Source organism: Pseudoliparis swirei, chromosome 3 (assembly GCF_029220125.1).
Source record: "Pseudoliparis swirei isolate HS2019 ecotype Mariana Trench chromosome 3, NWPU_hadal_v1, whole genome shotgun sequence".
NCBI classification, from domain to species: domain Eukaryota; kingdom Metazoa; phylum Chordata; class Actinopteri; order Perciformes; family Liparidae; genus Pseudoliparis; species Pseudoliparis swirei.
Window position 1 is genome coordinate 11055855 of NC_079390.1, and position 72089 is coordinate 11127943.

At 42.8% G+C, this 72089-nt stretch overlaps 2 protein-coding genes across 13 annotated transcripts; one reads left to right on the forward strand and one right to left on the reverse strand.

Moving 5' to 3' along the window:
- Positions 1 to 8806: 8806 nt before the first annotated feature.
- Positions 8807 to 41086, forward strand: acaca (acetyl-CoA carboxylase alpha). 12 transcript variants are annotated; one of them, XM_056439803.1, is made up of 55 exons: positions 8818 to 8956; positions 10055 to 10310; positions 11542 to 11713; positions 11963 to 12101; positions 12256 to 12365; positions 12460 to 12541; positions 12644 to 12742; positions 12845 to 12951; positions 13064 to 13174; positions 13347 to 13556; positions 13680 to 13850; positions 14405 to 14566; positions 14709 to 14872; positions 15043 to 15193; positions 15424 to 15527; positions 15622 to 15849; positions 16095 to 16245; positions 16353 to 16487; positions 16589 to 16735; positions 16846 to 17034; positions 17831 to 17931; positions 18160 to 18248; positions 18483 to 18607; positions 18699 to 18812; positions 19188 to 19301; positions 19382 to 19471; positions 19556 to 19674; positions 23394 to 23417; positions 23848 to 23991; positions 24422 to 24565; positions 24691 to 24793; positions 24886 to 24993; positions 25089 to 25145; positions 25394 to 25438; positions 26982 to 27023; positions 27657 to 27872; positions 27990 to 28145; positions 28252 to 28476; positions 29106 to 29261; positions 29377 to 29523; positions 29828 to 30097; positions 30339 to 30436; positions 30618 to 30738; positions 30899 to 31009; positions 32664 to 32807; positions 32920 to 33040; positions 34596 to 34692; positions 34815 to 34911; positions 34999 to 35134; positions 35209 to 35386; positions 35469 to 35581; positions 36317 to 36471; positions 37225 to 37395; positions 39102 to 39238; positions 39384 to 41086. In XM_056439803.1, the coding sequence occupies exons 2-55, from the start codon at positions 10084 to 10086 to the stop codon at positions 39508 to 39510; spliced, it is 7254 nt and encodes a 2417-aa protein (XP_056295778.1). In that variant the 5' UTR covers positions 8818 to 8956; positions 10055 to 10083; the 3' UTR covers positions 39511 to 41086. The 12 variants fall into 12 exon arrangements, with proteins under 12 accessions (XP_056295855.1, XP_056295778.1, XP_056295786.1 ...); XM_056439811.1 differs by having other exon boundaries at positions 11581 to 11713; XM_056439812.1 differs by lacking the exon at positions 25394 to 25438.
- A 10675-nt stretch (positions 41087 to 51761) lies between these two features.
- On the reverse strand, positions 51762 to 55154 carry LOC130191827 (LIM/homeobox protein Lhx1-like). Its single transcript, XM_056411546.1, has 5 exons — positions 54985 to 55154; positions 54079 to 54299; positions 53397 to 53668; positions 52416 to 52572; positions 51762 to 52138 (listed from the first exon to the last, which is right to left on the reverse strand). The coding sequence occupies exons 1-5, from the start codon at positions 55152 to 55154 to the stop codon at positions 51762 to 51764; spliced, it is 1197 nt and encodes a 398-aa protein (XP_056267521.1).
- Positions 55155 to 72089: the final 16935 nt, after the last annotated feature.

The following is a 72089-nucleotide window of genomic DNA, read 5'->3' on the forward strand; positions in this document are numbered from 1 at the left end:
TGAATTATTATATAGCAACAGTACAAGCGTTCTGATTGGATAATGGGTCGTCATGCCAGCCACGTATTGCCCTCCTCGCCTGTCTGATACAGATCCGTATTGCCCTCTGACCTCATTTTCAAAATGAGCGATATTGATCGTCATCAACAGCCAAGAAGAAATTCAGAAGCAGCGAAAATGTGTTCTTGAAAGTGATGAAGAGGAGAAACTATAGTTTGGATCACTTGTGTTCAGGCATGTGCACAGATAGAGCCCTAGTGGTGCTCAAGCACCAGCCCTTTTGCCCTGGATGAGAAAAGTGCCCTTTTTGCTGGAGACACTTTTTTTTCATTCATCAGTATTTAAGAATAAAAGTAAACTCCCCCCAAATGTGATTTGATATCCGACGGGGCATTTATTTGAGTTCTTGTGAGAATTTCGCCCCGACATGCTCCGCGGCGCTCACGAGCCCCCCTGCCCCCGCCGCGCCCCTCCCTCCTCCTCCTCCTCCTCCACTTAAGGGCTCGATCACACCAGACGCGCCACTCAAAAACGCGTAGCCCGCAAAACCATTGATTCCCTATGCGCGACTTTCAGACGCGCCTTTTAAACGCCACGCGGCGCTGTTTTTTTGCGTTTTTCAGGGGCGGTTAAAAGTTAAAATATTCTGAACTTTAAGCGCGAGGCGCAGAGGCGCGCCGCTCATCAATGTCACACTCGGCCAGGTTTTTGACAAGGCGTTTTTGGTGCGGCTGCGTTTTTTAGAGTCGCGTCTGGTGTGATCGAGCCCTCAGGGCTCGCGCAGGTTTCCTCGCGCCACCAAACTGGTGCACCTCCTTCTCCTCTGACCCGCAGCACCAGACACACAGGTCATGACGCTGTTTGTCCCCTGACGTTGTTTTGTGATAAATCAACCACAACATTAGCGCTGCTGAAAACATGACGTCACAACTGGTCGACGTTTCCTAAAAAATTCAACAAACAAATACTCAGAAATCCATGATTTCAAAGCCTTGCAGCTGTTTACTGATGTCATGTTTGAGTGAGAGAGAGAGATAATCTTTTTTGTGTTGTATAAATGCTGTTTAGACATATTTGAAAGTATGTATATAAATGTCACGAGAATTCACAGCCAGAAAATAGGAGCTAAACTATGCTAGCTCTCGGTGTCATGCTATCCTTGTGCATCATTGTTTTATGTGTTTTCTCTTTGTTTTGTCTGTTCCAGTCTTACAACGATCAATCTTATAGAAAACGAACAACACAGCTCAGCTAAAATAGTTTTAATTTACAGTAAAGTAACAACACAAGCAGGCACGTGCACAGACATTTTGGGGGGCAGGTGCTCAAACCAAAAAAAAGGGCACCCATTGCCAAAAAAAAATTCTGACAGAGTTGAAGCATAAGCAGCAATACACTGATGAAGCTGTCCTCAACCTGCGTCTCCTCTGGCAGCATCAGACAGCTAGCTTACATTTTCTTTATGAATAAAGATGAATTATTATATAGCAACAACAGTACAAGCATTCTGATTGGCTAATGGGCGTCATGCCAGCCACATATTGCCCTCCTCGCTAGTCAGATACGGATCCGTATTGCCCTCTTACGTCATTTTCAAAATGAGCGATATTGATAGACATCAACAGCCAAGAGCAGTGGTCCTCCAGATACGGCCCGCCTCCACATTTGGCCCGGCCCTCTGAACAAGAGAGGCCGTATAATTTTTTTTCAGTCTGGCCACGCAAATCCTAGACTAGCCCCTGTTTAAAAAAAACCAGGAAATGCCTCATTGAGATTAAAAATCTCCTTTACAAGAGTTTCCTGGCCAAGACAGCAGCAGCATCACCACACACACAAAAAACAATACAACATAAACATAAAACATAAAACAGTGACAGACAATATAAAAAAAAAAAATAAATCACAGCATGAACCAAACAAAACTAAGTCTCTAAAACAACCACACTCACACACCACACACATACATACATAAAAAACATCGACAGATCGATTTCCTCCAATATTTTCAATAATATTTTCAATTTTTTTTAAAAAGACACGGAGACCGCTCCCCCCCAGGTCTGTCTGCAGCAAGCAGCAAATTGCAGGAACTTAAAACCCTTTTTCTCTCTTTTCAAACGGACCAAGGGACGGAGAGGACGGAGAGCAAGAGGAGGTCTTGAGCAGAGGTCACAGAGTTCCAGATGGTTTTTTCCAGGATTTTTCAGCTGAATTAGAGACCCAAAGATATGAAAGAATAAATAAGGAGGATAGCTTATAATTATGACTTGTGATGGGATGAGTCCAACCAACAGTGATACAGAGCAACACAGGGATAGGGAGAGCAACAGTGGTGAGTAGCCTTAAATTAAGGTATGAGATGGTGAGAAATATCTAAGATGCATGACATGAGGAAGAGAGAGATTGATATAAGATGCCATTGAATAGAACGGAATAAGAATTCTCTCTCTCTCTCTTTTCTCTCTCTCCTCTCTCTCTCTCTCTCTCTCTCTCTCTCTCTCTCTCTCTCTCTCTCTCCCTCTCTCTATTCTCTAAACATAACTAACGTCAGTAAACAGCTGGACGAGGCTTTGAAATCACGGAGTTTTTGTTTGTTTATTTGTTTAGGAACCGTCGGACCAGTTGTGACATCATGTTTTCAGCAGCGCTAATGTTGTGGTTGATTTATCACAAAACAACGTCAGGGGACAAACACCGTCATGACCTGTTGGTCTGGTGCTGCGGGTCAGAGGAGAAGGAGGTGCACCAGTTTGGTGGCGCGAGGAGCACTGCGCGGAGGAGGAAGTGGAGGAAGAGGAGGGGGGGGGGGGGGAGCGGGTCAAGGCGAAATTCTCACAAGAACTCAAATAAATGCCCCGTCGGATATTAAAACACATTTGGGGGGACTTGATGACAGAAAGAGTAACGTTTATTCTTAAATACGGATGAATAAAAAAAATGTGTCTCCAGCAAAAAGGGCACTTTACTCATCCAGGGCAAAGGGGCTGGTGCTTGAGCACCACTAGGGCTCTATCTGTGCACGTGTCTGGCTACCACTTCCACTAGGCCTTGCTTGTCTGGACCATTCGATCTTCTGCTTTACATACTTCACCAAGAGATTTGACTAATGGCCTCGGCCGCCATCTACTGGATCATAACTGCAGTTGCACCGCAATTTCGACTGGCGTTCAGGTGGAGTTCCTATTTAACCTCTTCCACTCCACTGAGGACGCCGGCGTCCTTAAGACCCTCCCCTTCCCTTTAAACGGCTTGCTCACGCAGACCACGTCAATAAACATGGGCATGTTTGGTATCCCAGCATTCAACACATCCTCATCTTTGCAAAGAACATATACATTTTCTTTTATTTCTTAATAATTTTTCACAAGAGGAGCCCAAACACACAATGTCTAAAGTCGCGATAAATGCAGCAAGTCGGGTCTTGCAACATTTCGACGGAGAAAACGTACAGAATACACTTTATAAGTAGATGTATTAGCGGAGGTATTAGCGGAAGTACTAGCGGAATTTAGCAAAGAGCTAGCGGAATCAGAAAAGTTAAAAAGTTTTACAAAAAAACTTTTTTTTTGGTGCGCTGTGTCTTCCCTGACAGTAACGTGTTGAAGCCAGGAGACCGCGCTGTCTTTGCCAGGCCATGAACTCGGTGATTTGCTCCGTTTTTGTTTGACTACATTTTATTAGTAACAGTTAGGTTAGACTTGTCAATCCCTTCGTCGACTCGAGAGGAGACTTACGGCTTTCTAACGACGTGTTGCATATGCAAATTGAGTCACACGTAACGGAACTCCTCTGAAATACGTGGGCGCAGCAAGTCCCGAAGAAGACTGTCCGGTCTTTCCCTAATCAGAAGCCCTGGGTTGACGCCGCGGTCCGGACCCACCTTAGAGCCCGGTCTGCTGCCTTTAACTCCGGGGATCCTGATCAGTACAGGAAGTCCAGATACGACCTTTTGAGGGCCATCAAAGCTGCAAAGAGGACATACAGGAGCAAGGTGGAGTCTACAGGGCTCTCAAGTTTTGAAGACAGGCAAGCGTGAGATTTCCATCAGCACCCGATACAGAGAGTTGTTGTGGTGCTAGACTTTTTGCTCCATCCCAATGCGCAGAATGCGCCGCGGCGTCGGAGCTCTGCAGCGGAACAATCGATCGGCTGAGCACCCCTGCATTCAAGCATTAAATAGCCGGAGGTTTTTTTCGTGAGGAATTCGATGTGTGGCGGGAGTGCGTGAGATAAGACCGAAATGCGTGAGTCTCACGCTCAATGCGTGAGACTTGAGAGCCCTGAGTCTAGCTACCATGGCTCTGACCCCAGGCGCATGTGGAGTGGATTAAGAGCCATTACAGACTACAAGGGGAGGGGCTGCAGTGAGACCCAGTCCTCTGTCCTTCTTCCAGACGAGCTGAATGCTTTTTACGCTCGTTTTGAGAGGGACAGTGACCCCCCTGCAGCGGAGCTACCTGAGGGCCCAACCAGTGGTGTGCCTACTATAACTGTAGCAGAGGTGAGGCGCTGCTTCAATAAGATCAACCCTCGCAAGGCACCTGGCCCGGATGGCATATCAGGTAGGGCCCTCAGGGGTTGCGCTGACCAGCTAGCGGGGGTCTTCAGCGACATCTTCAACCTCTCCCAGCTGTCTGTACTCCCCACATGCTTCAAACGGACCACCATCGTCCCTGTGCCCAAGATCACCAAGGTCACCTGCTTGAATGACTACCGCCCGGTAGCACTGACCTCTGTGATCATGAAGTGCTTTGAGCGGCTGGTCAAATCATTCATCTGCTCCTTGCTGCTATTGAAGATTGTTTCCATAAATGACAAAATATTCATAATAATTATTCAAAAACACATTTCTCCAAAGTAAGAGGTGTAGTCCACTCATGTGGAGCCCATTGATGTAGATATTGAATGATTTCACTCTACACTTGATAACAGTGACGCTATTGAAGATTGTTTCCATAAATTATGACAAAATATTCATAATAATTATTCTAAATCTTTTTTCTTCAAAATCATAGGTGTAGTCCACTCATGTGGAGCCCATTGATGTAGATACAGAATGATTTCACTCTACACTTGATAATAATGAAGCTATTGAAGATTTGTTCCCATAAAATCTGAAAAAATTCATAATAATTTTTCAAAAACACATTTCTCCAAAGTAAGAGGTGTAGTCCACCTATGTGGAGCCCATTGATGTGGGAAATTAATGGTTTCATCCAACACTTGATAACAGTGAAGCTATTGAAGTTTTTTCCCATAAAATATTAAATATAATTCATAATAATTATTTAAGATGAGTTTCTTCAAAAAAAACAGCTGTAGTACAACACAGGGTGGCCATTTGACGTATGGTATAAGTTATGTCAGCCTTCACAATCTTTCAGTGGATATATTGAATATTTTTGGAATATGTTTTTCCTGGATTGCTTTTTGCAGACGGTCCCTGGGCTTAGGTCTCACATCTGATCGCACATTGAGACCAACGTTATTTATCGATCTCGGAGACCGGCTTTTTTTGATAAAATGAAGGTTGTAGCTTGTTGTCGACATCACTACGATCACAGAGAGGTGTTTTTTGTGCTTTAACTCCGTTTCGTCAGAGAGCTATTGAGCCGGGAAGTCCGAATCTGTGAATATCTTTCTAACTTTACTGAACTCAACAACATGTCTGTTTTTTTGTTGCACAATAAAACAATGCATCACTACGTTGGTGACTAATTTAACATTGAGCCAAAAATGGGCTGATTTCTGTCAGTAGGGGCGAGATCCCCCTAGCGACGCTGGCACTCAGTGGCACCTCAGTGGCAAGTCTGTGGCAAGTGCCGCTCGGTGCCAGTACTCAGCGACAACTCACTGGCACCTCACTGGCAACTCACTGGCACCTCACTGGCACCTCACTGGCAACTCACTGGCACCTCACTGGCACCTCACTGGCAAGTCTGTGGCAAGTGCCACAGACTTGCATAGATAATGTATTTTTTTAGACTTACTTACAATATGCAATACGATATTGCTGTACAATACTGCTGTACTATATTGAATATTGTTTTTGCTACTACGTTTCACTTCATAATATATAACACTTATATACCATGATATGTATAATGTACCCGCCTTTCTTTAATAATAAAAAATATATAATTATTTTTTTTACCATGTCATACTGTTATACCTCCATGAAATTCTCCTTTGAGGAGATGCCACTGTTAGTCTAAAGTTTAAGCACTGGCACTCAGTGACACTTGCCGCACTTGCCATCAGTTGCCAGCAGTTGAGAGAAGTTGCCAGCAAATGCCACTACTAGTAAAAAAGTGCCACTACTGTTAAAAAGTGCCACTACTGTAAAGTGCCACTACTAGTCAAAAGTGCCAGCAGACGGAGGTCGGCGCGACGATTTAGAGACAAGCTTCACTGAAGTGCCCGGACAGCGGGAGAAATCACTTTCATGATCACAGAATGGAGGAGCTGCGGTTTAGCTAGATAGATAGATAGCTAAAATAGCTAGATACACAGATGGATGTGTGTGTATATATATAAAAAAGACACTAATTAATATATATATATATATATTAGTGTCTTGTAGACACTACTGACAATATGCAATAAGATAGTGCTGTACATTACTGCTGTACTATATTTAATATAGTTTTGCTACTACTACGCTTCCCTTCGTAATCTATTACAGTTATATACCATGATATTGTAACGCCTCGGACGTTATGGCACTGATGACACGGAGACGGACGACGTTATTAATCCTCCCTTTATTGGGCATCCACCAACACATACAGCGTGTTCCTCTCAGCTTAGCAGGTCGAAAGTCAACAACAACGGTTCCCGTCAACCACCCTTAACTCCCGTTTTCCGACAGGTTAACCCCGCCTCCCCTCTACTCCGCCAATCACAGGCACGCCCCCTCGACCAGCACGCACGGTGCCACACTTTGATTGACAGCCACTTCACAGGGTCGCTACAATATATTACGAAGTGAAACGTAGTAGAAGCAAAACAATATTAAATATAGTACAGCAGTAATGTACAGCACTATCGCATATTGTAAGTAAGTGTCTACAAAAAGACACTATATATATATATATATATCCATCTGTGTATCTAGCTATTTTAGCTATCTATCTATCTATCTATCTATCTATCTAGCTAAACCGCAGCTCCTCCATTCTGTGATCATGAAAGTGATTTCTTCCGCTGTCCGGGCACTTCAGTGAAGCTTGTCACTAAATCGTCGCAGACTCGTCACTGCGGCCGACCCTCCGTCTGCTGGCACTTTTTGAGTAGTGGCACTTTTAACTAGTAGTGGCACTTTTTGACTAGTAGTGGCATCTGCTGGCAACTGCTGGCAACTGCTGGCAACTGATGGCAAGTGCCGGCAAGTGTCACTGAGTGCCAGTGCTTAAACTTTAGACTAACAGTGGCATCTCCTCAAAGGAGAATTTCATGGAGGTATAACAGTATGACATGGTAAAAAATAATTATATATTTTATTATTAAAGAAAGGCGGTACATTATACATATCATGGTATATAAGTGTTATATATTACAGTGAAACGTAGTAGTAGCAAAACAATATTCAATATAGTACAGCAGTATTGTACAGCAATATCAGACATATTTTAAGTAAGTCTAAAAATACATTATCTATGCAAGTCTGTGGCACTTGCCACAGACTTGCCACTGACTGAGGTGCCAGTGAGTTGCCAGTGAGTGCCCAGTGAGTTGCCAGTGAGGTGCCAGTGAGGTTGCACAATAAAACAATGCATTACTACGTTGGTGACTAATTTAACATTGAGCCAAAAATGGGCTCTCTCCATTTCTGTTCTCACATGTTGGGACACGTGGAGCTTTGTCTTGCAGCTTTATTTTTGTGACAATCGTGGGGTAAAAGAGTGATTGTATAACTGTGTAGTGTTTTATGAGAACAAAACGCACGTGAACTATCGGTCTTGTTCCGGACACGAGCACCGGCGAGCTACTGACACACACAAGACAGTTAGCAGCGGGCTGAAGCTGGGTTTCTGCCTGCCGGTGCCGCTTCATCGTGGATGTATAAACAGAGCAACTTTCGGGACCCGCCCCTCCTATAGGCCCTCTGAACCCGCCCACTTAACTGCTCTTGAATCTGATTGGTTCTCTACAACGACACCTTCCTAGATCCGGGTGTAATAGATAGAAATGTATATTTGTGTGCGTGCAGTGACTGTAGTTTGCGGTACACGCAAAGTGTAACTTTTATTGTTTAATGCTAACGCTGCTTCCATGGCAGTCCTCAAATTGTTGTATTAAACACGAGACCTTCATTGTGGTGACAAGGGCTTTCTGTGAGATATACATATAGTACTTTATTAATGGGGAATTCGCATTACAGCAACCGAGTTAGAACTATATCACCAAATCAAAACGTATAAAGAAAATGATGGAGGCAAAGTATAAACAACATAATTAATAGTAACTTCATTGAACTATTTAAAAACCGGTACTATCACAGTGAAAGTGCCCTGTAATTGGTGGAAGTTTAGTAGTGTTGCTATTTTGTATTTATAAAATGTATTGGAATTGTAAAGATTAAACAACACCACTAACTTCAAACATTGTTCTTTCTTAATGTTCACTTCATCTGTGTTGCTTTTTTCAGTTTGTGTAGCTTTTATAAAACGACCAAATTGCCGTCTTGAGAGTGAAGTGTTTTCTACCCAATGTATTTCTACACCGGAAGTTGCGCTCCGGGGTCAACGTCCAGGAGTAACCTGCATGCGCATCATCACATCACCCCACACTCTACTGGTAAAACCTCTGTTACCTCATCATGTTGTGACTTTTCCCTTCTCCTCTTCTCTCCCCATCACCACTAGACAGTGACATGTCTAAAAGACACCACTAATTCGTGGCTCTCGCGTGATCAATTTATTTTTCAGGATTACGTTTCGGTGCATCTCCACCGGTGAGTCAGTTTCTAGACGAGACGCTCATCTCAGATTATGTCTGTCTGTTAGTGCGTTGACGAGTCGGCAATACTGTCCCAGTGGCACCGCCGGGTTCTTGTATGATCTACTTCCGTAAACCGGCCGGCATCTATCGGTTACGTTGCTAGCATCTAGCGCTAGCTGCGCTTCAGTTTATCCGTGGCTGTGGTTTTTGAGTGAGGAAACTATAGCTTTGACTTGACAGCCGGCGTTTCCCCATTGATTGGTTGACTTCACGCTAACTGTTGGCTAGCTCGACGTCATTGCCGTGAAAATGAAGTGGTTCGAGTCAGTGCGCGGAACCATCGTGTGACGTCCACCCCCCCTAGAGCTCACGTTAGCGGTGTGTGTGTGTCCGCGGTGCTCCGCTTTTTCTGGTCCCGCGAGCATCTATCGACCGACTGTACGGTAAGGTGTGGTGTGCCATACCTGGGAGTCCGCTCCTACCACTTTGGCGGAGCAGCTGGAAACAAACAAACAAACAAAGAACAACATGTAGCAGCACCGTGGCAGTTAGATAGATAGATAGATAGATATATAGATAGATATATACTTTATTAATCCCCAAGGGGAAATTTGCTGTATTATTGTTTCCGCAGGGTGGTTGATGTCGTACATGTCTTTTATAAGTTATCAGCTGTTGCACGAGGAGAAGTCCACTACTAAGTTAAATGCAACCGACGGTTGTTATCATGCAGTTGTGCATTACATGAGCTAAACAGTTTGTTTTCCAATTGGCGGGAACACTTTTAAGTGTATCTATCATGCAGGCAGAATTTGTATGGATATGTTTTATAGACCGTTTACATATACGTGTCACATTTTTCTTTTACCCCCTTGGGGATGTGGAAACAATTGCTAACAGGACGAACCGCCCTGAGTCCGAGTGTTGCAATATCGGTTGCATTTATCAAGATAACACTAGCTACATAACTTACTGAAACTCACTTTTGCAACATGACAAACAGGGTCTGACACCAGACGAGGAGGCATTTGGGACAAACCGTACCTTGATATTTTTGACTCTCTGTATCTCCTTTTTAACCGTTGCTGCCACTGTCGTTGTCCTGGTCCAGTACTCGCAGCGTGTTCGTGTCGCCCCGCCATGGCTCAGCAGGACGGCGCTGCCAAGAAGAGCCCTGCGGTGGCGGCGTTGCACTCGCACTTCACTGTGGGATCGGTATCGGAGGAGAACTCGGAGGATGAGAACCTCGGGAAGCCTGGCCTGCAGCTGGAGGAGAGGGAGACCCGCTCCTCGTCGCCGTCCTCTGACAGCTCAAGCAACTTTGAAATAGGATTGGACCGCACTGATGGCCCCACGCACAATCTAAGGTTAGAATGCAGACCCGGTCTGTCTCCTCTATTCTTTAGTGTTTTCACTGAATATTGGTATCGGTTAAGTGTGTGTGTGGATCCAGGTTATTTTATATATTTATTTCTTATTGTTCAGGTATTCCAAAAAAAAAAGGTGTTATTAACCATGCAGACACATTTGTATTTTGTATTTACTTTTGTTCAGTCATTTTTAAACTACAACCAAAATGCTGCATTACATTTACGTAATATGAAGACATATTTTGAATTTTTGTGTGCAGCCTTCAATCCCATTCTTGCTCTGTGGCTTGCAAATGTGAGATGCAAAAGGTGAATGTGCAAATTTTGAGCGCTGTCTCTCTGAGACTACTAGTTCTGCTGGTGCAGGCCTGTAGTTTAAAGCAGCCCCTTCACCAGCACATGTGAAAATATGTAGTTTCACTAGATGCACTCTGCTAAAAGATGTATTTGTGTTCTGAGTCTTGGTAGGTCTGGAAGACTTCAGCATGTGGGTTTGGGAAAGTGTTCAAAAACAGTAATTCTCAGTCCGACGGTCGGAGCTTTTCAGTAATGGGAGAACTTTGGTGTCTTTAGTTTCTCTGCCAGCCCCATGTCTTTCACTGGGCTGCCTAGACCTCACATTCCACTGTCACATTCACATTTTAAGGGCTTGTGACACTTTACTCTCATGCCTCGCAGAAGGTTTGAGATTTTACATGAGAGATGCTGATGTGCAGAATAGCCTTCACCATAATTGCACGGTGTTTCCTTTCTTTTTTGTGCACATGTTTCTATGTTCTGTCTTTCAATTTGTATGGTATTTTCATTTCTAAACATGTAACAATGTCATGCACCCAGCCATGTGGATAATCCTGTTTTGACTTAATACATTTTTAGAATGTCGTTATCTAATGTCTACCAGACATGGGAGTCACTAACTAAAGAAGCTCGGGGACGGTAGATTTTAAACTGGAAATACTGGATGGGGTGTCTCTCCCCCCCCCCTCTATTCAGTATGGGCTCATTTGTCTCTTGTGGGTAACCATACAGTGATGCAATGACGCACATAAGGCCACAGAGAGCAGCCTGCCGAATGAGCCTTAGGCACTGCCACACCTTCCAGCTGGCGGCCATTTACCTCCCTGTCCTTGTGTACTATCCATTTCCCCAATATCTGAATTCCTGTCTTGTGTTTGCACATCTTTCTGGTTATCAGAGCTACATAATACCCTGTTCCTCCCAAAACTAGCGGTGGTACGAATGGCTGTTGCGTTCTTCGCCCTGACAGGCCAAGCATGTCAGGGCTGCACCTAGTGAAGCAAGGCAGAGATCGCCGGCGTATTGATCTTCAAAGAGATTTTACCGTGGCCTCTCCCGCGGAATTTGTCACCCGCTTTGGTGGCAACAAGGTCATCGAGAAGGTGAAGATTTCAATTTCGCACATGTACAAGCACTTTTTATTTTTTATGAAAACCGACTGGTCAAGAATTCTAAAACAAATTCTGTTTGGATCACACGGACATTTAAATGTATAAAAGTACAATATGAAGTCATGCCGCACATGGACACAGCAGCATCTGTAACCGGATTAGACCATCAAGTATTTATGAAGTATTTCAACCTAATGTGAGCAAATCAACGTCGGTAACTCAACTGTTTTTCTTCTCCAGGTGCTTATTGCCAACAATGGCATTGCGGCGGTCAAATGCATGCGCTCCATCCGCCGCTGGGCCTATGAGATGTTTCGCAATGAAAGGGCAATCCGCTTTGTCGTAATGGTGACCCCGGAGGACCTTAAGGCCAATGCAGGTGAGTTTTTAGCATGACGCTTCTGAAAAAGTAAATAAAACACGATTCCAGTGCCATAGACTCTGATAAAGTGTCAGGATGCACTGCAGAAGTACTATTATGTATCACGCAAGGAATGTTGATTTGGGAAATCTGTGGTTGTGTCTTTTCACAGAATACATCAAAATGGCAGATCATTACGTACCTGTGCCAGGAGGGACGAATAATAACAACTATGCCAATGTTGAGCTCATTCTGGACATTGCAAAACGCATACCTGTTCAGGTATGACCACACACTTATAATATCTGTAGTTTTCCCCACAGCGACTAATATTTGCATCGTTGACCTTATACCCGTTGTCTCCTGGTCCTTACAGGCGGTGTGGGCTGGATGGGGTCATGCCTCAGAGAACCCCAAACTCCCAGATCTGCTTCACAAGAATGGCATTGCTTTCATGGGTAAGAGAAGCTTCTTACAATGCCTATCACTTTGACCCTTACACTAAGCTTCATATTATCCATTCACTCTTCTTTTTCCCTTATTGGTAACTCCTACCACAGGTCCCCCGAGTCAGGCTATGTGGGCTCTGGGAGACAAGATTGCCTCGTCCATCGTGGCTCAGACAGCTGGCATTCCTACCCTGCCCTGGAGCGGTTCAGGTGTGTCACAGTTTGTGTATCTTTTGGTGTATGATCAGCTTGGAAAAATCGAGAAAAATATTTGCTTGTGTGCCAAATATGTCATCCGTCTGTCTTTCTCAGGCCTCACAGTGGAATGGACAGAGAGCAACCAAAAGAAGAAAACCATCAATGTTCCAGCTGACGTGTTTGAGCTCGGCTGCATCCAGGATGTGGAGGATGGCCTCAAAGTAAGCATGTCATTTCAGTGATGTTCCGCAAAGCCCAAATAATGTTTTTTTGGCTTATGTATCCTATGCATAGTTGTATGTGTGCTAGACAGCTGTATATTTCCTTTGCCAGGCTGCAGAGAAAGTCGGTTACCCCATCATGGTGAAGGCTTCAGAAGGAGGCGGAGGCAAAGGCATCCGTAAAGTCAACTGTGCTGACGATTTCCCAAATCTCTTCAGACAGGTACGTGAAAACTCCATCTAAATCCAGCATTTATTTTGAAACATCATGCAGGATGTAACGCATCATACGATGGGGTCCGAATGTAGCATTAGAGATCCCAATGGTGTCGGACATTTAGAATTGGGTTTTTGTGAACTTGTTGCAAGGGTTGGCTTTCTCTTTGGTTCTCCAGGTCCAGGCAGAAGTTCCAGGTTCACCTATTTTCGTCATGCAGCTAGCCAAACACGCCCGCCACCTCGAGGTCCAGATCTTGGCCGATGAATATGGCAATGCAATTTCACTATTTGGGAGAGATTGCTCTGTGCAGCGACGGCACCAGAAAATTATAGAGGAGGCTCCTGCCACCATCGCCCCCTCTGACGTGTTTGAGGATATGGAAAGGGTACAATACAACTTTCATTGTTTGTTCTTGTATAAAGCTGATAAATGGAGATCTAAGCAGCAAAGTGCATTTAGATTAATTTAAAGTGTTTGAACCTTGAGACGAGTGGTTTTCTCTCCTCAGTGTGCAGTGAAGCTGGCTAAGATGGTTGGGTACGTCAGTGCAGGTACGGTTGAGTACCTCTACAGCCAGGATGGCAGCTTCTACTTCCTGGAGCTCAACCCTCGTCTGCAGGTGGAACACCCCTGCACCGAGATGGTGGCCGACGTCAACTTGCCTGCTGCCCAGCTGCAGGTCAGTCCCACCCAGACACGCCGTCAGTGTTACCAAGAGCACACTTTACATCGCATACAGTACGTATGAGTCTGGGACTCGCATGGAGCAAACACAGTTAGCACGCTTCACCGCTTACCACTAGACGGGCCCCCCTGTCTCCATGGCAACGGACTGCAAAAGAAGGAGGCAGTATGCAGGAAAACCGTGTCGTAGATCTATTGGTTGCAGCAGCACTGGGTCACATGGTCTGTTCAGCAGTGTTTGAGATTGTGTGTAAATGAATCAGTGCCAGTCGAGCTGAAGGGCAGTGTTGCTGTGGGAGTGACACATGCTCTCTGGGACAAAGGACAAGGGGCTCACGATCAGTCAGAAAGATGGTGTTTATCGGTTGTCTCGGAAAAGCTGTCAGATAAGCGTATTAGGAAATACGCATGTGGATCAAAGCAAATACAATCATAATCCATGAATGTGTTGGTTACCCTGTTTGTCCAAGGCCCGTCCATCTGTCTGTCCCTTAATGTTCTTGTGATGTCAGTTCCCGTGCATTAACCTGTGTCGTACTATCCTGTCAGATTGCAATGGGTATACCTCTTCAGAGGATAAAAGACATCAGGATGCTGTATGGGGTCCAGCCGTGGGGAGATTCTCACATTGACTTCGAGGGCCTGTCGACAGCCCCCTCCCCCCGGGGCCATGTCATCGCAGCACGCATCACCAGCGAAAACCCTGATGAGGTGAGCATCACACCAAATAATTGGAGTCCTATTGTACCATGAATAGAGGCCATCGTTATTATTTCGAAATGTTACCCTTCTCGGTGTCAATTGGGTTGTTATTTTGATTCAGTTTATGAGATGAAGCGTGGTGTGTTTGCAGGGTTTTAAGCCAAGCTCCGGCACAGTGCAAGAGCTGAATTTCCGCAGCAATAAGAACGTGTGGGGCTACTTCAGCGTGGCAGCGGCCGGGGGGCTGCACGAGTTTGCAGACTCTCAGTTTGGACACTGTTTCTCTTGGGGAGAGAATCGGGAAGAAGCCATCTCGTGAGTAAACGCAACATTTAAACGAACATTGCTTAGTCAAAATGATCAACCAAAAAAAAAACACAATTGATTTATTGTTAATGATAATGCATATTTAGAAGAACTTTCTGATGGAATTATTATTTGGAGGTTTTTGTCATTGACATATGTGGTTATGTCTCTTTTTCTAGCAACATGGTGGTGGCTCTGAAGGAGTTGTCCATCAGAGGAGACTTCAGGACCACAGTGGAATACCTAATCAAGCTCCTGGAGACTGAAAGCTTTCAGCACAACACCATTGACACCGGCTGGCTGGACAGGCTTATCTCAGAGAAGATGCAGGTATGTTGAGATATTCCAGCTGTGGCCGCTGGGAAAACTAACAAGAAACAATGTGTTTTGACATACGTAATATAATTCCAGTGCTGAAAACACATTACATCTAAGATAATAAATGTATTATTAGTATAATAGCAACCTCAAGTACTATTAGATTGTGTATATATATATATATGGTACAATGCAGTTTGAACTTTTCTCGTGGCTAAGTAGTAACGTGTATTTCTATGCAGGCGGAGCGTCCCGATACCATGCTGGGAATTGTGAGCGGTGCTCTTCATGTGGCCGATGTCAATCTAAGGAACAGCGTGTCCAACTTTCTGCATTCTCTGGAAAGGTATAAATATGGCCAGTCGTATTAATCCATTCAAAGCAGTAAATACGCCATGGAGAAGAAAAAAAACATGAGATCCTCTCTACTCTCTGACCAGGGGCCAGGTGCTGCCAGCACACACACTTCTCAACACGGTGGACGTGGAGCTGATCTATGAAGGTACTAAGTACGTCCTGACGGTGACCCGCCAGTGTCCCAACTCCTACGTGGTCATCATGAACCACTCCGCCGTTGAGGTGGATGTCCATCGGCTCAGTGACGGAGGGCTTTTGCTGTCTTATGATGGAAGCAGTTACACCACCTACATGAAGGAGGAGGTGGACAGGTAAAGAGGGAAAACAACACTTCAGAATGAAATAATTGTTCCTAAATAAGCTGTACCACAGAGTAAAATATATTGAATAAATGGATAATGCAATGGCATGTGTTTATTTTGCTGATTGTTAGTTATTTGCCTGAGAATATCTTCATTCAGTTCACAACGTTACAGAAATTAATTGAAGCACTTAAGACTTCTGTTTTTTTTTCGTGGGTGTTGAGACAAAATATCTTATTCCCTCCCCCCCCAAGGTATCGCATCACGATTGGAAACAAGACGTGTGTTTTTGAAAGAGAGAATGATCCTTCGCTGCTGCGATCTCCTTCAGCTGGAAAGCTCATCCAGTACATGGTCGAGGATGGCGGGCACGTGTTTTCTGGCCAGTGCTATGCCGAGATAGAGGTACAGTATGTCAAGGCGTATGTGAGCACTACGAGAAAGCTGCAAGCTGTACCAAGTACACGTTGGTTTTAGTGTACGGATTTAAACTTTGCACTTGTACATTCCAGGTGATGAAGATGGTGATGACCCTCACCGCTTTGGAGTCTGGTTGTATTCACTACGTGAAGAGGGTTGGAGCAGCACTGGTGCCTGGCTGTGTCATTTCCAAGCTTCAACTGGATGACCCCAGCCGAGTGCAGCAGGTACAGTTTGTCTGACGTGTGCATTCCATACTGGGATTTCTCAGCGTCTTCTGCTGAACAAGTGTGTGCGTGTGCAATAAGTGTTTATGTTTGTCTTGTAGGCCGTGCTGCACACGGGGCCCCTACCTATTATCCAGGCAGTGGCACTGAGAGGGGAGAAGCTACACAGAGTCTTCCACAACACGCTGGATTATCTTATTCACATTATGAACGGCTACTGTCTCCCTGAGCCTTTTTTCAGCAATAAGGTAAGAATTCGCACACTTGCACGTCCACACACACCTGGATACACGTCGGCGTCAGCGCTTTCGAACTGTGAGCAGTTTCTCAAACCACGTACCTCTTGTGTCTGTCCTAGTTGAAAGACTGGGTGGAGAGGTTGATGAAAAACATGCGCGATCCCTCTCTGCCACTGTTGGAGCTTCAAGACATCATGACCAGTGTGTCAGGTCGCATCCCCCCTGCTGTGGAGAAGTCCATCAAGAAGGAGATGGCGCAGTACGCCAGCAACATCACCTCCGTGCTCTGCCAGTTCCCGAGCCAGCAGGTGCCCCAGCAACACACACTAAATATACGCCCTCATAACTTAAAGCGCACCATGTCAACAACAGTAAAACTCCTGTTGAGCACCTCCCAGTTTTTCTAATAATAGGTTTCCAAGGTAATCCCCGCAGCAAGCAGCAATTATTTATGTTTAAGTACGTAGCACATTTATCGGCCACGTTAAAGTGTCAACAAAACGGCAGTAATCGCCTGTTATAATAAATGAGAAGTTTTGGTTTCCAGTGATTTATTGCGTCTAAACGTGGCGTTGGCTTGACGGTGGGATTTCTCAACTCTCAACTCTGGTGTTCAGTTGCACTTATATGTGCCAGCTGGCTAGAAACAGTGTCCTTTTTTGTTAAGTGTTATGTGCAAACAGGAGTGACCACATATCTGCAAAAGGTTAAGCAATACTGCCTCTGTCTTTGGTTTCGGTCAGTTTATATTATCCTTTTTTTAAAGTTTGAGAAAAGATGCCTATCCACCTGCAACTTGCTGGTTTATATAAACAACCCACTGGATTTGATGTTATTACTGATGAAATATTTTGTGCATCTTCATATATTCATGCATAGTTTATGAAGAGCAAAGACAGGCCAGTACACGAACATGACTAGTAATAAGGAGGTGTTGACACACCTAATGATGTATATAGGACGAAAGATCCCACTCAATTAGGATCACACTCTGGATATAATGGGAGCAAGCTAAGAGAGGGTTCATCGGGGGCCACTGGGATTCATTTCTTATGAGTCTCGGCTGCTGGTGGGCTCAATTTCACGTTTTGTTTATCTTTCCAGATTGCAAACATCCTGGACAGCCATGCTGCTACTCTGAACAAGAAGTCTGAGAGAGAAGTCTTCTTCATGAACACACAAAGCATCGTTCAGCTGGTGCAGAAGTGAGTGCGACACACACATTTACAGTACAGCCTATGACCCGAAGTGGCAAATTGCACAACAGACCAGCTTGTTTGAACATAACTGGTTGGGAACAACCTTCCCGGCAGAAAAAAAGTTTAGATGCCTCATCTAAATTTGCTGCATGACATGCTCTTATTTGTAACCATAACATTGATCGATCAGTACAATGCATCATTCTTCATTGTGGTTGTGTTTGTGTTGAAAAGGTATCGCAGCGGCATCAGAGGTCACATGAAGGCCGTGGTGATGGACTTGCTCAGACAGTACCTTAAGGTAGAGATCCAGTTTCAGAATGGTGAGTGACTGCACTTAATTATTGGTTTCAAAGTGTTCTCGGTTTTGACACTTTTGACACTCATGCAAGAGTAATGTGCTTTCAGTTTCGCTGTCCTTCAATTCCTCAGAAGAGTTGCACTTACTTATTCTGTCCACTGGGTGGAGCTCTTTCACAATGAACTGCTCAGCGTCTGTGACTGCACTTGCCCTGTGCTGCATTTAGCAGAGCTCTTACATGTTGGCTTGTTGACAGGACACTATGACAAGTGTGTGTTCGCGCTGCGTGAGGAAAACAAGAGCGACATGGCAAACGTGCTCAACTACATTTTCTCCCATGCGCAAGTCACCAAGAAGAACCTGCTGGTTACCATGCTCATTGTAAGTGTCCGCCCTTGCGCAGTCGAAACCAAAAGAGTTTTCAGATATCTAGCCAGTGACGCCACGTGACGCTCTCCTCTCTTGTGTCTAGGATCAGCTGTGTGGCCGTGATCCCACGCTGACGGATGAACTGATGACCATCTTGACTGAGCTCACCCAGCTCAGCAAGACGACCAACGCCAAGGTGGCACTGCGAGCCCGGCAGGTTGGATGTCAATTTCAATTTTTTTTGACAGATTTATTGGGCCTGCTTTAAGTCAACCATATCAATATGACTTATTCTGAAATGGTTAAAGCTTCTTTTTGTAAGATTTTCATGTTCCGATGGGATAAATTGTTTTATCCATGAGGTCCGGTGAGAGTCTCCCCACCAGATGTCACTATCTACGCCTTTTCTTTTTTAATTGGTGAACAATGAAACAATAGAACATTTAGAATATAACAATCGGTAATGCTCAGAAACGTAACTAAGATAAGATAACTGAAGAGATTTTCATAAACTGTGATGAAAAAGTGTGCTATAACTAATTTAATAATACATAAATGAACTGAAAGTGTTCCTTTCATATGCTGTATCCAGGTGTTGATCGCTTCCCACCTCCCCTCGTATGAGTTACGACACAACCAGGTGGAGTCCATCTTCCTCTCTGCCATTGATATGTATGGGCACCAATTCTGCATCGAGAACCTGCAGGTAGGCGACAAAGGAGCTGGCTTCATCGGGTGCTCTGAAACTGGTTCTGTGGTGACTCATTCCCCGTTTTGTTTTTTTAGAATCTGATCCTTTCAGAAACGTCCATCTTTGACGTTCTGCCCAACTTCTTCTACCACAGTAATCAGGTCGTCAGGATGGCTGCCCTTGAGGTAAGGGCAGCAATCATCTTCATTTGCATAAAATGCAGGCGATTCAAAAGTCAAACTAATATCCTCTGTCTCCAATAACCGCAGGTATACGTTCGCAGAGCATACATCGCCTATGAGCTCAACAGCGTCCAGCATCGCCAACTGAGGGACAACACGTGTATCGTAGAGTTCCAGTTCATGCTTCCCACCTCGCACCCCAACAGGTATAGATCACTTACAATGCCCGCAACCCTCATGTACTGTGCATCCCCCCCCCCCTCCCCTCTGACATTATGGACAGGGATCAATATTTTGGAGTTTCATTCTATTCATATAATATGTGTGTGTATATATGTATATATACACTACCCTTCAAAAGTTTGGGATCACCCAGACAATTTCGTGTTTTCCATGAACACTCACACTTTTATTTATCAAATGAGTTGCAAAATGTATAGAAAATATAGTCAAGACATTGACAAGGTTAGAAATAATGATTTGTATTTGAAGTATTAATTTTTTTCTTCAAAATTTGCTTTCGTCAAAGAATGCTCCTTTTGCAGCAATTACAGCATTGCAGACCTTTGGCATTCTATCTGTTAATTTGTTGAGGTAATCTGTTGAAATGTCACCCCACGCTTCCTGAAGCACCTGCGACAAGTTGGATTGGCTTGATGGGCACTTCTTGCGGACCATACGGTCAAGCTGCTCCCACAACAGCTCAATGGGGTTGAGATCTGGTGACTGTGCTGGCCACTCCATTACAGACAGCAGACCAGCTGCCTGCTTCTTCCCTAAATAGTTCTTGCACAATGTGGAGGTGTGCTTTGGGTCATTGTCCTGTTGGAGGAGGAAATTGGCTCCAATCAAGCGCTGCCCACAGGGTATGGCATGGCGTTGCAAAATGGAGTGATAGCCTTCCTTATTTAAAATCCCTTTTACCTGGTACAAATCTCCCACTTTACCAGCACCAAAGCAGCCCCAGACCATCACATTACCTCCACCATGCTTGACAGATGGTGTCAGGCACTCTTCCAGCATCTTTTCACCTGTTCTGCTTCTCACAAATGTTCTTCTGTGTGATCCAAACACATCAAACTTGGATTCATCTGTCCAGAACACCTTTTTCCAATCTTCCTCTGTCCAATGCCTGTGTTCTTTTGCCCATACCAATCTTTTCTTTTTATTGGCCAGTCTCAGATATGGCTTTTTCTCTGCCACTCTGCCTAGAAGGCCAGCATCCCGGAGTCGCCTCTTCACTGTCAACGTTGACACTGGCGTTTTGCGGGTACCATTTAAAGAAGCTGCCAGTTGAGGACCTGTGAGGCGTCTATTTCTCAAACTAGAGACTCTAATGTACTTGTCTTCTTGCTGAGTTGTGCACCGGGGCCTCCCACTTCTCTTTCTGCTCTGGTTAGAGCCCGTTTGTGCTGTTCTCTGAAGGGAGTAGTACACACCGCTGTAGGAAATTTTCAGTTTCTTTGCAATTTCTCGCATGGAATAGCCTTCATTTCTAAGAATAGACTGGCGAATTTCACATGAAAGTTCTTTTTTTCTGGCCATTTTGAGAGTCTTATCGAACCCACAAATGTGATGCTCCAGATAATCAACTAGCTCAAAGGAAGGCCAGTTGTATAGCTTATATCACCAGCATAACTGTTTTCAGCTGTGCTAACATAATTGCACAAGGGTTTTCTAATCAGATATTAGTCTTCTAAGGCGATTATCAAACACAATGTACCATTAGAACACTGGAGTGATAGTTGATGGAAATGGGCCTCTATACACCTCTGGAGATATTTCATTAGAAACCAGATGTTTCCACCTAGAATAGTCATTTACCACATTAACAATGTATAGAGTGTATTTCTGATTGATTTAATGTTATCTTCATTGAAAAAAACAATGCTTTTCTTTGAAAAATAAGGACATTTCTAAGTGATCCCAAACTTTTGAACGGTAGTGTGTATATATATATACACACAGAGTTTTTCCTGGGTCAAAATGGGTCTTCGGTGCTCCCAAAAAATGTTTGGGCGCGCGCACGTTTTCTGTCACTGTCCTTTCGCGCACCTCACAGTTGCGTATTGATCAGACAAGAAGACACGCTTATCAACTCGATTACTATTGATCAAAACAGAACAAGGGTTCGGCTGTAGCCTCCTTGAAACATACTATTGCGAACATATTCGCTGACATGCACGTGATGAACACAGTTTTGTTGTTGTTTTTTCCATCGCAGATTTTTTTTCCATAGGCGCTCGGGAAAACGGCTTAGGCGCGCGCCCACATTTTCTCTATGCAGGAAAAACCCTGTATATATATATATATACAGGACTGTCTCAGAAAATTAGAATATTGTGATAAAGTTCTTTATTTTCTGTAATGCAATTAAAAAAACAAAAATGTCATGCATTCTGGATTCATTACAAATCAACTGAAATATTGCAAGCCTTTTATTCTGATTTATTGCTGATTATGGCTTACAGCTTAAGAAAACTCTAAAATCCTATCTCATAAAATTTTAATATTTCCTCAGACCAAGTAAAAAAAAGATTTATAACAGCTGAGTGTTTGTCAAGGCTCAGGAAACCCTTGCAGGTGTTTCGAGTTAATTAGACAATTCAAGTGATTTGTTTAATACCCTACTAGTATACTTTTTCATGATATTCTAATATTTAGAGATAGGATATTTGAGTTTTCTTAAGCTGTAAACCATAATCAGCAATATTAAAAGAATAAAAGGCTTGCAATATTTCAGTTGATTTGTAATGAATCCAGAATGCATGACATTTTTGTTTTTTTAATTGCATTGCAGAAAATAAAGAACTTCATCACAATATTCTAATTTTCTGAGACAGTCCTGTAGACTACTTAATGCTAATTTAGTACATATTCTAGCGGCAGCATCTGTTGTTGCTCTTACTTACTGCCTTCTTCTTCATCAGGATCATTTGGTGGCTCCCTCTATATTTGCATCTCCTCGCACCTCACATGCCACTGTGTTAGACAAATGGAGGTGTGCTGTGGTTGCACAAGACGTATCACTCCAATGCCTATTATTATTATTATAAGATTAATATTTAAGGTGCTATTGATGGATAAGTTACTTTTAAAATCAATGTAACTGAAGCGGTCAAGTTTACTTCACGATCTGATGTCATCCATGGTGCCGCGGTTCCTTTCACACCTTCCGAGCAGTCTTCCCTTGTTCATTGTTCTCCATGTAAAATGCCCCTTGTGTGCAAAAGAAGGTATTTTGCAAGACTTCTTGGTTTGTCAGAAGTGTGTGTGTGTGTGTGTGTGTTGCGTGTTGCCCACAAGCAACACAGCCCTGGGAAAACATTGGGGCGCTCCTTGTGTAAAACTTGAGAATCTCAGAGAAACCAGATGCAAAAAGTTTCTACTAGACGATGTACTGGGCCATATCTGTTCGATCCTACCTGTGTGGTGTTGTCTGTGGATGTTCCGATGTTCCGGTACATTTGCACATCGCCTCGCAGTGCTACTTTATTTTTTTTGCCATGTTGGAGTCAGCTTGTTGATGCTGTTTTTTTTTTTCAAATCCAAAATGCCATTGCACATACATTTGATCGCATGCTTGTGATTGCACTTGTCTGAACTAACCTTCACGTTCGGCTCGTCACTGAACTAAAGCCAGCATGCGTGTGAAATGATTAGCTGACTTTATCAGGACCTAATGCATGTTGTCAAGGGAGCAGTCAGGAGGAAGTGAAATGTGTGTTTACGGCAAGAGAGCCACTACCAATTTACTTTATCCTCCATTTTTCCATTAATGACATTCATTTAGATATTGATCAGAGCAAAATACATCCTTCAAGTTAAAGGGCACACACACACACACACACTTCTTCACTTTGACTGTCTTCCCCTCCTTATGCCTGGCACTAACCACTTAGTAATCAATGTTGTTTGATTGCAGAGGGAACATCCCCACTCTAAACAGGTATTGTAAACATTATTTTCATTGCATAGACTAATCGTGTAAACTGTAGGCTAGGCTAGCTAGCTGCTAGGCCAAAGCAGTCATTCGCATCGTAATTAATTCATCTGGTGATGAAGTCAACACATTGTTTGGTGATTCAACTGTTTGGAGCTCTAAATGTTCCCCAAATTAAATGGATTTAGCAGCTTGAATTTAGTCTGAGAAATGCAATGTTTCTAAATCTTGCTGACAACAGTGTGTGTGTGTGTGTGTGTGTTTGACATTGCAAACAGTTGCGTGTATGTGCTTCAATTGTGTGGATATTTAGAATAACTTGGGATGTGAGGTGGTGATAGTAATAATGATTCTAAGATAACTACATGTTGGGGAAATGTTGTACGCCAGTGCAAATCTCCTGAACTGAAACCGATGACTGTAACTGTCCTGTCAGGAGAATCTCTGCTCCGGTCCTGGACTTTGCAAGAACAGCGGACACTAGATTAAAGACAACTAAACTCCAGGACCTTAAAGATAGTAAATCTAAGGATGATAAAGCGGACGAGAAAAATGCTGCTGATTCGGAATCTGCGGACAGGTTTGACACACAAAACCTCTTGAATGTGGGTGTATCTTCTGGGACGGCTTGTTTTAATGAAAGGACTAACACCCAACCAACTGGAACATGAATACTTAAAGGCTCTTTCTGCGGAAAGGAATACTTTGCTTTAAATGGACCAACACGTGATCTGTGGTCACATGCAATGGTGTCATTTATTCCTATTTGCGTTTTATATTCTGAACCTCATTCAGTTTTTATACTAAACAGTCTCCTACAATTAACGCATAAATGTGTGTGTTTTCAATTTTCACACATCACGATGCCCCAGAATCTGGAATTTCACGGAAAAAAACCTGTGGAATAAAAACTGCTGTGAGGTTCTTTAAAGGTGGATGGGGAACTTCTACACAGTCCTTGTCGTGGTGCGGCAGAGTCCCATTGTGATGTCTCTCTGTCGATACCCTAGGATGTCATTCTCCTCCAACCTGAACCACTACGGCATGTTGCACATCGCCAGCGTCAGCGACGTTCTGCTTGACTCGTCCTTCACGCCACCTTGCCAGCGAATGGGAGCCATGGTCGCTTTCCGCTCATTCGAGGAGTTCAACAAGTCAGTCGTTTTTTTATAGTTTCTGAAAATTGATGAATTCTGTCAGTAGGTGTAGACGATGTTTCTTTTTGTGATTTAACTGCATGCATGATTTTTATTCCATTCTTTCTTCGCCGCCTTTACAGGAACATTTACGACGTTCTGAGCTGCTTCTCTGACTCTCCTCCGCCAAGTCCAACCTTTCCAGAAGGAGGCAATCCTGTCCTCTACGGGGAAGAGGAGACCAAGGTGACGAGAACCGAGAGTCGCAGGCCTGTCCTTGACCTCCGCGACTGAAACGCGACCTTTCGAGTGAAATGTGTAATTGCTTTGTCATCCAGAGCGTCCCGGAAGAGCCCATCCATATCCTGAATGTGGCCATAAAGACGGACAGCGACATTGATGACGACGGCCTGGCAGCCATATTCAGGGAGTTCACTCACACAAAGGTGAACAACAAGGCTTCTAGATTAAAGCAGTAAAAAAATGTAAATGGCTTATTATCATCCTGACATTTTTGCTTTTTTCCCCACCCCCATTTAAGAAATCTATGCTGTTTGAACACGGCATCCGTCGGCTGACTTTCCTTGTGGCCCAGGAGGTAAGGGCCCTGTTTAATACTTACCAAGTCAACTACCCGTGTCCACAATGCGCTGCCAATTCAGCATGTCCCCAGATTTTTACAAATGAACTGTTTTGTCTCCTTTCGTTTTTTAATTACTAATACTTTATTACTTTGTTGGTATGCAACAACATTGTGTGATAATATTTTGCATTTGAAATCAAGCTTATTTTCCCGTTTGTCTCTGTCTCTGCATGCCTTGCTTTTTGCTGCATTTATGATGACAGGATTTCAGGAAGCAAGTCAACTGTGAGGTGGACCAAAGGTTTCATGTAAGTAGAGGAGGACAACTGAAATGTGGGAGAGTGACTTGTCATCAATGGTTGAAAACTGTTCAATCATATCCTACCAATGTTCACATTAAATATCCACACAGTCTGAAACATATCTGTCTTAGAATATTGTAGATGATCTGCAAAGGAAAGATTAATGAGATCGAAAGACAAATATGTCCAAATATCCCTCAGCAGTGACCACTTGATCGTTCCATTAAGAGCCATAATACCACAAATTATGTATGCAAGTAACTTATTCTGTGTCATAAGTACGCCTGGAATAGTGTTGCTAAGGTCTCAGCCTCGTCGATGTTTACAAGCTAACATCAAACCAACTTGTTTGAGCTGTGTGTGAAGAAATACGATGGACCTCACAAGGCAGGGCTATGCGGTGCCCATCCCCCGACACACCAGTGACTACTGAACGTGATCCTTTTCTTGTCAGGTTTGACAAGTTGCTGTCCTCACAAGACGCCCTGACAAGATAGCAGCTATCAGATTTCAAGAGGAAGCTTATTCATCTGTGTTGCATCAGCTCAAATACAGGGAACTCAACCCACCATTGTCCCGAATCAATAATATGATTCGGGACATGTTTAGGAATATTTGGTGTCGTAGCTGCAATTTGAAGACGGAGTAAAAAACAAACAAACACAGACTCATTGCAGAGACGTTTGTTGCCATGAAATGTCAATTGTAAGTGCCTTGCTGCAATGTGAGCACACATTGTTAGCACGAATAGCAAAGCAGGAATTAAACCCCCAATCACAGCGGTTTTCTGAAACGGTCCATTGTGCTGCAGAGCGCAGGACCGCATTTATCTTTCCAGGATTGACCCTTTATCAACACAACACCCACGAGTGTTTGAATGATATTGACCGGGATTTAGAAACGGGATTAGATTTGAGGAATGCTCTTCGCGGCTGCTGTCATTTTCCCACAATAGGCCTTGATTTTTCTTTTGATGGGACAACGGTCTCTGATGAGAGCTAATCACGCTAACTCGTGTCCCCATCATTATGTGGCCCTTGTTACACGGAGGAGGTTTTCAGTAGTCGGCACCATTCTGCATACTCATCCTAAATTTTGTTTTGTTTGTTTTTTGTTTTTTCCTTCCGTTCGCTCTCTCAGAAGGTGAACATGATGTGTAATCAGTGTCAAATCATGGCTGTGACGGTTTCCAGTGTGTTTCCCTTTGCAGTCCCCTTGTTATTGTGTAGGCAGTGAGCCGATGAGAGCGTCCCCAATTGCTCTGGCATTGTTTTGGCGAGTGGGGGACTCCATCTGATAAATGGGAATATTGCATTGATTGCTGTAGTGAGTGCTGAGATGGCTGCATGTACAACAAAGTCCTGATCATCACTGCATAATACAGAGCCCGGCTTATTGTCCCCTGCTGTGATTAGGTTTATAGTTTGTCCGTGTCTAACTGATTTAGTGTCCTTATCACGGCTGTGCTTCCAAGTATGTATTTTTGTTAAAGAGACATTATTGATTTATTTGTGTCCTTTCTATCTCCGTCTCGCTATCTTCCACACAGAGGGAATTCCCAAAGTTTTTCACATTCCGTGCCAGAGACAAGGTGGGTGTTTTTAGATAATACAAAGTGTTTGTCAAATCATCTAAATATCTTCTGAATGTCCCAAATCAGTGTTTGCTCAGGTCTAAATGGCAAAGACGAAGCATTCTGGATCAGGTTATCGTGACATTGCAAATTAACTCATAAATGTGTAAAATAAAACAGATTGATTGATTTGCCTGTGGCTGGGAGACTATTCAAAACCGTATTGTGGTTATAGAAAACAACTTTTCACCCCCCCTGGCAGTGTTACATTTCACTCTATCACAGTCAGTGATGGCTCTTCCTCTCCGTTACCCCTGATAGTTTCACTACAATGACACCACCAAAACTCATTAAAGTAATGAACTCTTTAATTATGTCCCCCCCCCATTTAAGAGAAATGACACCCATTAGCAGCTTTCTGAGATCGAGATTGCCCATAATTTAATTTACTTAATACAGTGTTCGGCTCACAGGCATCTTTTTACTCTTGCATCAACTCGGTGCTCCTGAAATTGCCAATCTTCTGTTAATGAGGTAGATGATGCAGGAAAGCCTAACTTTGATAGTAGAAAGTTTCTTCAGGAAAGTCTTTGAGTAGGTTCATTTAGAATGTTGTTTTCTGTTTTTTTGATTGTGTCCGTTTCTCAAAAGTTTGAGGAGGACAGGATCTACCGCCATTTGGAGCCGGCACTGGCGTTCCAGTTGGAGCTAAACCGCATGCGCAATTTTGCCCTCACTGCCATTCCGTGTGCCAACCACAAGATGCACTTGTACCTGGGTGCTGCCCGTGTGGAGGTGGGCACAGAGGTCACGGACTACCGGTTCTTTGTGCGAGCCATCATCCGCCACTCCGATCTGGTCACAAAGGTGAGACGATACAGGCACGACCTTTGGGCTTGGATTCTCTGTCAAAAAATTTCTTTTTGATTTGACTCGGTCATAGCTGCACCTGTTGACAGTTTCTCTCTTCTGCTCCTTCGACAGGAGGCCTCGTTCGAATACCTTCACAATGAGGCAGAGCGTCTGCTGCTGGAGGCCATGGATGAGCTGGAGGTGGCTTTCAACAACACAACTGTACGAACTGACTGCAACCATATCTTCCTCAATTTTGTCCCAACAGTCATCATGGACCCATCTAAGGTTTGTGAAACTATCACACACACACACACGCGCACACATCTCTCTCATGCAGTCATACTCCAGCTCACAGTTTAATAAATGAGTTTGCTTTCTCTACGAACTTCAGATTGAGGAGTCTGTGCGCTCCATGGTGATGCGTTACGGCAGCCGTCTGTGGAAGCTGCGAGTCCTGCAGGCTGAACTGAAAATTAACATCCGCCTGACACCAACTGGAAAGCAAATCCCCATCCGACTCTTCCTCACCAATGAATCTGGGTACTACCTGGACATCAGCCTGTACAAGGAGGTCACTAATTCCCGAACGGGACAGGTGGGGCCCCAAGACCGACAGGTGGGGCACTCATACATCTTCCATCTCATCTGCTTATTGCCCAGTCCCTGGCTTAGGATTTCAGCTCCCAGAATGCAATTTACCAGCTTCCCTTGTAAAGTCAAAGATGTTTTTCTGTAACTCTCAGCTGATTAGGTAAATTAGAATTCATCCAGCCATTCATTCATCTGTCCATCAACCATCCACCATAGAGAATGTGAGAGTTGTTGAGTTTGGTTTCTATTGGAAGATTCTAAAAAGTCAACCAACAAAAAAAAAGTCTAGTTATTATAAAGCGGGTGTTAATGTGGCATGGAATGATCTTGGCAAAGAAAAACATGATGCAGAGTTTTTAGTTGACCCAATTCAGCAAAAACATGTAAGTGAAATTTCCGGTATCAAACATACCTGCACTAATAGTTCCTAAGTGAATGATCCTGGCTGTCCGATGGCCCTCATGTATGATGATGAATGGGTTCATAGTGTGTAGAAGTGTTACCTCATGTACTTTGTATTGCTTAATGCTGCAGCAGTGTGTACAACAGATTCTCATCATCATCATCATCATCATTGTCATAATCGTGATATTCTGGCGAGGTCAAGACGTCAGCGTATCTTTAAAGTTACTCACTCTGTCCCTCTTTGTTCAGATCATGTTCCGAGCATATGGAGACAAGCAAGGGCCGCTGCATGGCATGCTCATCAACACCCCCTATGTGACCAAGGACCTGCTGCAGTCTAAGCGCTTCCAGGCGCAGACTCTGGGCACCACCTATGTCTATGACTTTCCAGAAATGTTCAGACAGGTACCATACAAAAACAAATAGCTCACATCTTGCCCCGTTATGCATTGAAATGCCGATTGGCCAAAAGGATTTTGGCGGAATAACTTTATTCTGACTATTTCATTTCTCGTCCCAGGCTCTGAAAAAGCTGTGGCACTCTTTCCAGACCTTCGCCCACTTACCCAAATGCCCCCTTCCCTCTGAGCTACTCACCTTCACAGAGCTGGTTCTCGATGCCCAAGGTCAGCTGCTGCAGATGAACAGACTGCCGGGGGGCAACGAGGTCAGTCTTCTTAGTTTGATGAACGAATACAGATGTTTTTAAATGTGTAATTTCCCTTTCACTCTGTAGATGTCTCTGTTTCTTTATCTGTGTTCCTGAGTTCTTTCTAAATTCGTTATTGTTGTATGGCAATGCTTAATGCATTGAAGACATAACACTTATGTCTAGTTATTCTAAAATGCTGCAGTCTAAATCAAATACATTATTTCTTTAATTTAAAAGAAATATAGGATGTTTACTGTATTTTTATGGAACACTATTTATAGATCGCTGCTCTTACCGTGCATCTGTTCTGTCTGCACAGATTGGCATGGTGGCGTGGCGGATGACCCTGCGCACGCCAGAATATCCAGCGGGACGTGAGATCATCGTCATAAGTAACGACATCACGCACAAGATCGGCTCATTTGGGCCCCAGGAGGACATATTGTTCCTGCGGGCTTCAGAGATGGCACGGAAGAGCCGCATCCCGCGGATCTACATCGCAGCCAACAGTGGCGCTCGCATCGGGCTGGCGGAGGAAATCAGACACATGTTCCACGTGGCCTGGCAGGATATAGCTGATCCTTATAAGGTCAGACAGCAAACATAACAGTGCATATGTGCGCTTCTTTTCAAATGTTTCAGAAAATCACCTGCTGACTGTTATTTATTTGTCTATACCTCATGTATTTCTTTACTACGGTATTTGGTTCTCTGATCCTGATTATACCTTCTCCCCTTTATTATTTTTTTCAAAAGATTCATGATTTTATCTTTTGCACCTGTATTATTGTCTATCGTAACTAAGCAGTCGTTACTCTTTATCTTCCCAGGGATTCAAGTATCTCTACCTCACACCTCAGGATTACAAGAAGGTTTCAGCCCTGAACTCTGTGCATTGTGAACATGTGGAGGATGAGGGAGAATCCAGGTAAGTCATTTTTTATTAACCATTAGCACTTCACTTTGTATGTCAGGAAATGAATATTCAAGATTCTGTACCGTCAGTCAAGTGTTTACCTCTTCACGGTTAAAAGCCTGTGAGACTGCAACGGCAGAGGCTACTGGAGGGTCACCTCTGGCTTTAAATGAATATATGTGTTGCCATGCAGGTACAAGATCACTGACATCATTGGAAAAGATGATGGGCTGGGTGTGGAGAATCTGAAAGGGTCAGGAATGATTGCTGGAGAATCCTCTCTGGCTTATGACGAGATCATCACCATGAACCTGGTGAGACTGAAGTGGGAGCACTTGTGTACAACAAACGCATGCATACACGTTGCCTCCTCCTTAGCATTGAGCTGTAGAATTTTGGGTGATCTTCGAGACCGGAGACTTGCTCGAGAGTTGATTAGCTTGCAAGCCGTAACGTGATTGTCTTGACCTATAGGTCACGTGCAGAGCCATAGGGATTGGGGCATATCTGGTGAGGCTTGGACAGAGAACCATCCAAGTGGACAACTCTCACATTATCCTTACTGGAGCGTCTGCACTTAACAAGGTAACAGTATCTACTATCTAAATGTATATGTCAGTACAACAAAAATAGTGTTCCTCCAAGTGTTTAACATAGAAAACGTGATGCTGTTGTGTGCAGTGCGACACTGAATAAGTGCCACATGAGTTATATTTTAATTCTCACAATTGATGCATCTACATTTTATTTAGACTTCTCTGTAAATACTCAGAAATTCTCAGTTGCCTATTAAGCTGTTCAACTAATATAGGAAGAACAGCAAATGTTGTGTTGGTATTTAAAAAAAGATGTATATATTTTACTAGAAACAGCAGATTCTATAATATTTAATGGCAGGGTTAATGTTGCTTTATCCATCAAAGAAAAATAAATCAGAAAAGTGTGCTTTGGCGCTGTTCCAACTCGATCAGGCCTCCTCCTGCCTCGTTCTGTTCGACTAGGATTCCCTCTCCGATCCCAGCCACAGGCCTGCCTGCCACTCTCATGGAATAATTGAAAGTGAACCATGAAGTTGTATTTGCATAGAAATAGAGTGACATGCCGGAGGCTGCGGTGCAGGACACCCATATCATTTGTTTTTAATCAAAAGGAAAAGTTTTGCTGATGCAGATTGTTTTCTCGCTCTCTGTGTGTGTGTGCGTGTGCGTGTGTTTTCCATTCTCTGTCCTTGTCAGGGAATTAAGATGACTCTATTTCAAATTAGATGACAGATTGCAACATGACAAATCATGCAAATGATCCCATGATGGCATACCTATTTGCTGGGAGCTCAATTGTTTTTAGATGTCCCCATTGTTTACCACTATTTGTGGGAGTAGAGTAGTATGTTTAATGACAAGTGTCAGCGATGCAAAGGTGATGGTGGTCAAAAATATCTGTTGTGTTTATTTTTAAATGGCATCTAGAAAGAAAAGTATGGTTTCTCTCCCTGTTTATCTTACGGTTTCCTGGCTATTAACTGTAACTTAATTGAGGGCAGGAGGCGGCCACCCAGAGATCAGCATTTCATTAGCTGCTGGAAAGCTCTCATATTTTCATGGGGAGTGGATAGTAACTAATAGCATAAATACCCCAGTGAGATTTTACATCCAGTCGGCCCCTCGTTTTCTTCCTCCCAGTCAACCCTCTCTGTTCCTCCTCCTTTACCCCGTTCTCTTCCCTCTGCTGTGGAATCCTAATGAAGCCGGTGATGGCCACAGGCATAGAGGTTTTGTGTATGTCAAGGTGACTGCAATGTTTCCTGGGGCCGCAGGCTTTCCTGACAGCTTTAGGAGAGTGCCCTAGATTTGTAGCCAGATACATAACCATTAATGGTAATAAAGAAAGTAAATGATAGCTGAAAAGGTGAGAGCTGAGGGTCGGGATTGAGCTCCTCTCTGATTTTTATGGAACCATGTCAGGGCCCCGCCACCTGTTCTAGCCCGCTTATGAAAATAGGGTGGGCTGGGAGTGAGATTTTATGGCTTCAGGTTGGCAGAGGGGCAGTTTTGAAGGTAAATAGTTTGGTGGCTTCCATCTCAGATCAGATTCCTGATGCAACAACAGCCTCTATCACAACTGGTAGATGGCAATATGCAGAGAGGAGGTTCTGTAAAGTGTGAAACCACACTAAATTAAATGTAGTTTTTTTTTCACCCAATGATGTAAAATACACACATTCGTTTTTGTCCCGTCACAGGTGCTGGGCAGGGAAGTGTACACATCGAACAACCAACTTGGCGGCATTCAAATAATGCACAACAACGGTGTGACCCACACTAGTGTTTGTGATGACTTTGAGGGAGTCTTCGCGCTTCTGGCGTGGCTATCCTACATGCCCAAGGTAATCTGTCATTTTTGACTCGGATGCTGCATCCCATATCGGTGTCATAAATGAACGTTTGGAGCCGTGAAGTTTTTGTCATCGTGAATTAAAGACAACTTCCTTTCTTCAGTGTAAATCTAGTCCAGTGCCAATCCTCTGCGCCAAGGATCCCGTGGATCGTCTGGTGGATTTTCTGCCTACAAAGACTCCGTATGACCCTCGCTGGATGCTAGCAGGACGTCCCAGCCAGTGTAAGTGTGCAGAGAAATCTTTTAATCAGAATCAGAAACCGTTTTATTGCCAGGAATGTTTACACAAACGAGGAATTTTTTTTGGCGGAAGGTGCAACATTTAGACATGACAAACAACAATCAACGCGACAGCAACAGTGAACTTAAGTATAAGATAAGATAAAGATAAAAATAAAAATAATGATAAAGTGCTCGGACAACAAATAAAGTTAAAGTGTTTAGGTGTGTGTTTCAAGTGACGTGTGTTTAAGTTAAAGTGCATGTTAAAGTGGCAGGAGGAGGAGGAGGAGGAGGAGGAGGAGGAGGAGGAGGAGGAGGAGGAGGAGGAGGAGGAGGAGGAGGAGGAGGAGGAGGAGGAGGAGGAGGAGGAGGAGTGCGACTGCCGACGGGGAAAAACTAATGGAAATTGTTCTGGTACAGCCTCTTTAAATGGTTGTTTTTTGATGTAAATGAAAGTATTTGTTTTTTTTATTACCACAGGGATATACTTTGTCATCTTTATTCCTTTCGCATTCAACTACTTCTTGAGTGAATTTTGCTAAAAATATGTGCTTGTCAAGCTCCTCTATCAGGATTTCCTGCTTTTCTCAAATAAAATTATTGTAAATTAAATATCTTAACATTGCTGATCGTTGATTGGCCAAAAGAAGCAATTCTGATCAAGTCGATGTCTCTGAAACTTTTCAACATTCTTTGACATTTTATAGACTAATAATTATTAACTTATCATAATGAAAACAATTGCTAGTTGCAGTCCTACTCAAACTGTACATTCAGCCCTACAGCCAGTCACTGCGCCAGAAAAGACTACATCAAATACTGAGCTGCGCGGAAAGATGTGTTCCTGGTTGTAACTACGATGATGATTTATATACAGTTTCCCTTCGGCTCATTTTCTCGACTACATTTTTATTCAAAATGCTTTATCAGCAGTGGTAAAATAGTGATTCTCCTTTTTGTTGTGTGTTATTTGGGAAGAAGATTATTATTTTTATTATATTCATAATTTGATCCTAATATCCCCTTGTTTTAAGGTTGAAATAAGCTATTACTAGAAAATGACTATAAAGAAATGCACAGAGAAACAGTGACGCCTAGTATCATGCTTCTAAAGGCAACATCAGTGATCCAGCATGTTTTACACAGCGGATCAGGACTGAGCAGGTTCCACATCAGTGTTATTACAGCTCGGGACAGAACAGAGATTGGGGGACCGTGTGGGAGGCCAGTCAACGTCTCTGGTAGTGATGAGAGGCGAGGCTTAATTGAATGGTAACCTCACAGGCTGGGCATGTTTCTCAGGGTGTGCATGTAGAAAAAGAGCTGAATAAGCCTCCTCCTGCAGTCATCCATCATGGTTTGCTGCCAGGATTAGACTCTGAGGAAAGAAATACACTGCCTCGGACTGCTGGAGGAATAAAGCCCGAGATTTTGAAAACGCTATGGAAAAAAAGATTGATTCAGTTGCATTTCCAATTTGCAATCATCAACTCGTTCTTTCTTTACCCTTTTGTTGTTGTTACCTTGCTGCACTGACTCGTCTCTGTAATTACAGCTCCAAAGGGTTCCTGGCAGAGTGGCTTTTTTGACCAGGGCTCCTTCATGGAGATCATGCAGCCATGGGCTCAGAGTGTGGTGGTAGGCCGAGCCCGGTAAGTCTCTAAACGGGACACTAAACCACCATGACACTCTGCCAATATAAGGAATCTGTTTGCCCTGCAAACATAGTCGAGGTATTTGGTAAACGTCAGTGCTGAATGGCCTCTCTCCACAGACTGGGTGGGATACCTACTGGGGTGGTCGCCGTGGAAACCAGGTCAATGGAGCTGTCGATCCCAGCCGATCCAGCTAATTTGGACTCTGATGCAAAGGTAAGTGTAACGGACACTACATGAGGAAGTCGTGACATTTACAGACACACACCCGCTGATGCTGATTTTCAGATTTTTTATCTTTAGACCATCCAGCAGGCCGGACAGGTTTGGTTCCCAGACTCTGCCTTTAAAACCGCCCAGGCCATTAAGGACCTAAACAGAGAGGGTCTACCTCTCATGGTGTTTTCCAACTGGAGGGGCTTCTCTGGAGGAATGAAAGGTACCTCAGCTTCCGTTGTAATAAATCAATCTGGGATTATACCCATTCACTATCATGATATTCTCCTTTCTTAGATATGTACGACCAGGTGCTGAAGTTTGGGGCCTACATTGTGGATGGGCTGAGGGCGTACAAGCAGCCAGTACTGGTTTATATCCCCCCCCATGCTGAGCTGAGGGGAGGATCCTGGGTGGTTATCGATCCCACCATCAACCCACGTCACATGGAGATGTACGCTGACAGGAACAGCCGGTGAGTTGGACTGGAAGAAGGGCCGATTCAGTATCATCTTTATCAAACCACTTTTGCTCACTTAAATCATTCTCGTCTCCAGTGGTGGTGTTTTGGAGCCCGAAGGCACAGTGGAGATCAAATTCAGAAGGAAGGACCTGATAAAGACCATGAGAAGAGTGGATCCAGTCTACACAAGCCTGGCTGAAAGACTGGGTGAGTCCTCCACTTCAATTCTAATTATAGCCCCTTACGGGTGTATATGCCCCCCTCGGCCTTGTCCTCGTTTTCGAAAAAGGAGCAATATATCAGGTGGGAGCATGTGTGCTTTCACTGTCGTTCTTTAGTTGGCGTTGATTGTTCATCTTCACCGCGCTCCCTTGGGAGACGTGTCAATCACAGCCTGCTCAGATCAATCACCAGCTCTCCTGTCTCTCCTGCACAGCCTATTGATTTTCCTCTGAGCTCAGAGCAACTGTGGTCCAATGCGGTGTGGGGCTTGGTGCTGTGGGCCAACTGGTGGAATGGAGGGTTGCTGCGGATGGTTTGAGAGATTGCTGATTGGAATTGACAGAAATCAGTCTTTGGTGACAGCAGCCAGGGGTTTTGGGGAAGCTTTAAAACAAAGTGCTGTTAGTACATGTTAATTCACCTGATTTGATGTTAATAAGAGAAGACCACCGATAGGACTATATGTAGGGTTGGGTACCGAAATCCGGTGCCATTATAAACATGCTTAAGCTAGCTCGTAGCTAGCGCTATATGAGGGTAGAATTATTGTCTTTCAGTCCTAATCTCAGTCCCTCATACACTATATTTCCTGTATCTATTAGCATCAACTGTGACTCCACGTTCATAAGCTCTGCTTGCAATGAAAACCTGCAGCCATATGGCAGTCAGTTTTTGGCAAATCACCCGACGGCCGTATTTAACGGCATTGGTTTCCAACAGGAACGCCAGAGCTGAGTCCCTCCGATTGTGAAGAGCTGGAGAGCAAGCTGAAGGAGCGTGAGGAGTTTCTCCTGCCAATCTACCACCAGGTGGCCGTGCAGTTTGCGGACCTCCACGACACTCCGGGTCGCATGCAAGAGAAGGGCGTCATAACGGTGAGCGCGTCTCGCGGCCATGTATTTGCGACATTGGGAGTGCGCAGTGTGTGAAAAAGCCCTCGGGGGAGAATCAGTCGAGCTGCTGCACCTGCCTGGTGAATAATGTTTGGTCTCACTTGGCTGTGAGACTCGTCCGCGTAATTATCTTGTGATGACCCTGGTCAATCACCTTAGAAACCACAGAGCAGCCTCAGGCGGGCCCCGATCTCATCCCGGGCCTTTCCAGTCCCATCTTTCACATCCAAACACACACACTCACTTTGACTGCAATCCATCTGTGAAAGACGAGACCCCTCTGGCCATGTGCGCAGTGCATTTTGTGCACACGGTATGGACTGGAACGACTTGCCAACTGTAGCGGTCTGCATGTTCAACTCGAGTACATCCATGATCGTCGGTCCTAAAACTCCTCACCTGAACTCTTAATTTACAGAATGACACATTTCGGTAAAATACATTAACCTCATTCAGTGTTACACTTGCAAGGCAAAAGACAAATGATGAAAAGACGCCCACATACAATTTTCATTAACTTGGATTTCCTTAATGAGTTCAATGTCATCGTCTCATCCAAGGGATTGGTTGAGACGGGCAGAAGATTATTCATACTCCCCCCTTTTTGAATTCACAAAGAATGAGAACACTGACTTGTATGTTGACGTTTAATAAATTGCAAAACGTAGCCGTCACTAGTTTCTAATGACAGTCGCTGCATTTTCGGCGTTTTAATTGTTTTGGGGCTCGTCTCAGGATATCCTTGATTGGCAAACGTCCCGTCGGTTCTTCTACTGGCGCCTGCGGCGGCTGCTGCTGGAGGACACGGTGATGGGGAAGATCCAAGCGGCCAACACCGACCTGACCGACGGACAGATCCAGGCAATGCTGCGCCGCTGGTTTGTGGAGGCTGAGGGGACCGTCAAGGTAAAACCCACCACCTACTTATAGGCTTTGTTCTTTAGGCTCTCATTGTTCAGTGACTTTAAATGGAAGATTTGGAAAACTGTCATTAATATCTCAGACTTTGAATTGAGCTAAACAGTTCACAGTGTACATAAATGATGATCATATGGATGACAGATTATAAACCAATGTCTAAAACATGGCTCTATGGCAGATGAAGCTGTGCTGGCTAACTTTGATGGTGGTTCTTTGGAGTATTCACATGGTATTCATGTCCTTTTATAACATTTTAAACATCTTGCATTATAATATCAGTCAAAGAGAGCTGAGAAATGTGATGAAGATGTGCTTCATCATTTCCTAGATGCACAGACTCACAACAACACAGACATCTGGAAATTGCTTCTATTTTTATTTATTTTTTCTTCTCTCCCATGTGTTAAATCTGTTTCACACCAAAACAGAAGAATGTGTAAAAGCATGAGCTACATATGTGCTTAGACTTGTAATGGTTCCTAATTTATTCCATACAGTCGTATCCAAAGTCATCATATCCAGTCTTCTGGGAAATGCATGAAAGAGTCTTTAACTCGAGTTCAGAATTAGCCATTTCAAAACTGGCTGCAATTTGTCCATTCAGGTGTGTAGATGCTCACGTAAACACCCTGTTAGCCTCTGGGAATGATTACAGAGGCCGATTCTTTTTATCCTGAAGCTGTTCCCTTCCTTCAAGCTGCACCAGATAAAGAAGTCGCGGGCATTCCTGTTAAATCATCGTGTTGAAATGCAGATGGTCTGATAAGTTGCAGTCAATGCAAATAAACATCCCTCAGGGATGCATGGACGCCGTTCCTTTTCCGGCCCAGTCCCGGCGCTCGGAGGACCAGCCGCGGGGCCAACGGGGGCCGGCCCAGCGTTTCAGGTCTCCCAAAGAAGTGGCCTTCTTGTTAGCTAATATATTATCCCAATCAGGACTGGCTGTCTTAAGCCACAATTAATCACAGCCCTGGCACGTGCAGATAGGAGAGCAACGCGCTGTTTCTTAATTAAAAGCAAACAGATTAAAAATGATTAATAAGGGCATTAAATGTTCTTGCGGACCTCAAGCAGGACTGTTCATAAAAAAGGCAAGAGCCCATTAAACCCCTCAGCCCCCAAATCTTTGCTAAGCCCTCCAGCCTGGCTTTGTTTGGGATCAGAGATGCCAGTACTCATGAATACTAATTTCTCCTATCGGGTCCAGTCAACATGACATCGGGACCCCCACTTTGCGCCTGTCCATCTCCTTTTGTTGTTGTTGATATTTATGTGCTGATTCATGATATTTTATGTTTTATTTCAAATATACGATATTTAAATTGCAATTGTTTCCATTTTAATTCCTCAATTGTGTGATTCTAGACCCAATATACTTCCTTTTGAATCTTGCTAGCAATTATCATACCTGCAAACTTGTCACCTTTCGGCGAAATTCGCCGTTTTGAAATCAAAATAGGTCGTCCACGTGAATAGTGTCGATCCGAAGAGTTTTTGTTTTGGGGTAGTGGGGGGGGTAAATTGAACAATCAAAAGACCGTAGTTATAAAAGCGTTGAGGTCAACTTGGATGTGGTGTGGAGACAACCCCCCCCCCCCCCCCCCCGTTGTCACCTTTTTCACCCCTCATGAGTTTGCAGGTATGAATTATGAATCTTCTCTCCTGTAACACCCGCCTCCCGCGTTACACAGGCCTATCTGTGGGATAACAATGAAGAGGTGGTGGCATGGCTGGAGAAGCAAATAGCTGACGAAGAGGGCGCGAGGTCCGTCGTCGACGAGAACATCAAGTACATCCGCCGAGATCACATCCTCAAGCAGATACGCAGGTGATAGATGACTCTAAACCGGGCGGGTTCAGTGCCGTGAAGCGTGAACGCGGTCATCGTCCCCTCTCCGTCCCACCCGGCTAACGTGTGAAATCCAGCCTTCCTCGCATGATTACGATGTCTTACTTTGATTTCCCCTTTTCAGCCTCGTTCAAGCCAATCCAGAGGTTGCCATGGATTCTATCGTGCACATGACCCAGCACATATCGCCCACACAGAGGGCCGAGGTGGTGCGCATCCTGTCCACGATGGAGACGCCGGCCTCCTCCTAGTGGGAGCCCGGCGTCTCTTCCCCCACCTGGCCGAAGCCCAGCTCAGGACGCGGCTACAGCCAAGCGGAGCTCGGCTCAGCCAGACCGGCTCCCGACCGGGGCTGGAAACCCACGGCTAGAGGAGCCAACTTGATGGGCCTCGGCAGCTGCCAGGTTACTGATGAATTGTTGGCTATGATTCTCACTAAGCAAGTGTTCAGATGACTTGACATCAATTATGACCTTTTGTAAAATGTCTTATGTGTGCCAGATGAGTCGGTGTAATTTGCATTCAAGTGCAATTGGGGGGGAAAATGGTGTAAGAAATATCTGACTAATATGTAATATGTTTTGGGGTTTACACAGTTGGCCCTAGTGGACGTTGAGTCGATGCTTCCATAAAACAACAATGCATTTAGAATGTGTTGTCATTTATTAAAAAAAACGGCACCATGGTTTGTGACATATGCTTGTTTAGAGTCGCAAGTGTTTTGATGACCAAGTCGACAATGACGACACATTGCTGGGGCATTAGCGCGTATGGGGGTTTTACACGCCTAAGTAGGGAGCACTTAGTTGCTGAACAAAGACGGGCAACACTACAACAGAGTTGCACAGGAGAGCCCAGCAGGGAGCGGGGACGAGGTCCCTTTTAGACCCCGACCGTTTCACAGTTACCCTGCAGCGAGCGGCGGGCAGCTCGCCTCACAACAAAACCACAGCTGTCCCTTCTGTTCGCACAGCACACGCATGCTGCTCGAGACGCACTTTGCTGCTTTCTGTTCCCTCACTCATTTGCACCCGGAGTCAAAGCTACAGTTTTAACTGGTGCGTCTCGCATACACACGTATACACACGGGTACACGCACAAAGTGTTACAAACAGTAATAAATACAGAGATTATAATTAATAACTGTATAACAGAGTGGATAATAGCGTTCTTCTTTAGAAAAAAAATGGTCTCTTTGCCCTTGGGTTTATTGGTTTTTTTTGGCAACTAATGGTTGCTCCTAAAACTTTTATTTTAACTTGATTTACTAAATAATCATTTTTCAATTCGCGCTAATCTGATGGCTAAATAACTAAACGTCTGTGAAAGAGCAAAGGCTACTGTTTACTGGATTTACATGTTACATAAGATGTGTCTAATTTTCAATGCAATTCCCACTGACTGTTCTATTTAAAATGTGTACCTTTTATGTATTTGAAATGTTAAGTATTTTTAATATTCATTTTTGGACAACCCTGTTTGAATCGCATACTACTTCTTTACCTGGTGTTACCAATGGAAAGGCGAATGGTGCCGACTTGGGGGGAGGATGATGATGATGATGATGACAATCGAGGTCGTACTAGTCGGAAAACGGCGCCATGATGTTGATTTCTATCCTATAGATCCGCTTGTCATACACTCAGCAGAAAATGCAACGTCAGCAATGTGAAATGGCTCTGTGGTCAGTGACTGTTGACATGTAGCCCAGTTGCTTTATAAGTAACTGGTTGTTTCCTATTCAAGGATGGAGAACAATTGACAGTGATGAGCTCTCACTGTGTCTGCAAATGTAATAAAACTTACCCAACTTGGTTTGAAGTGACATTTCTGTTTCATTTATTTTTACAGATTGTTCTTTTAAAGTAAGGCATTTTTAACAAAACTCCAGTTTTTAGGAATTTGAAGTTCTTTAATTTGTCAATTATTTTTGTATATTGATGATCCTCAGGACAGATAATCACATCACTGGAAGCCTCATTAATTTCAGCAGTCAGAACAAAGTTTATTACTCCGGAGAGACATTTTCTGATTACTCAAAAATGATACTCTTCCCATTCCTCAATCCACAGATGATTAAAGTGGCATTTTCTCCCTGTCTTTTAAAGTTCAACAGTATTAAGGAGGATGAAGCAGATCAAACAAACATGGAGGGATCTATTTCATCCTTCCTTTTTTAATTTGGTCTCATTTCATTCCCTTGACTCTGTCAATTCTTTTACCACCCTACCAACAAATATGTAAGACAAATTGAGTTGCATGCACCCAATACCCACCACAATTATAGGAGGCCCAATAAGAAAATGAGTCATTTGGTGGTATAATTGGAAATGTGCCTTGCGTGGTCTCTCTGGTCTCCCCGAGGGTTTTGCTCATTTGTGGTGACATGCTAGTCGGGCTAATTCTCCTTCTAATCACAGACTAACTGCACAATCCGGTTCCCCCTCAACCACCGTGGTGGCTTATTGTAGTCCTTTCTCTATTTGATAAATACATTCATTTTCATCAACAGTCTTGAAAGGCTCTGTTTTCTATTGGTTTAATAAAATACATACATTTACAACAATAGAGCAAAGCTCATATGAGCAGAATTTATGTCCATACATATATATATATATAATATTTATTTGTGTAACTTTCCGATTGCCAAGCCCCAGTAAAGGCTGGTTTCAGGCAGAACTGTGACCAAAATGGAGCAGGGAACAGCAAGAAATATTAATGGATGGGGGGGGAAGAAAAAGAAAATCAGTGTCTGCGATGAGATTGAAACGGAGGCATTAAGATAGCGCAGAGGGGAGACTCAATCATGCATCTGAGGCAACCATAATTCCACATTCACCCGTCTCAATGACTTGACAGCACTTGAGAGACAATGCCTGTGACCCAGTTGCAGGATTCCAATTAGCCGGGTGTATGCAACAGTTGAGATGAAAAGAGAACAGGGTCTTTACAGAGCCCCAGGGCCGTCTGATTACTGCCTGAAAACAAGAGTCTTTTGCCCGTGACAAAGAGTAGACCGACACCGAGGGAGTGCCAGGCCCCAGCTGTTCTCATTCTCTAGGCGGAGGATTCTGGAGAGCTCATCTCATCTCCGCCTGCCTGCCTTTTTTACATTTCTACCATATTGGAAAGTGTATAGCAGGCCAGCCACACTAAGACACTTTTCATAATGTGACTTCTGAGTTGAGTAACTTGGTGGATTTTTTTTTTAGCCTGGATAGAAACAGATGACCTCTGGGTTGTGAGCCTGCATCTGTCACATCGAGGCAACCTCATGTTTTACCAGTACATCTCTATATTTCTTATAATGTTAAAGTATTCATTTTACTATTCAAAATGTACAAAATATGCTTCAATTTGTTTTAGTATATAGCATACTTTTAGTTTTTAAATGTTACTTATTGTAAGTACATTCTTAATTAAACACATTACAAGGTCATGAATCAAAAGTTCTTATTTCACGCGGTTAGAATTGTTGAATACAGATGATTTATTTTCAACCAAAGTGTATGTGTGAATCCACGAACCCAAAGCCCGCGAGCAACGTACTCCCCATGGTGAAGCAGAAGGGTATTCATAAAAAAAGATACATTTCCATCACATTTAGTACCCAGAACATGCTGCAATATAGTTTGATCAAACAGACCCCCAGTGTAGTTGGGTTTAAGCTGATTCTCTAATGGGAAGTAAAACACTGTTGTCACAATGCTGGCTTTGTTTGCATACAGTTTTATGACGGTGGTGCTTCAGATTCCCTTATGCATTGCAAGGCTTTTATGATTCATAATGTTTGAAAGATCTAAGTGATGAAGGGCAAACCGAATTTCCTGAAAAGCAATTTCCATCTGCACATCAAGAACTAAAATGAATGACGTATTGTATCTCGGATGCAGAGAGGCCGGCGTGCAGCTCTAGTCGTGAATCTCTCGAGGGGCATGGAGGCAGCCTGTCAGCCAGCTGCACGAGGGGCTTAATCTTCAATCTGCGTTTGGAACGTGCCACAGGGGTCAAAGATTACAACACCCTGTGATCATCACCCCATAATGCATACATTCTCATTCTGTCAGAGCTTGGTAAACATTGGCCAGACTAACTGAGCACCGGGACAACAGAGAGGAGGGCTGATTCACAAGCAGACTGAAACATGCTCCAGACTGGAGAGGGAGAAGGCATCGGAACAACGCAGAGGACTCACAGTCGAAAGCTCAGGCCCAACACAATGTTTTAGTCTTGGCTCCATTCAAAAACACAGTTTTTATTTTCACAATAAACCCATCCACCAGCATATCGCTCCTCAATTGTCTGCTTTTCATCGACAGGAAGGAATCAATATTGTGCCGTAGTTGAGTACACCATAACTCGGTTGCCATGTGTCTTGATACTGCTGCTCATGCACCCGACTGTTACTGTTATTACTGCAACAGAGGAACAAACATGGCTCCCCCAACATGAGCAATAATGTGCAAAAAGCTCCTTAGCTGTGCGTTGCAGACCAGGTGAAGCAGCTCCCCATGCCATACAGCCACACCTCCCTCCCTCCCTCCCTCTCCCCGCCCCCTCCCCGCCCTCCCCCATCTCGACATTAACATTCATGGAGCCACTGGAGTGTGGCGAGCCGCGTAAATCGAGCCAGCGACGAGATGCAGGGGTGGAGGCGGGGGGAGGGGGGGATGGGGGATGGAGGGATGTTTGAGGAAAGGAAGGGGTGGGATGTGGTGTGGTGTGGAGGTGGTGAAGGCTGCCCAGTATGGGATTGTGGGAAAGGTCAGCAAACAAGGTGCCACGTATATTGCCATATATCACAGTTATTCCTGTGGGTCATTGACTGGTATGGAAATTAGAGGAACGGTGACAGGCCCACGTGGCATGATGCTGGAAGAGTGGGCAAGGCCAACAAGAAGTCACAGCTGTACTTATCCCTAACTAACAAAATGCCAACGTGATAGCGAACACAGATGGTGAACATGGCAGTTTTATTACGTGATGTCATCCGCTGGCTGGTGGACTGCAGGTTTGAAGCATCGAATTCGGCATTTTGGCCACAGCCATCTTTGATCCTGACCCTAACTATTTGAGGTCAACGTCTGACTTTAACCGACCGTCTATTCCTCAACCAGCTACGCAGGGCAGTGGGATTCAACATCTCTCCAGCGCACTCGTAAGAAGTTATGGTATTTACAGAGTTGCGGACTAAAACAGTTGAGCTGAGTGCAAACATCAGCCCGGCAGCGGTTCCGTGTGAGAGGTGCGCCACATTAAAATGCATGCATTACAGGCACTTCAGCGGAGCGTGGGGAGCCAACTCCCTATGGAAATGTTGGTTTGCTGCTTCTCATAAGGCCAGTGGAAGGATTTATTTGTGACCAGTGTCCTCTGGCTCAGAAGGACAAAGGCAGCCAACCAGGGAAATCATTGTGCTTGACAACTTCACATACGGTAGTTCCATCTGACAGCGTCGGTTTGAAACATTTAAATCAGACCGATGAAGAGGTTTCTCAAGTTCTCGAGAAGCTGTGACTCCAGAGCGGTGATGGTGGTGGAGAAATTAGAGACCGGCAGGGGAGACGGCAGTATTGCTGCACATGGTCATGCTGCTGCAGAAGCTGCTTCTTCCCTGTAATGTATTGACTATCGCTTTGGCTGCAGACAAACAAAAAAGGCCTATACATTTCAGGTGAATGTGCTTTTAATGTGGCTCCTTACTTAGGGCTGTAAAAGCTTAAAACAAACTTTTGACACTGGAGAGCCCACCTGCAACACTTGATCAAACACTGAATCAATACGTGGTGCATTTCCCCCGGCTGCCCCAGAGAAACGGGAGTACAAAGCAGAGGAGGTGTGGATCTGGCAAAAACACTATAGCTCATGAACCCCCCCCCCCCCCCACCCCTCCCTTCTCCACAACTGCCGCCACCCTGGTCGTCAACCCCATTACACACACGCATGCACACATACGTTTTGCAGCGCAGAGCCTTTTCACACTTGAACGTCGCACGTTTGATTGCAAATGAGAGAAGCGGCAATCTTCCATGTGTCTTTGTCATGTCTTTGTCTCGGTGTCCCGACGAATCACAATTACAGCACACAAAGAGATGTCAAGGAATTCAGCGGAGAATGTGTGGCATTGTGTCAAACCAACTGGGGACTGGTGCCCCCACATTGCCTGTTATTTCAGACCAATATTTTGTGCGTGTTGTTATTTTTGTTTTTGGCGCCTTTTGTCGAAAGCTACTTCACAACTAGTCGATTCTCACAGACTGGTCACCTTATATATAAATAAATATACATTAGTTCTGTGCATTAAACCCATCCTAGTATTATGAGCAGGGGCTGTGTGAATGAAGCAGCAACTGGGGGGTCTGGGGTTCCTTGCTCAAGGACACTGACTTTTGACTTAATGGGGGAGAGGATCGAACCCGACTCATGTGTTGAGGGAGGGCCCCCTCACCCCCACTGCAGCCCAGCCACCCCTAAAATTTATATCTTATATGTCTTGTAACATTCTAAATTGGCAGCTGTATGCCAATTCACAAATTCTGAATTTGAAATTATCAACTTTTTTGGAATGTTGATAAGTATTAATAATACCAAGCTGTAGATCATAGAATAATTAAGAACATGTCAAAATTGTAATGCACTTTTATTGTCATCATCCTCTCTAAAAATGAACAGCAAGCGAAACGCTGATGAAAATCTTAACAAGCATATCTGCCTCAGCGTTTGTGAGTGAATGACTTGTCAATAGCTCTAACATGCTGAAATCTTCTCAGCACTTGGCCTTGCAGATTAAGCACTGCAGGAAAAGAAAGTAGGTGGGGAACACTCATGATTCTGTCCTCTTCAACTTTAATCAAAAGTACACTGACGCGCTGCAGCCCCCTCCCTCTCTTTCATAATAATGGGCCGCTAAAAATTCAGGAGGCAGGCTCCACATCAATCACTCGCCAGATTTGAGTCCAATGCAATAAATATGTAAATGAGGAGAAGCCAGTGTCTCGTAGCTTGGAGATCAGCGCATGGAGGGAAAAAAAAGGGAAAAACTGTATTAATTGCCCATGGCCAGAGGAATCCTATTACTGTGGGCATTGATTATAAAATTGTATGTGTGAATGATTTTCATGCAGAAAGTGGACTACCGAGCCTACAGCAAAATGTGAAGAAAGAGCCAAATTAGCAAACAGGGCCACGTTTTGCGGGCGATTCAAAGGAAACGGCGACGACAAAAAAGGCCAATACTGAGCTCAAATAAGATTTAGATTAGAAAATGAAAAGGATTTCTATGTCAAATTACAATAAAGTATTATCCAATCAAAATCTCTGTCCAGTCATGTTTAACGGCATTTACTCGCATTCAAGATTGGCTTCATCCCTTCCACAGTGTGTAGGTGTTTAAGTTCATGAGGCTACCCAGGAGAATGCTTTTACTCAATTCCATTGAAGTCAAGTCCATTAGTGTTGTGCCCTAATGGACTCTCCTCTGGAAGATAGTTGACATTTTCCCACACTACATCATGACGAGGAGTGACAAAATGGTTATAAAAAGTCTTTATATGGAGACCTTTTATGCATTATGCTCACTTTTCCCAAACCCCATTGATTGAAAAGACATCTTCTACCTGACTGCGGACTCCAAACACACAGTATTCAACAAACACAGCTCCCTCTGAGGTCACTGTCATGTTTTGTGAAAACAAATAAAGGGACTAACTGCAAGTAGCTTTCCTGCCGAGTCAAGTGCAGCGTGGAGTCAAAGTGTTCAGTGGTGATTAGCACTCAGCGGGTGGAATTTAGTCTTTTCACTTCTGGGTAAACAATCCCTTGTTTGATGGGACTCATCGATTTGGGTGTGTAATATGTGCAAAATACAAAATATGTGCATACCTTTGGACACAGTTAAATGTGTTCTGCAGTGACATACATATCTACTACATGTGACTTCTAAGAGGACAGATAATCCTGATTGTGCGTGGTTTGTCCAATGGTCGCCATAATCACTCGACTTTAATTGATTCGCTGGCCTCGTGTTTGACATGCAAATCTCTCTTAATCGTGGCATTTTGCTCAGATAAACAGAGATTAGCTTGATTAACAACATAGCATTACCTCCAAACATTTGAAAGTGGTTGGCCCTAATTAAGAGAGCGGGACCCCGGTTAAAACCTTCAATACATATTAATATGTAATATATATGTAATCCCCTTGGGGATTAATAAAGTATATATCTATCTATCTCTATCTAATATATTGTATTTTTATGAATATTTAATCTAAAATTCTTCTTTTAGTGTAGCTTTACTTATGCGCTTTAGTGTCCATCAGCATTATATATATAAGGGATTTAATATCATTGGTATATATATATATATATATATATTCAATAACCATTACTATATTAACTGTAATGTACTCTTAACTTAATGAGGTGGACAACACAGTGATAACTAAGAATGTTACATTATCACAAATGTTGTCGCATCAAACTGAAATATGGAAAATAGACCACTCTCAAATTGTTGATTTTATTGTTGAGAAGCCTACAACTCAAAATGCTAAACAGAGTATATTTAGTATGTTAAAGTCCACATGTTGCTGCATTGAAATGACTCCAACAGAAAATTCCACCCTCTGTGAGAGCTGGAAGTGGCTGAACAACCTCTGTGGGGCGTGAAACTCTCACTCTTTTGTCACGTTCACTTGAGACTGTATCATGTATATATGATCTACTCATTTCCACTGATTCCCACAGTTACAGTTGGATCAGCATCAAACCAGACATACAATTCAAGAATTACTGAGCCTCAAATCAAAACCACTGCAGCTCTCAGTGCGTTCAAAGTTCAATCAGTTCCAATCAGCTTTTGAGAAAGGACAATGTAGCGCAGAAATGCACTGCGAAATGAAGCCATGTGGAACCGATGATAATCCCGGAGCGGGATGGGACTGGTTGGAGTAACAACCACCGGCTGATGAAGAAAACGGTGCCTTCAAGCTTTTCCCCCATTAGCAGCTAGCCCCAGAAAGTCTGTATCTAACTGGACTCCATTTGTTGAATTTGTCTTTAAAGAGCAACGTGATGTTATTTCCAGGGCAGGTTTAGGGTCTCACTACGCAACGGGCCAATCTGATGATATCTATATATTTCTTACTGTCAGCAAATCCCATGAAAAGAGCAAAACAACAAGCAAATATTGACTGTGAAAGGACGGACATATCCATATTCTTTTGTGCCCCAGAGCTCCATTGTTAAAACACATCAATGAGCAACGCTGGGTGACATATTCCTTCATTGACATGAATACAGGCGCTGTGGTTATCTCCGCCATCTGTGTCTCAGGGACCTCTCATGGTTGCGGTTGCTCACACTTTCTTCAAAACACCTTACACGCATTACCTGTTTAAGTAGAGGCCGCCATCGTGAGAACACAGAGTGGATCTCTGATCCCCTGTCCACTACTCTGCAGCCACAGTGGAGGGATAACAGTGTGCGGTGTGTTTGGCTAACCGCTAAGCTACGGTAGGTCCTATACACACTGCTGTCCCTCTCTCGGGCCTTTGCGGCTCACTTTTAATGATTTAAACTGTGTGTTTGGCCAAGATTCTTGTTTGTGAGTTTGAATGGTGTGTATGTGAATATACTCCTTGTAATGTTTACATCCCCTTTGGTGTCTAGATGGATGATTATTTGTTGAATTCAGTCAACTACACAACACAGCAGTGGTGGTTGCAGACACACCTGGCAGAGATCAGCCTTCTATGCCATTTCTTCTGCTGACGAAATGTCCGTATTTACTTCAATTAGAGTAATGTTTTCTAAAAACTAAGTCCCAAAGTCAAATTGAGCTTTTTTTAAAAACCACAATGGGAAGATAGAAAGTATGAGATGGACTAACTTTGGGGTTTTGGGTCTTTTCATGGGATTTGTTGACAACAACAAAAATATAACTTATTTCTACCATTATCCTTTAATTTCACCTCTTTCGGGTGTCTGGTGTGCATTAAGTGTCTGTGATAGAGAACTATGTTGGCTTCATTGATAGGTATCGGCTTGCTTGTCCAACCTCATGCTTGCCCTTCTTCTCTCAAGTTTAGATCTTGTGACCAACAGATGAAATATCAAGCCCAAATGAAATCCTAAAAACATTACAATATAAATCAATGTGATAAATAACGTATCCCCATCTATGTTGTCCAGTTCCCGGTTTGAGGCTTGTCTCTCCTGCCCCTCCCCCAAACAGCCTCACTGATCTGCTCCTCCAGCCTCCTGCTTCACTGCCCAGTGGTTCGATATTCAGCGTTTGTCCCGTCCTCCTTTGTGCTGCTCTCACCTTTCCCTGACTCTAAAACATCCACTCGGTCATCAGTCACGTCTTCACGACCAACACAAATTACTTTTCATTTCATACGAGCTCATGGACAACTGCCAGACATATTTAAAAAGGCCATTTTCGTAATGTAAACACACATCCATTCACCTCCTGCAGTATATGATATGCTTATTAACTTTTACAATTGTCTCTGAAAGGTGCTTTTTGTGTTTGAGGAACACCACCGTAACCTCATTGGATATATCAAGAGTCAAAACCTCTGTGCATAAAGAAATAACATGTTATCATCTGTGGTGTTGCGTGTGCTTCCCTCACAGTACTGAGCAGAGATCAGCGACTCTATAAACCCGACAGCTCACCAACATTTGCAAAGTGATCCAAAAAGAATGCTGACCAATTGCTCCTGGATTTGAAAGTCCATTGATTGTGGGCTAGATGTTTCGTCTGGATTAGCAAACACTGTCAGTAACAGCACAATGAGCAGCTCTAGCTTTGTTGACTCTGCTGCCTTTAAAAAATAAAAATCCTACATGAAATTAATTTAAGAAATCCTAAATCTCCTTGTCAAGATGTTTGCATTATAAAAGTGTTGAGTACCATTTAGCAATTTGTATCAATTAAAAATACAAAATATCACAACAACTAAACACAGGTAAACTGGGCATATTGTTAAAGGTGCTCTCCGTAGAAGAAGAACAATGTGTGTGGCACTCAGTACATTGAATTAGGAAGAATTAATGGTTACAAGTATACATTTATATGTCATTATTTTGATAACTAAGTACTGCCCCTGGTTTCATCAAAACACAAGGAGGAAAATAATGAGGTTCCAACACTATTTGGAAATTAAATTGCTTCTTTAATTGATCCCATATATAATCTCATCAAAGGACTGTGCATCACACATTTGCAACGTCAAGAATCCCCCGTACTTGAAAGAACAAGTATCCCCGCCCCCAAAAAAATATTAACAAATAAAAACGATCAATATGTGTTTTATTATACAGTGAATGGTCGTAAACATCGGTCTCATAAACTTAATTGGAACAATCAAGTATGTCTCATAAAAACAACATTGCTGCTGCTGGCAGTGTGTGAGACCATCAATGTGAGTGATATGACATTTTGATCCATTAAGACAAAACCAGTTTGATTCTCGGCTGTTTGGCTAACTGAGCTGCAAATTAAATGTTTTTACTACAAACATGCTCAGATCATTAGGAGAGGAAGTGTACACTTAAAAAACGCTGCGTCTCATAACTAAAAAGGTGCAGGATTTTGCTGTGTTTTCATTTGGCAACAGTTTATTTGTATTCTCTTGGGTTTTTTCTTTCGTTACTTTTGAATGAGGACATAATACAAACTAGCACAGTGAGTGAAATCTATAACGGCTACAAAAGTTTGGTTGGTTTGCATTAATCGGTTTTATACAATGCTGATATCCAAACCCTGAATACTGGAGCTTCAAGTAAACAGTTGACTGGTGTCCATCATTCTGTGTATAACGTTGGACTCATTTTGAAGTCAATCCTTTTCTGTTACATATACAATGTTCAGATTAATAAAGATATATCCCTTTGAAGGCAAATATGTGTTGGTAATGAAATAATTGAAGGGGAGTGGCCAATAAATAAATAGAAAAAAACAATGTTCCCACAGTCCTGAGAGAGGTATTTGGTCAAATGTATTGAACATCACAATCATAGTCTGTTATTAAATGATAAAATAGTGTATTACACATGAACTCATGGATGCAGGGTGCTGTTTGTCAGTATGTGTAAAAACACTGAAAGGTGATGTAAAAGAAATGCTGTCATGCACCTTCACAATAACAATTCATTGACAATTGCGGCAAAAACAAACAAACAAAAACAAAAAACAGATTCTGCAGCATATAAATATGTTTGTTTATTGCTTGATCAATTAGAGCCCAGCACAGTGAACGTATTAATGACTCAAATTCACATTAAAACAATCTATTGATTGGCTAGTCAATAAACAGTTATACCGACATACAAATATAGAGCTTTATAAATACTTAAATAGAGCTTAACAAAAATGCAAGCAGATAAATAAATAAATAGATAAATAAGTGTTTTTAAATAAAGAATAAAAAAAAAATATTTGAAGTTTGCCTTCAATATCCAAGTGTGCCTTGTAGTTTGGGGTCGGCCGGTTTACCAGACAGTGCCTTCGCTCATTTCTGAGGAGGGCTGTGACAGCTGGTTGGTGTATCCGTTGTCACTGAGGGACACAGTCGTGTAGGGTGTGCTGGGGCCACACATCTCGCTGGAGATGCTGTGCATTGAGCCCGGCATATTGGGCTCTGGACTGGGTGAGTCCGCAGGATGGTGAGAGACGGTATCAGAGAAACAGTGCACCTCTCCGGGACAGTGGTGCCCTGGATGGTGGTGGTCCATTACTCCTAATGGGGTGCCAGCAGGGACAGAGGAGGGCACAAAGCCCAAGTCTCCTGGAGTCTGAGCATGGGACGATGGCGGGCCTTGGTAGTACTCATAATTCCCTCCGGAGCCATAATATTCACCAGGATAGTCTGCATGCACATGAATACCAGGATCAGTGCACAGAATATTATAATTAAAATCAATATATACGAACAATGCAAATTGATTTGCTTTTAATATTCTGTTCTGTAGTTTTTAGTGAAAATCAACAAATTCAATAGAGCTCAATACAAGATATGTATTACAGAATAGGGACTGCATCAATCTTAAGAAGCACATTTAATTGTTATTCGTAAGTAGATCTATCAGAATACTTTTAATTAAAAGGGAATTATCAACCTCACATCACCGAAACACACGGCTTACCTCCATAATAAGAGAAGTGTCCCAGCTCCTCTGCCTCCAGTCTCTCTCCCAGCGCCCTCATCCTCCTCTGGCCGCGGAAGAACACGTGTCTCCGGCCGCCCAGAGAGCTCAGCTGCTTCATGCGTCTCTCTTTGGACCTCCGATTTTGGAACCAAACCTATATCGGACAAAAATAAATAAATGATGATGTTGAAGTTATTAGAGGAACAGCGTGAGTGACACAAGCAGGAAAGCAAAAAGGACATCCCACTAGATGAGAATTCCCCCTGTACCTGTGTCTGCCTCGCAGGGCCTTCTGACTGACGTTTTACAGTTTCGAGTTGCGTGAACATTTTATATTTCGATAATTTAAAGATCGAAATTAGTATATTGTTTATAAATATTTGCTTGCACTTATTTTGCCATAAAAATGGAAATAGGGTTCAAGTAAAACAATTTTTTATCACATTATTCTTTTATTTTTGTGTTTTTAAATGCGTCAAAAAAAAAAAACGTGAAATGATGACCATTTACCTTTAAACCATTTTGATGTTGAAAACGAGGCGTCAATCCAACAGGAAATTGCATCTGGGGAGCTTTTAAAAATGTCCACATGGACAAGAAGCTAAGTGAGTCTTGCTTTTAAAGGTTTTAGGAGCGCAATGGGAGTAAAGATTATGGATAAAATTGGTTTGGAAACCCCATTTGAATAAAAAAGCATTTAGGACCAATCTCCAAAAGTCTGCCCATAAATCCCCAATCACTGTTTTTTTCTGCATAAATGCTTCTCGGGCGTTTTGGTATATAGTATGGGCTTTAATATATAGAGTAGCTTTAATATAGACTGTCTTTATTCTCTGTTGTGTTGGTCCTCGAAGCGCCATAACTTATTAACGCACTGACTGTGGATGGAACTGAGGTGTCAAAGATGGATCAACAAATGTCCCTCACGATGTCAACCTTTCTGTCGTTTTTCAAAGTATTCTTCCTTTTGCCTTTTACCTGGATGACTCTCATGGTGAGAGCGGTCTCCTGTGACAGCTGCTCTCGGATGTGTCTGGTGGGTTTCGGCGTGGCTGCGAAAGCCGCTTTCAGGGTCTCCAGCTGCTTGGCTTTTATGGTGGTCCGAGGCCCGCGTCGCTTGCCGACGGTCCCCTGCTCGTCGTTCTCGTTGTTGTTGTCTTTATCGGACAAATGTCCCGTTTCCGAGTCCTTCCCGTCGTCCTGCGGGTCCTGGGAGTCCGGAGAGAGACTCGGGTCGCTGCACGTCGTGACTGCCATGAGAATGGGATGTTAGCACATGGGTCTGAGAATATAAATCCACCCCGCAGAAAAAATATCCAGGAAGACCCTGACATGTCTAAAAAGAGTTATTAAAATAGCAGCGATTCTAAACATATTCATCATAATATTTTATATTATCATCGATACTCTGAATAGCCCACTTTGATGGTATCACTATGCATATAATACACTAATTTGAACTATAGATTAAAAAAAGCATTAGACCTGAAGATGCTGCTGATAATACTAATACCAATAATAATAATAATAATACAAATACAAATAATAATAATACAAATAATAACACAAATAATACGAATATTAGTAATAGTAATAATAATAATAATACATTCGAGATATTTTCGAAACATTAAACAACTTTCTTAATGGCATTAATCACCTGCCAGGAGGATTGTGTCTTTTCCATTGTTATTCTGATAGTCCTCCTTACAAACAAACTTGAATTCGTCCAGGATGTACAGTTCCTCTCCGGTGGACAGCTGTTTGTTACACATCACGCACGTGAAACAGTTCAGGTGAAACACTTTGCTCTTGGCCCTGCGGACAAGATCACTGGGTAAAATCCCTTGGGCGCAACCGTCACACTTGGTCCCAAACGTCCTGTTGAAGAGGGAGAGCAACAGTCAGGGGGAAGTTTCAGCAGCATGCAATTATATGTTGAAAAGTAATGACGAATATACGTTTTGTTTGTACTTGTGTAATGGTGGGTCCAGAACACTGAGTTCAATTCTATCAGAGGACAATGGTCCACAAAGGAAAACAAACCAGCCTTGAAATGTATTTCAATTCCATTCATTTCAGAAATGATGTCTAAAATCTAAAGCATAATCTTAAATAACGTGGAATAAAATATTAAAATAATATTAAAATCCCATTATGAGTGAAAATCCATCATAGCAATCACACGTGCAATAAGGGCTCGTAGAATAGCAGATATACATTATTGCATAAAAGGCCCACTGAGGAAACACATATATCATGTAGTTTTTTCTTAACTAAACTCTTTTTGTAATGTTAAATAAATATAATAAATAGAAATACGCATGCCCCTCAGGGTTTATGGAACCCTTAGCAGAACACAGTCCAGTATAGTTTTAGGACAGCAGACCATATTATTTTCTATATGTTCAGCCTTTATCCTTTTTGTGTTTTTTCTTCTTCCTTGGACTGCACGCGTTTCTATTTAATCGGGAAAAAACTCAAAAATAAACATTTGACAGCAGTTTAATTGTTTCCCCCGTTTTGTTGTTGTAAACAATAAACCACAAACACTTTGAATGCTTACCTAAAGAAGTCATTTTTACAATACAGTCTCCCCTCCCTTGAAAAACACTTCTCTGATAAAGTGCATTTGCATTTGCAGCACTGGACACATTTGATGTGCCATGGTCTGTCCAAAACTTTGAGCAGGAACCTATCAAGAATAGGCTTTTCACAGCTGGAACACTGAAGCATTGTCCGGAGTTATTCCCAGCCCAGTGTGGGGAAATATGTACACTACTCTCTGGATTTCTCCAACGTCCCAGTCACCTCGCTGTGGACTTGCTTTTGGGTATGATCCCGGAAATCCAATGTATCCAAATTAATCGGAATAATCACATCACCGTCCGTGAGAGGAAATGCGGCTCTTCTGTTCCACGAGGCAACAATCCACATGTGGCCGACAGCTCCAAATGAAAGGTTGACTGTTGAAAAAACAGCATTTCTGGTACAAAATTATATGCTGGAGATCATCGCATGGCCCATCGACATCATCTGAAGTGTGCGAAAAAAAGAACCTACCCCACTGTGCGACGTATCCAGGGTGGTGTCTAAAGTAGAGACAAATAACGATGACATGCTATCAGTGCGCTCAGCCTTGTCATTTGTGTCCCATTTTCCCTCTGATGAGTTCTCAGTCTGAGAGAAACGCTGTAATGAGCGCACCTCTTAAAGCTCAGCCTCTTAGCCTATTAAGAGACGTGTGACGTCATCTTCACAGCAAACCTATGAGCAGCCTTTTCAATTCACTCCACCACATGCACTTCAGTATTATTGGAAAGGAAGTACAACACTATGGTTGTAAAATAAAATAAAATAAAATAAAATACATTCAAAAAGATATATACATGTACTAGTTTACTATTTTAAATGAGTAAATCAATCATTCAACAAAGTATTCGTCTATGTATGGGAAGAGACGCAGGGAAACAGGTACTATACCAAAACTTATAAAAACATGACTTTAATGCTTATTATTGAAAATGAAAAGGGTCCAAGGGAAGTGTTCTCATGGGGACACGGCTGCTCAAGGAGCTGTGACGGTAAAGAATTAAAAGAAATCGAAAATGTAAAAAAATATATCTCTCCACCCTCCAACAACGCTCTCATTACAAAAATAACAATTTTCTCTCTCAAGGATAGCCTGCTGAGGGTCGATGATGATATCATGAGAATAAATTATTCCCTGGGTTATGGGAGAATTAGACTGCATCACGGGCAGGTGACAAACGACCAGCAGGCCCCATCCCTTCAGTATAGGAAGAGGACAGATGAACATGGCCAACACAAGCTTTTCACATGGATGAGTCTGGCACCCCAACATTATACTTAATTTTCGTAGGAAAGGACACGGGTCACTAATGGTTAGAAAGTCCGGTCTGTAGGCTACCCTGTTAGATGTTATTGCGCCCTGTTGGTGCGCTGGTGAAGTAGATTTCTTCCTCCGCGTTTCCTATACACAATTGGGAGTTTCAATTTCACACTTAAAGAGTAGATTTTAACACTCAGCAGTGAACATATATATAGTCCCTTATCTTTAGAGTGTTAAAGTAACACTGAACATATAGTGTTAACATTTCAGAGTCAACGCAACTCTGGTAAGAGTTATTATTTTATACACTACACTGAGATTTATTTATTTTGATTAACACGAGTCCGAGTGTTAAATATAAATAACAACTGGAGTGTTATTTCTACACTTCTCAGTGTAGAATAATAACTCTTAGTTGCGTTATCTCTGAAATGTTATCACTATGTTAAATGTTACTTTACATTACATGTCATTTAGCTGACCCTTTCATCCAAAGAGATTAACAATTCATACACCGCACAGCTGCAGGGAGCAATTTAGGGTGTCTTGCTCAAATATCAACTAGGGCAGGGATTGAACCACCAACTCCCAACCCCCTGATTGAAAGACGGAGCTGCTAACCAGTGACCCATGTGGCTCATTGCAATCTGGGACTATATGTTTACTGGCCTAGTGTTAATGTACTCTTTAATTTTACTATAGCTTTTGACTCATCATGTTAGCCCTCTGCAATTCAGACACAATAAAGACACAAAAACAGTTTGAGTGTAAGTTGAACACATTATAGATTTATTTTAAAATATTGCTTCTGATGAAATATCAACATTTGATTTGAAAGAAGAATGTGGGGGGCGGAGCTTTCCAGAGTAACAGTGAATGTTGTCATCAACAAAAGGCGTTTTACAGTTAACACTTAATCCAATAATATTTTTTATTTATAACTAATGTAAACATTTCCCTAAATGTCCCATTGGAATGTGAACATGATACATTCATAATTATTCTGATATTCTTAAATTAATTTAACATCAGGCTTTCATTTCAAGTTAAAGTAGTGTATTTTGAGAAAGTCGCAACACTGAGCTTACATAAATTTAAATACCTTTTTGTAACCGAAATCCATCCTTTTCGATCTTTTTATTGCATTCAAATTGCTGTGTAAAGTAAACGCACAATAAACCGTGGGCTCATATATCCAAAATGCACAAGTTTATGCCATGCAGCAGTGGGTGCTTTTGGCATGCTTTTTAAAGCCCCTCAATGCACTTGAATACTAAACACACATGACATCATATAAAAAACATAATGTGTTTGATTTTGTCTCTTTTGGTGAGTTACTCAAAGTTAAGATGAACATGTGCTTTTATTCAACACAAGCTTCGTTGAATGCATGGCTTCATGCACATTACATAATGGTAGTGCACACATCTCTTCTAGGAAGATTTCCAAAAGAAGAAGGCCTCATTTGACATTGTCTGTCCTGTTTGCGATGCGTTGTTATATGTGAGCAGATAGCAGCATATATATACACTCTTGGTTCCTCACATATTCAGTGTGATGCTAATAGCATCAACCTACAGATTACCAATTGTAAATGCGTGAGACTTCTCTATAACCTGATCTCAGTTGTCTAAATGTAACAGTGGGTGACAATGGAAAGACCAGAGGGGAAAGTAATTATCTCCGTGGTATCCTAAGTGCGAGTCGTGTGGATAAGTGTCTCCTTCTGGGTTTGTGTTTCTCCATTAGAGGTGTTGATTAGAAGCCTAGCCTGGTGAGCTGGCCCCCTGCATCAATCCAACACACAAGAGGTCTCTGTGCAGCACTGGATTCTGGCAGGGTGCACGCTGTTTGTTTTGGAATGAAAAAAAGCATGTCATTAGTGTTTGTTAATTGCAGCTAATTGGCCCTAACAAGATGAACAGGCCACCCGCTGGGACCGTTCATACAAATAATATGTAGAAAACAAAATTAATTACTAGATGCTAATTAAAGTCAATTAAAGCTGATTAGGTAGTGGTGGAATGGGGAAGTTATAGACGGGAGGGAAATACCTGGCAACACAATATGGCAAGTGCATCCGACAGAGAGCACCCTACTGTGAAACAGGATGGCCTCTTTAACCTTTCACTCCCCGTTTGGGCTGAATGCAGCTGGGCAGGAGTCTCAATTGTTCCATCAGAATCTCACCTGAGAAAAGTGATAACATGAAAACTGCCTCATAGGTTGAGGGTTACACTTGGAACAAGTTATTTCACGTGCTCCTTCTAGTATCCTATCAGTTTGTCATTTAAAATGTAATTAGCTAACAGGTTTACATCCTGTATTTGTTCTCTGTACTGTTTGGTAAGGCGTTTTTTTTAGCTAACTCTAAAATCTTTTATATTTAGTACAGTTGTGGTGAAAGTATGTTACTGGATACAAACAAAAGAATAAAATCAGCTGAGTACTCACTGACCTGAATAATTGTATTCTGATATAGTTCTAGAAAGAATGCATGGCATATTATATGTGTTATTTAAGAATGCTCATTCATCTAAAAGAGTTCCTTGTAAAACGTTTTATTATTGTGGACTGAAAATGTCTTTTATTTTACTTAAATGGAAAAAACTCCATGCAGATTGTAGAAAGTGTACCTTTACTGTAAAAGTGCATGTGAACTGTTTAGTAGGGACACATGAATCGAAATAGTGAGACGTGTTTGGAATATTAAGTTTACCCTCATAAATATATTGCAAACATTTTAGTATAACGGAATACAATTCAACAGCACCAAAAAAAACACAGCCTCTTAAATGAAAGTTGACCCAACACCTCTCTGAAACAGTTATAATGTTTTAACATGTCTGAAAAGATATGTATTGCAGGGCCATGGTATCAGACCACATCGGTGTATAAGCTCATAAACTGCTGAATGAGTATGTGTGGTGTTTAGTTTAATATCCATTTCCAGGGAACATCCACAGATGTCCGGCCTTGCCTGTTTTTTAGAGCTGAGAAGTGGAACAGCATGGCGTGGCATTTGCAGTGCTCAGCATACAACACAGAGCTACACTGTGCTTGACTGAATTATTATAACACAGGTAGCACGGAGAAATGCAGAGGTACTGTCATGCAGTATGGGTAAAGGAAATACAAAGTACATTTACTGATTTATACCCAGTTGACAATAGCAACAAACTATGAATATGATGGTCAAATTTAGAGGTAACTAAAAGCCAGAGAGGTCGCTCCTCTATGCAAAAACACACATTGCTAAAGCAGGAAAAGCTATCAACGCCGGGCTGACAGCCACAGAGCGAAGGGTAATCTATATTGACCACCTCTGCACTGACTTGCCAAATCATATCAGGGATTTGTCTCATTCACACATGCATCTCCATCAATCTAACGCCTATAGATGTATATTACTGATGAGTTTCACTGGCCCGGAGGGAGTGTGAGTCCTTTTCAGACCTCGATAGAGCAAGGCAGTCCACATTAAGTTAATGTTAAACCAAAAAACCTCTCTTGTGTAGAATCACACAGCTGTTGTGAACAATTTATTAAGAAATGAAACCCGCCGTTTGTTTTGTGTGTGTTAGGATACAACAAATTCTCCTTTCGTCAAAGCTGTGCTGAGGAGGCGAGATATGGTCACGAGAGCTGGTCAATTGTGCAGCGAGTGGTGGGCTTCAAGCAGTATCGCGTTGTATGCGCGAGAGAGTAAGAGGAGACGGACAGAGGTGGGAGGGTTGGGGACCAGCCCCATACGAGGGGACAGAGTGATCTGCCTGAGGGGGCTGTTCAGTGAGAGGGCCCAAGGGACAGAGTGCCCGCGGCCCCCCGGCGATGATGGTGATTGATGCAGGCACAATTCAGACACCCCAGACGCTGCAGCAAATTAAAAGGCTATTTTGTAAAGTTGTAAAGGAGCAGAATGGCAAAAGGGGAGCGATGAGCCCCTTGCTCTGTCACACCGTCAGCCTCTCTTTGGTTGCCGTGGTGTCATCAGTCCCTTTGGGAGGAGAGCTATTACAAGCCTTGCTCGCTCACTCATACTGCACCGCTGATGCTGCCTGTGCACATACGGGGTCGGTAAATATGGATCCATGCACACGAAAGAGACTGTACGGCTAGCCGGGATTCAGTAGATGAAAGTCAACAAGAAAATATTGAGGAAGCATCCATGGGGAACTTAGTATGAACATTTTTTTAGGAAGTTCTCAACTACCAAGAGTGACAGCAGCAGCGCTTCCTCCCTCTGGCGCATTAGCTCCTTATCTGTACATGATTTACAAATCATTTATCCTCAATTTGAATTTAATTGACCTGGACGACCTGGGGATGCACCCATTGCTGGGTGTGTGGGGAGAGGAGATAGTGTCGGGCTATTGGCAGAGCCGCCTTCGGGGAGGACGGCTCACATGCCAGAGGTCAAACCAGTGTCAAGTGGGGAGTGAGGCCAGCTGAGCTGCCTTGGCCCACGCATTGTGCTCATCACCGCAGCTGCTGTCAGTTATCAAGAGGGTCTGCGAAGAAGAGGAGGCACAGAGGGCCGGGGGTGGGGAGCGCAGGCTGCGTTGACAGAAAGGAGCGTGCGTGGGTGGGTTTTGGGGGAGAGGGGGGGGGGGAATGGGGGGGCAGGGGGATTTTGTTTGTTGGAGCTTGGGGGCATATGGTCCTACCACGGGAGGGAAAGGGCCCTTTTCCACGCAACACATGCCAAGTCTCTCACAAGCAGGTCACCTGTCTCACATCTCCAGGCTGCTCAGAAGACACATTGGAAATGTGTCTAAATGTGGTCTTTTTTCTTCTTTTCTTTTTCTCCAAATAAAAGGTTTTTGTTCAAAAAATTAAGTTAAAAAAATATACAAGATAGTCAACGAGTTCTGTACATTTAGGACATTGGCCTTATTAATATAGTATACAAAAAATGACAACAATTAACTAGAGATTGAAATCATGCGCAACAAAACAAAAATAGTTGAATCTATGAAATACCAAAGTATATTTAAAAAGAGTTCGGAGAAGAAAAAGAAACAAAATAAGATTCTACATTTCCACAGAGAAAATTAATATGAAAACAAGTTCCCCGTCCTTGCTCCCGTGATTTCAGTCAGTGAGTATTTCAGGCTGGAGAGCAGAGGCTCGATTCTCAGACCCAGCAGCCCCGGGTGAGATATAATCAGCCTTACTGCAGTAGGGTCACGACTCTTGCTGGAATGGCTTGACTGGCCTGTAGCAGCTTATCACCCGCTCCCACTCTGCCCAGCCCCATCCACTGAATACTGACAACAAGGAGGGGGAGCCCACTGTATGAATCGATCTGCGCTCACACAGATATGTCCCGCTAAGAGGTCACCGAGGCTGGGTAATATGTACACTGCCGAGTCAATAGGAAAATATTAGCCAAACAGCTTAACAGAGAGGGAGAGAAAGGGGAGGGGGGGACACAGACACTGCATGCATGAAAGGATGCATGTGTCAGACATCCCCAGTCTGCCTCCCCTGGTGCATCTGTCAGTCTCTGATCTCTGAGTTGTATGCAAGCAGGGGAGCCGTGGCTGCGGCATTAGAATAAGACTGCAGGAGTGCCGCAGACAGACTGTGTCCTGATGCTGCCGCCCACCCTTGTCTTTTCAGCTGGGCCTTCTCATGCTCACCCTTTCATTCCAGCAGCTCTTTGGGACCGGGCTCGTCCCAATGCACTAAACAGATGGGCGTCTCACAAAGGGCCGTGCTTCTTGGCAAGCTGGTGTCCTACATGGCTGATTACACCTAAATACCAAACCCAGGATTGATACAGTGACTCGTGGTCACGTTGTGCATTGGGGTTACAGGGCAGACAGAAAAAAATATATGTATGTAATAATAATATAGGTTGTAACCTGTCTGTATTGTTAGTACATATTCAGAACTGAGGGAAAATAGTTTCTTCCAAATCTGTATTTTTTGTCATTTCCTACCTATTTAGAGTTAAATAAACTTACAATTTAAACATTTAGAAAATTATTTTGATTTTAAATTGTACAGGATGTCTACTGTAGTGGACCACAGGACCATTTTCGTGTGAAAAGAAAGAAAAATATAGAAAATAAACAAACAAATTATGTCTGTAGAGTGATATTAAACCAATAATACATTCAACTTGATTATTAAACAAAACAAATTCATTCATCCATCTGGATTGTTTTGCTTGTTGGTTGAAGGATGGTAGAACATTTTATATTAAAACTGAACGTCTTATGTCCAGCACTAACTTAAAACAGTTTTTAAATTTTATTTTGATTACTTAAACTAATCATTTGGTCATCATTCTTTAGTGTTCTTCATTTATTATTTTGCACATTTTGTTTTTAGCGGTGATATTCCTGGAAATGTAGAGGAATATCATGCATTTCTTACATCTCACACCAAATGTTGAGTCATTAAATACATACATTTTGTCCTGGTGTCCACTATAATTGACATTCATAAAATGACTATCAATTTGATAAACAAATAACTAAAATGCTTTCAGAACTAAATATATAATTCCTGACATGTTAATAAACAAGAAAATATATGAATATCATCGTAAAAAATACAATAGTTAAGCAATATTTGACTTAACCTTTGACTTTCCCTAAAATGTGCTGGCTGATCTTGTGTCAAAAGGAAAAGGAATTTGTCATCATCCCACCGCGACCCATGTGGATATCTTTTTTAGAGTGCAGCAGGACTTGATAGGATAAATCCAAAAAGTAAAATAAGAGATGCAAAACCAAAATTTCTACCACAGAGGACATAAATTAAATGGGCTGGGTCTCAGGAGGATAATACCACGACTGCTGCCTTAGATGAGACGTTAAGGAGCTGCTGTAAGACATCATGCATAGACATCAACAGTAGAACCGACATTAAGATTGACATTTTGTATTTGCATAAAGATCGTTTTAAGTTAACAGAGCAATATCTTGTTTCTCCTAAAAACTCAAGCCATGCAGTGACAGAAAGTGAACTCACAAAAAAGGGGATACATCCAACTAAACTTCAGCATCACTGTTTATTTGAATTTAGAGAGCGAGAGATCAAAGCATCTTTTTCAAAGAAATTCCCGTAAACATAATCCTTCTTTTGCAGCATTATTTTAAAACACATGTTATTCTATAATTAAGTTATATATCATGTACAAACCTTCAAAACATACACAGGTGCCTCTTCCCTAGTGAGCTGTGAGCAGTGTTTATTTCTCAAATTCAGTGTTCCCCTTCTCACTGATAGGAGTAATGTCACTGTGTGTGTGTGTTCGCGTGTGTGGTGTGTGTGTGTGTGTTTGTGTGTTCGTGTGCAGGTGCATCCCCATGTCCATTCTCAACTGTGTATGTGCACAAGAGATAGAGAGCTATGGAAAGAAGGGAGCGAGTACATGCCTGTAGCCAGACTATCCACATTATTAATCAACATAAAAAGAAAAAAAAGAATAAAAAACCAACAAACTGGGCTCCTTATCAGCAGCTGTGTCCTTCCCTTCCTCTCAGACTGGCCTCCCATCCCTGTCTGGCCTCCCAGATATGCTAATCGCTATGTAAGAATATCCTGTTGGATAATTACCATACATTACCCTGTGCTCATCTCCGGATTAATTCTTCATGTGCATAATCGCATTTGGGCTCCTTTTCCAGCCCAATGTTAAAGGTGAAACGTGGGTAAATACAATTTATACCGGTCGTACATTATAGTATGGAATGTGTTACCTCCAGGATATTGTCTGCAGACTGAGATGGCTGAATGAAGAGGATTATCTCTTCAAACATAAACTGTCCAGACTGCTGCTTTTTAGAGGGTTATAAAACCATGACCAGAGGCGGTTTCCAGTGGTGGATATCCTGGTATCATCCTTTGTTATTTGTTGGTTTTATATTCATGTTTTGTATTGATATCTTACAATGTAACTGTCAAAACAAAATACAGAAATTAAGTTTCTTTTTTGTGTGTTAATCATTTAGAAATTTAAATACAATTCATTTTCACACAATCTTTACAATGTAAAGAATCAAACAACCAAAAGCATTGAGCCTAATAATCATCAGCTTTCTTAAAAATGTTCAAGAACCTACAAATGTGCATGAAACAACAGATTCTATTTAATTAATATACAAACTGAGGTAAAGGACAAGATCTAAATTCTGTGTTTTCACAGCCATTTACCTCTGATTAAATAGTTTGGGGTCATTACGGAACACCCCGCGACCCTAAAGAAGGATAACCGGTTTGGATTGTAGAATTACAGAACACAATTTACAGACATTAAGACGCATTCTGAAAATGTCAAAAAACTGTGTCAAGTCGCTCGACTGATCAATGCATTCTCTTCACATGATGCTGCACATGGGACCATCCCCTTTATTGAAAGACCCTCCCTTATTTTTATATCTCATTTGAATATATTGAGTGAGCCATCTGTAAGCCATTTATCTACATCAAAAAGCCGTTAGATTTGCCGTCTCCTCCCCCTGGCCCTGCCTCCAGCCCGGTCGGCATATACAAATCAACACATGCATGCATATGTTGCTGCAAGCGAGCACACGCATGCACAAATGATTCGTCCGACATGCCTCAAAAGCCTTGATGCATCTTATCACCATATTCTCACACTCGGGATACATTTTTACCACTCGCTTTCTATTATCTTTCAGCCCTGCAACAGGGTCAGAAGATGTCCCTTCTGACATTCACCAATAGCCTTCGTCATGGACACAGGAAGCTGTTTTAATAGCATCCTCCTGACAACTGATGCCGACATCTCTGTCTTTAGACCTTTCCACCAAGACCTGCTGTGGCGGTTGCACACATGACCCTTGCGAACGCAACATAAAAAGCTCTATTGCAAGAGTAATGACCAAATTTAACACTTTGCCTCAGCACACCTGGGTTCCAGACAAGGACCGTATATTTCCTCTGACAGTCCCAACATCTCTGCAGAGCGCAGCCAACCAGAACTTAACTGGCAGGGTCAATATCCCTGGAGAGAGAGGAGTACTTTGAAGAAAATAGTGCATTTGCAGGCTCTCATTTGTGGCTGCATAAAGGCCCAGAGGGCAGAGAGGAGGACAGCCAACAGAGCTCTCTGTAAATTCTTACACCTTTGGAATGAGACAGTACACAGCAGTATGAAAGTGGGTTTTGGACAAGGGGTCTTGTTATTAGAAATTGGCCAGGTAAGGTGGAATAGCTCCTGCTTACAATTTCAATGCTGTCTGCCAATAAGCTCTAGAAAGTCATATATTTAGATATTTTGCATTACATGTATAGTTGTCCTTATTGCCACGCAAACATGTCATAGTTGGAGAGATTGATATTCAAACCTTTCTATTTCAGGCAGAAAGAGCTAGATAATTGTCCGCTGATGTCGGTGAGCAGCAGTGGCTATAATAGCCTGCAGGGCCCGGGGCAGAGGCAGAAGTCTTCATTCAGCCCCTACAATGCTAATGTGATAATCTGTTTCCTTCCAGCACGCCGGAGGGCTTTACACAGAATTATGGCCACAAAATAGTATGTTTCCTAAATTAGTTAATTGGTCACACGAGAGGGAGGGGTAAGAATGTTAAAATAGAATTCCTCTAAGAACATTCCCATTAATATTAAAGACCTGGTTTACTTTTATGCTTTCCACCTTGTGACTGTGATGTGAAACATTGACTTGTGCGACTGCCATTTTTTCAGGTATAAACCACAAAAAAAAAACACATATCAATTGCTATCGCAAAATGTTTTATTTATTTATCTTCGTATAAAAGACAAATACACTTGTACATCTGAACTGATACGCATCATAGTATATTATTCATATCTCATTTGGTGTCCCTCTGAGCTGCCACAGTGACGGAGTCAGCGGGGCAGCGGGTGGTGAGAGTCGGGGGAGTGCACTGAGAAAAGTGCTAATGGATTGACACAGTAGAGTGTCTGCCAAGCCCAATGCCTCTTGACTAAGACATATGCTCATAACAAAACTGCTCTTTAGTCAAACCTCCGGCAATGTCCTGCCTCAACCCCTCCCCCCCTCTCCCACAGACCCTCCCAATACAACACCTAGAGGGGACAGGACTGGGACTGCCTGGCATAATGCAATATAGACATATGGTTTTCCTCGCCAAAACAACATACACGTATCGCAGGATGTAGTATTGACAAAGACAGGAAATAAAAAATAGCACATTTTAAATGTACATTTTCATGTCACAATTCATTTGAACTAAAAAACAATGTTAATGCTCCTAAGGATCTCTTCGCTATTTTTTATTTTGTTTCGATGCTTTGTCCTCTCACCTGCAAAACTTTATTGTCAGAATACATCAAAACGATTGTTTTTGCACTTGTTTTTGTGAGGATTAGACAGACAGGATGACTAGTTTGTTGGTGAGCTTTGGAGAAGCATACTCCCTTTCAGCCAAGGAGGCTCTTTTTCAGTTTTTAAATGATTTACTTTATCTTAGGAGCATTTTCTCAAGCTTTCAACACTAAATAGTTTAGCTCCAAATTTAGAGATACAATGTTGTCTTTGGCCAGAAAGAAAAGAATAAAAACATTATCTCATATTACAGCGATTTCCAATCCATATGAGTCATATGCTGTATCTCACACTACATTACTGACAACTCTTTGTCCAAACAGGCTCATCAATGCAGATGTTTAATTTGTCATGTCAATAAAGCTATTTGCAAGCAATTGATCAGCTGGAACCTGCCGGCTCCCGTGAGACGCGAGTGAGAATTGAAGAGGGAGAGATCAGTACAAGGAATGATTGACTGATTCGTCACATCTGACCCTTAGATAATATCACGGGACCTGTCGCGAGCTCTTGCCAGTGGCCTTGCTGCAGCACACCGATTGGTTCATTTCTCTGGAGGTAGTGAGAGATAAAAGAAGCCATGACACTGTACTCTCCCATCAGGAGTTGTTAGAGATCAGCATCAAACCACAGGGGAGAAGGAAGGGCCTCAGCGGAGAAACTCTGAGTATTGCAGGGCCGATAGCAGAGTTGTTCCACTCTGGCATTCTCCCCAATAACAGTGAGACATTTGTTCTGCTCCTGCTCAAGCAGATCACTGCATTCCTGCAAACCTACAATCATTTTGGATATCCACCTTTGGAGAGAAGGAAGACGTACATGTCAGTTAAACAAAGCGTTCCTGTTTTTTGAAAAGAAGAGGGGAAATCAATGGCTATCTCCAGTTTGTGGAGACACAATCAATTCCGTGTGAGTCTTATCCTCTCAATGGAGATGAGGGAACAATAACAGAATATGGTCATTTCAGGGTCACAGCATTTTGGGGAGAGGGCCTTTGGTGGAGGTGTTTGTGTTGGATCCTGTGTTGTGTATTGATTGATTTCTTTTTATTTCTATATGTCTGCAGGAACCTCGGCTCCTGCTCGAAGAGAAGGGACAAATCACCCCTTCGTGGCTCCTCAATGTTCTGTCTTATAGGTACTGGGAGGAGACCGAAGCCTGCTGTATTCTCTTTTTGCCTTGTTTGAAACAAAAGTATAAATTACCCAAAGTTTCATAGGGTTTCCCAATTGTAATAGCTCATAAATCTGCAAGGTTCCTGAAGTCAATGCTCTAAATCATTTTCGGGAACATAGTGACGATGGAGCCTCTGAATTAACTCATTTTAAATGATCAGTTTAATCATTATATAAATTAAACAATGTTCAACTTCCTTCTGCTCTGACCTCAGCATTCTCACAGAGACACTGTGCCAATACTATCATGTACATGAAGTCAGACTCATTTTTAAGTGTCTTTGGGAGATCATTTTCCAAACATAATTGCTCTCATTATGAATAGTGGTGTAGCACATGTATTTTATGATAACTTTATGTATCCCACAGTCTTTTCCTATTCACTTTCAAGAGTGCACAATATGAAAACAAATGTTAAAGTTAAAAAAAAGAAGAAGAAAAAGAAACAGTCACCTGGATGGAAATTGTACAATGTAAGATTATCATTGGGATTGTATATAAACCCCCTAAAATATTTTAAATTCCCACCCAGGGGATTAGGCTGCTTTATTTCTCAGCATCCCTTGTGTACCTCCTGTGATTTGATACACCCCAAAAACTCTTACCCATCATTCCATTTCTTGGATTTTTGAACCCAGGATAATCCATGATTGGCATGGTATGATCCTCCGATGTGTTACATCATGTGAACACAGCTTCAAAATGATTGTCTTTGTACAGATTAGTCTTATTCCTCATGTAAATTGCATCTTTGTTGCAGTGCATCCACTAACACAATTGGTTTATTTCTACTGATGTTGGCCATGGTCACATTTCCCCGGGTGATACAAACGCATTGACAGGCAATGTATCATATCACACGAGCCATTGCAGCAGACAGGCCGCCACCTCGTGACCTTTGCCTCCCCATCAGAGACCGTCAGCCACTCTGAGGCACCTGACTACTGGTCCAGAATCAGATACGTCTAATGTGTGCGCCACAGTTGAAAAGTCATTTGAAGGGAAAATCCATGTTCTACCTTCTGCAGAAACATTATCTTCTCAATAGTGTCCAATGAAGTGCTGACGGATCTTTCACGCACTCAAAATAAGGATCATAAGGATGACAATGCAACACACTTTGGTCATTACCATCCCTTAGTGTGCATTTCAGTTGGTCAGTATCTCTGTATCAAAGCCCCCGATCAACTGAGAACTGACATACAGAATACTCCCTCACTCTCATAATGTTTATTTCACATTTACGTAAGTAGAGCTAACAAGGGGTGTCAATGTTAAGTGCAGCAAAAAGGCCCTGAAACACTGTCTGGACATATTTGTTTACGTCATATAGGGTCCTTCTCATTTTGACATTGGTCGAACACTTTCACAGGTTGTTTTCTTGAGTGGTGGTAAACCACAACTTCAAGTGGAGAATAAATCAACCAGTGTAGAGGATGTAGAGCATTAATGAGCTGAGGGACGAGGTATAGAAGGATGGAAAATGAGAACGGGGACCATCTGTCAGTTACTTCAGATGAATGGAAATGGACGTCTCTGCCCCAGCCTCAGCGCTCCGGTATTCTCCACCACCTTGGATGACATTTCTCTGATCAGTCGTGTTTTGCACATTCGTGGCAAATTACTCCATCAGACATAGCTAGCACCTGTCTGTCAGACAAGGGGGGAAAGCCCGATGTCTGACAGACAGGTGAGTGACAAGGACGGGCATAAGGGAGAAACCCAACCAGAAGCAATGGGGCGAAAGAAAAGAGGAGAGAAGAAAAGAGTGAAGGATGAGAAAAGCCAGGGACTCGTGAATTCCCAAGGGGTGAAGCAGTATCAGTCAATCTGGGGCTAATTTATGTCAGAGTGTGTGTGCCAGCTCCTTGAGAGGCCAGCAGAAGGTTGATCAAATTCAATTGGAAATGAAGTTGGCCGCAGAAGTCGACAGATCACACTAGTGATGAGAACCGGACAATGATGCTGATGTTCTGTCTTTCAGCGATATTCGTCTGCTCGGCTGCAAGCGGCCTGTATTCAGTCCAATTCAGAAGACGAAGTTTGCTTCTTTGATATGTATGAGAGTGAAGTGAAAAGGGAAGTATCATAAATGTGGCTGTTGTCTTTTGCGACAACAGAGGGAGCTGCGCAAAGTCGGAGTCCTCGGTCTACGAGAGGGAACATGAAAAAAACCCATCTCTGCTTCAGTAAAACACACCTGCATCTCTGACTAAACTGTTGGCAGCTAAGAGGCATTATGGGTAATGTAGGGGCCAGGTTTTGACCAGTAGAAAGAATTCGAGAAAACGACTATATATCTGATTCTGCTTTATTGTTAAGTTTTTTGCATCCGGAGTTCGAGAATATTTTATAGGAATGCAACGCTAAATCGGTGGGCTTTTGTTTACTCCTCCCTGATCCTTCAGTATTCTTTCCATCTGGTTTTAAATTTCACTAACTGTCTTGTCATTTCAGACGCAATGACTCCTTTACCAGTTCCACCACTATCAAACAAACACCTGAGCAATTCAACAGAATATTCACCATTACTTCTTGTATAAATAAAAAAAAGACAGTGAAAATTCACAAACTTGTCATAATAATTGATTGCAGCCCGTAGCAAAATGGGAGATGTATTCACATCAAGCGTCAGCGATCAATACATGGTTTGCTCAAACCATAACCTTTATAATATCTCTGCATTTTCAATTCTTCTGTGAGAAATACAAAAAAAACATAAAATACAGAGGGCTAAAGTTAGATATGGACAGAGAGAATAAAGGGTTGAGTGCATGGGGGTGTCAGGAAGAGGTAGATGAGAGAGTAGAGCAGATGGGGAGGTTGGGGCTCTGTGTCGAGTGCACAATGTGCCCTTGGGCCAGGGGAAGCAATGTCTAAATTAATATGATTTGTCCACCTTTGATATTTAAGAGGATTATACCTTATGTTCAAACACAGGCTGGTGAATAGCCAATGATGAAAAGTGACACAGAGCAGAATAGAATTAACGGCTCCTTAAGGACTTCTTCATTCATTGTTAACTTCTCGCCTAATCCTTATTAGGATGTACAGGTCTGAGTGAGCTTGTCGTGGCTATGGGGACATGTGCCCCTATTGTGCGTCCGATGGTTAATCATGCTGTCATGGCAGGGGGAGGGGAAAGCAAATGGGAAGAGATGGAGGGATCAAGAAAGTGCATAAAGGCCCCCTGCTTTTTATGGGTGTTACCCAGTCTGGCTGAGCTCTGATCCTCCTCTACGGCTTTGAGTATGCAGGCGCTGGCTCCCAGCATGTGCACACAAGGTATTTCACGTTTATGTTCACACACACACACACACAGACAAAAACACACACACACACAAACACACACACACACGCACATACAGACACAGATACAAACACACACACACACACACACACACACACACACACACAAACACACACGCACACACACGCACCAACAAACACACACCAACAAACACACACACAGACACACACACACACACACACACAGATACACACACCTTACAATTACATGCATGTCTATTTAGTAGAAAACAGCCAGTGCTATTGGAACATTAGCAGAGTAGACATCATAACACATTGATTTCATCCATCAGAACCATTCAATCTTTGATTTCAGGCCCTGTCTAAACAGATCATGAAAGTTACTTTTTTTTTAACGATTGTCGTTCTGTGTGTGTGCGTGTGCTTGTGTGTTTGTGCCGACAGTCTCAAGAAAAGCCTGCAGTTCCCCTGCTGATCTCTCTGACCTGTTTCTTTGGCCTGCCAACGGGGATCAACACCACGGAAACACAGAGTGGCAAAATGTCCAGGCACCAAGTGACTTATATCATACCATAATGTGTTTTATGACAATGTCGGGATTGTTTCTCTGTGGTTCAGAGAAGAGTAGCCATCAGCACAGCTAACATGAATCAGTGTTTTGGGCAGGCTTGGAGTGTTTTGACAGAATTACTGAATGCCTTTGTGCACCTCTGCGCCTGCCCGGGTCCATCAGCATCTCTGATGAAAATAAGCTTTATTTCACTCACACAGAGCATTAATCTTGGAGCAAGACATAGACAAAAGAGACGGTTATTTTCAGATTTTCCTGCTTCAGTCAATTAACCCAGAGTCACTGCTTGCTGACACTGTGTTGCCTTTTGTAACGCATGTTTAACCAAGAATTCCAACTGTCCTGAAGGTCTTGCATGCATTTAAAAGAAGGTGATGGACTGCGCCTCAAAAGGGGTGTTTTTGCATGTGATCCCGTGAGGTATACAATGTGCATTTTTTCGAAATTCATAGTGTTGAAACCAGTAGTAGTTATCTATGATTTCAATTGA

Excerpts from the sequence above, each read along its gene's own strand:
- acaca (XM_056439803.1), top strand. The coding sequence starts at position 10,084 with ATGGCTCAGCAGGACGGCGCTGCCAAGAAGAGCCCTGCGGTGGCGGCG. Across the intron at positions 16,736-16,845 it reads AGCCTTTTTTCAGCAATAAG|TTGAAAGACTGGGTGGAGAG; the intron begins GTAAGAATTCGC and ends TGTCTGTCCTAG. Across the intron at positions 18,249-18,482 it reads AGAGATCCAGTTTCAGAATG|GACACTATGACAAGTGTGTG; the intron begins GTGAGTGACTGC and ends GCTTGTTGACAG.
- LOC130191827 (XM_056411546.1), bottom strand. The coding sequence starts at position 55,154 with ATGCTTCAGTGTTCCAGCTGTGAAAAGCCTATTCTTGATAGGTTCCTG. Across the intron at positions 53,669-54,078 it reads AGACACAATCCTCCTGGCAG|TCACGACGTGCAGCGACCCG; the intron begins GTGATTAATGCC and ends TTCTCATGGCAG. Across the intron at positions 52,573-53,396 it reads TCACCATGAGAGTCATCCAG|GTTTGGTTCCAAAATCGGAG; the intron begins GTAAAAGGCAAA and ends TGTCCGATATAG.